The sequence below is a fragment of the Tympanuchus pallidicinctus genome, unplaced genomic scaffold (genome assembly GCF_026119805.1).
Source record: "Tympanuchus pallidicinctus isolate F22 unplaced genomic scaffold, pur_lepc_1.0 scaffold6, whole genome shotgun sequence".
NCBI classification, from domain to species: domain Eukaryota; kingdom Metazoa; phylum Chordata; class Aves; order Galliformes; family Phasianidae; genus Tympanuchus; species Tympanuchus pallidicinctus.
The window spans coordinates 17,241,031-17,313,119 of NW_026294780.1; positions in this window are offsets into that span (position 1 = coordinate 17,241,031).

A 72,089-nucleotide genomic window follows, 5' to 3' on the forward strand; every position below is an offset into this window, starting at 1 on the left:
CAGGAAATATTTTAATTGCAATTATAGAAAATTAACATCTTCCATTGACACAAAGTCTTTCTTAGGTCTCCTCCCTTATGACTTTAGATTTCTGGTACCTAAAAATGGATCCTTTTAATATACTGCATCAGTTAATCTGATACGCTATTCTTACGTATCTTAGAACATGCAATTTGGCAATATTATATGATTCTTCATTAAAAAGATCTTTTATGTCAATAAGAAATACAATTAAAATTATATTTATCTAAACCAGTAAAACCACAAACTTTACTTCAAATTTTCAAATTAATTATTTTTATTGACATATTTTCACAAAAATAAATGTCATTGAGTGGCAATACACATTATTAATAGTTTCTGCCTCTACGTGAGAATGCAGAAGTTCAACCCTAAACAGTAAAGAAATTAATATGATTAGTCAGATGAAAACATATATTTATATACATCACATAAAATTAATCACATCAGAACATAATTCCTGACAGTAATGACAAGATACATTTCAGAAGATCTTTCCAAAAGAAGTGGAATGGAGAAAAAAAAAGGAAATGAGAAAAAAAAAAATCTAGTTCTTATCAAATGAAATAGAATCACAGAGTCACCAAAGTTAGAAAAGACCTCCTAGATCATCCAGTCCAACCATCTACCGACCACCAACATTTCCCAACTAAACCATGTTATTCAGTGCAACACCTAGACCGTTCTTGAACACCACCAGGAACAGTGACTTCACCACCTCCCTAGGCAGATCATTCTAGCACCTGACCAATCTTTCAGAGAAGATTTTTAGTGTCCAACCTGAATCTCCTCTGGCACAACTTGAGGTCATTCCCTCTTAGTCCTAGTTACTTGGGAGAAGAAGTCAACCCCTACCTTGCAACAACCTCCCTTCAGGTGTTTGTACAGAGTGATAAGGTCATTCTTGAGCCTCCCCTTCTTGAAAAAAATCTCAGTTCCCTCAGCTGCTCTTCATAAGACTTGTGCTCCAGAACACTTGTTGCCTTTCTCTAGACATGTTCCAGAGCCTCAATGTCTTTCTTGTGGTGTGGGGCCCAAAACTGAACACAGCACTTGAGGTACGGCCCTAGCAGTGCCGAGATGAGCCTTTTAGTCTTTTTCTCTAGGTACAGTACATATCAAAACGGCTTGAACTCTGTAACTTTTCCTGCTGGGAATGCACTTTCTGTATCTCTTTAATTTCCTGACTTCTACAAACTGCATTTCGTGATGCTTAGTTGAAACAGTATACACCTCAGAAGAGACACACAACTCATATCATGAAAAGTTTTGTCTTAAATATATTAAATAGGTCACTATTATTAGATTTGTTACTTTTAAGTAACTTGTTTGTATCGCTGTGGGGTCCAAAGCTCATATCAAAGTCTTCTGTAAGTGAACTGAACAACAAAGGCTTCATGTAGTTCTTGTGCTACTGTTTTCCTACATGTGACCGAGCTGAATATTGACTCTGAGTTTCAGTCTTCGATATTTCTGGAATATAGACTTTTATTTCATGCTAAATACAAGAAATGTGTGTTAACTGAGTGAACTATTTATATAAATGTTCTTATGTGTTTTCCGTATATGTCTGTGCTTGGTCCACCAGACTGGATTTCTCAGGGAGAAGACACATCCTCCAATATCTTCATATGTAATAAACCACATTCCAGAGAAGCAATACGATTTTTCTGTTATTTTGGGTTTGTTCCTCCAGAGTAATTTGTACATATGTTTTGTAAAGTTGAGTACATCAAAAATGGAGATCATTTGATTTATGATAAATGATTGGATGAAGATGTATAATGAAAGATCACAGATTTCCCCTCCAGGATTAAACTGTAGTCTGACTTCAGAATAGAAAATAAATTCCATCAGTCATATGTCAAAAAATAATAATAATAAAAATTTAAGGCTTAGTTTTCTGTAAAGTGCTCATAAAATGAACAAACAGAAAACTTAATTCATGGAATTAACATACAAGGAAAAATATATCAATTTAAAATTTTCTCAATATAAAACACCGGAAAATTAGTGTTTGTGGATACTATTTTAAAGAAGAGATTAAAAGAGGGAAAGAGAGAGAATAAATTAAACCTGCACAGATTTCCTACAGATTAGAATTTCATATATCCTGCTTAAGTTGGTTCGAGGCTTTATTTTTCAGGTTTATTTCAGGCTAAAAATGCAAAATGAGAACCAATGATCCACAATACAATCACTAACCATGTATTTTTTCATTTGGATTTACACCACCAGGAATGATGTCTGATCCAGAATGAGGAAACCTAAGGGGGGAGAAAAAAAAAAAAAAAAAAAGAAGTGATGAGATTTGCATGAATTCCTTCACCCCCACCTTACCTCACTCCTTGAATGTAACATCAACAAGAAAGAAAAGGAGAGAAAAAAAAGAGGGAGTGGGAGGTGGAGAGGGAGAATCAGAGGCAGAGAGAGACAAAGGAGGAGGGGGAGGGAGAAATAAGAGTTTAAGGGGATGAAAATCTAAAAAGGAACTCACTAATGGAAAAGGGAAAGGGAAAAATGAAAGAGGAGGGAGACGTGGAAAGAAAGATATTAGGGGGAGGAGAAAGGGGAAAGAAAAAGTTAAGAGAAAGGGAAAGGGAAAGAGAAGAAGAAGCGGAATGAAAGAAGTTCCAAGCAAATCTCACACAGCTCTCCATATGCCAACCTAAGTACAGAGTAACGATGCTACATTTTTGAAATATAATTGGAATATTAAATCTCACTGGAGGTGATCATTCCAATGTTACCAGTGGGAATTTATACACGAAAGCCCAGACAAATGTTACCTAATCTCATTTTTAAGCAGTACTCTGTGTACGTGACAATTGTCACAGTATCCAATTTAAGGCTCACTTGAGGTCAATTTAAAATTCATTCTAAATATTTCACACAACTCATTCTTAAAATTGGCAGTTCCTAGTTGTGCTTCATAAGAAATGAGGTGGCACTAAATACTGGAAAATATGGATCTCTTTTAATGAAGAATTAATATTTATTGGATATTTGGTTCTAAATATGTCAGAAAATTGTAATGAATAAAGCCAAGTGATAGGAGGGAAAAAAAAAAAAAAAAAAGAAAGAAAACTGCACAGCAGCATTAACCTCCAAATAATCATGATCATTCATACTAGCTGCGACTGTGGCTTTGTAAATTGCCATAGGACAATCCTGAGCATACTCTGTGATGAATGTGATCTCCTCTCAGGTAGGAGGACGTGCTTGGCTTGCTGCACCTTCTGTCTGGAAACGTACTGGAGACCTGCTGAGCCTTCACTGTGCATAGTTTGTCACATCATCTGGCTTAAGCAAAGCTGTACTAAAATGTTGCAAGTACTCTATTTGTTGACAATCAGAGTTCAGTTAGAAGAGAATTTATCTTCCTTAAATACTTGCTATCTTTGTTAGATAACTCATTGTCATTCAGGCAGCTTAAGTTCGTACACATTAAGGACACAATAACTAATGCTGTCAAACAGACTTTGAAATGATCCATGAAGGAGAATATATTTCCACTGCTCCATAATCAGATACTGGAAGTGATTTGCCTTTCAACATAAAGCTTGAATGTTGCCAATTCAGAATATTGTATTTGTTTCTTCAGGGAGGGTCGATTAAAATACAGTATCTCCATTGCAGAGCAGGCCTCCTTTATCTGCTTTCATGGCAGTTTGATTGAGGTCAAGTGAGTTATCCAAGGTCACATGGTGAATGAATGACCAGAAACAAGCTGAAACTAGGCTGAGACCTTTTCGTGTTCCCTGCTGTAGCTATTGAAGCACCCTGTCTCCCTTGAATAATTTCAATCCCTGTTGATCCCCACTGAAAGTATATATTTCATGGTGCATAGGAAATGAAAGTTTACATTCAAGCTACTGTAACAGTTTGTGTACAGTGGGGAGAGGGGAAAAAAGGAAAAAAGGAAAATCCCAGCTTTTTTTTTTTACATTAGTAACGTTCCTTCCATTCTTATACTTCATAGTATCTTAAAGCCTTTTGAAAAAAAATGGCAAAGAACACAAGCCCATGCTCAAATACACACAGCTTCACACCAGAAGTCAAGATCCTAGCTTTGTGGTTTTCAGTTTTTGTCTTGTTGAATTTAACAGTTTTTTCAACCACCAGGACCACTTCAGACACTTTAAATTTCTCATTAAGAGAAGGCATTCCTGTGTTTGTAAGAAACAAGAGAGTTTTAGTGCACAACCCATTGCTAAACCTCTGGGCCAGAGACAACAAGCCCAATTTTGAACTCTATAAATTTCAGCAAAGATTTCACCAGTAAAAAACACTCTGGAGGGTGCTGCAATGACCATTTGCTGCACACCTTTCACATGGAGAGTTTGCGATGAATACCATGCAGTTATCTCCCAGCAGCTAGGCTCTGCATGGACTCTGAGAACTAAAGACAAAAAAAAAAAAAAAAAATAGAAGAAACTATTTTACTCAAACATTTCTGTATGAAATGTAAAATTGTACTTGAAATGAAACAATTTTATAAGCACAAAATAGAATAAAAATAACAATTATGTTAACAGCTGATTTCAAACATTTAGCCTTTCTTTAAAAAAAAAAAAAAAAAAAAAAAATTGCAGCTTCATGTCCTAATTTTCTTTGCCCTGTACTCAGTGATTTCAGATGTTAGCTGACCTATAAGAAGGACAAGAAATATTTTCCTTATACCTGTATGGAACCACTCACATTGCTCACATTTCATCATTTAAACACATAACAAATGTATTAGTTAAAATTATGGCACATAGAGGCCTGCCAAAACTTCTCATCTCCTGCATGCACTGCAAGGATGAGAGCTTAGAAAAGGCCTATGCACCATCCATGCCTTAGGACCCGTACTCAACTTGCAGCAGATTTTTTTCCACATCTTATCTTCATTTGTGCTTTTGTACTTCTTTTTCTTTGTCTATCATATCCTGCTTTAATCGATGTTCTATGAGTCTTGCTCACTAATAGCAAGTACTTCTGAACATCTGCTCTGAATATACTTTTCCTATAATGTCTGTATCTGTAGGTTTTTGTAACATTTGGGTTACGCTGAAAGTGGAAGCCTGCAAGAGGGAAGGAAAGATCTGTACGATTTTTAATAACAACAGCTATTTACAAGCCCAGGAACTTCAGTAGATATCACTTTCCCTCCCAGTGATATGCAGCTATCTCATCAGCTCAGATCAGAATTACGCAGCCATTTTGTACCACTAACATTTTAAACAAAGGAAATGAAACGTATATATTTATATATTTATATATATATATTATTATATATATATTTAATATATATTTATTTACATATATTTATGCATGGCTAAACTTACAGGGCAATTCCAAAGATGCAGGTTGGAATTTGACTGGAGCTGGCCCAGAATACGGAGGGTTGTTTCTCATGCTGGGGAAGGGGCAATGTGCAGATTGCTGTGATCACAGCTCATTGTACCTAGCTGAAGGAGCCTACTAATGTGTTGTAGTTCAGACTTTACATGAAGAAAGCATCAGGAAGAGTGATCAAGATCCCCTGAAATGAGTGGAAAAAATTCAGTAGAGTTAGAGAGCAGTGAATCACAAGGTGTTTCTCAAACAGTCTGCTTGTGGCCCATGTTATCTTATTAATTATAAGATCTAAGTGGGATTTTAGCTTAATCATTATGGCTATGATTTTTGGTCCTATAAATTAGAAGGCAGCAAATCTGCTCCAGAAATACTGTTTATTGAGTGATGAATAGTAGAATAATTTAGCAGCTTCTTCTAGGTTTCAGAAAAGAAAACACCATTTGGTATGCAGTTTTTCAAATGTTCTTTTTTTATTTTCCCATAGGGATTTATTAAAAAAATAAAAATAAATAATAACAATCAGACAGTTTCAATTTGCCTAGAGCTATTGACTGATATACGCAAAACCTTGCTGTTATGTTTTCAAAGCAGTGACAAATGGAATTAGGAATGCAATTCCTTTGATGATTCTTTGAATTTTTTTCAAATTACCTTCCATTATTGTTTGGGCTTGATCCTTTTACTTCAGAAACTAATGGGAGTTCAGCCATTGACTTTGGGGGAAGGAGGATTGGGTTGTTTTCAGTACAGATTTTAAAACCAAGGCTTGAAATTGGCAGGAACAAAACACTCTGCCATAAATTGAGACAGCACGTTGCCAGATGGCAGATTTTCAGAGTTATGCAAACAAATTTGGTTTACTCAATATAAATATTTGAAGGAAATGAAAAAGAAGGGGATAATTCTTACTTAGTGAAGGGTCAGATTTGAGTTCCTTAAATTTTAGCTTGAAGCCAAGAGAAAAAGAATCTCTACCAACATTTAAATTGTTGTTCTCTAAAGCATTTGAGCCTGCTTTACAGTGATATTTTGTAGTACTATACAGATACTTCTGGATGTGTGAAGAAAAAAAAAAAAAGAATATTGAGGCATGAAGGATTTGACTGTCTTACTTTGGAAAAAAAATTAGGAGCAATTCATGAACTTTCAGGAGCACATGTTTTCTATTCAACCCAAAGAGAGAAGGAGACACCTTAAAAGGGCATTGTAGAGTTTCAGGTTAGATACATAAAGTTAGGCACTATGAATAACTGGCTAACTCTAGATAATATAACATTGGAAAAATCATGGCAGTCAAGCCATGTCTCTGGTGACTAGAAGAAAGACAACATTGCACCCATTTTTGAGAAAGGTAGAAAGAATGACCCAGGAAACTACTGACCTGTTAGCCTCATCTCTGTGCTGGGGAAGGCCATGGAGCAGATCCCCCTAGAGGCTATGTTTAAGCACATAGAAGAAAGGGAGGTGATATGGGACACCATGGCTTTACCAAAAGCACGTCCTGCATGACAAACCTTGTGGCTTTTTATGATGGTATAATTGCTTCAGTAGACAGGAGAAGAGCCTCTGATGTTCTCTATCTGGACTTCAGTAAGGCTTTTGACACAGTCTCCCATAAGAGGTATCTCTCAGGGGTCAATACTGGGATTTACTGGTCAGTACAGTGCTATTTAACATCTTCATAAATTACATCAATGGTAGGATTGAGCATGCCCTCATCAAGTTTGTGGATGACAACAAGCTGTGTGTTGCAGTCAGCACACCTATGGGACAGGATGTTGTTCAGCAAGACCTGGACAGGCTCAAGTGGTGGATCCATGTGAACTTTATGAGGATCAATGAACAACCCAGCTGAAAATGTCAGTGCGTACCAGATAAAAGCAAGCTAGCCAGGAACCAGCCAATGTGTCCTTGTACCCCAGAAAGCCAAACATATCCTTGGCTGCATCAAAAGAAGTACAGTCAGCAGGTAGAGGGAGGTGACCCTTCTCCTCTACTCTGTGCTGGTAAGACTTCACTATGACTACTTTTCCCAGTCATGGAGTTCTAAGTACAGGAGGGATGTGGACTTGTTGGAGCACATCCAGAGAAGGGCCACAAAAGTGATCTCAGGCATGGAACATCTCCTTTATGAGGACAGGCTGAGAGAGCTGAGGCAGTTCAGCCTGGAGAAAAGGCATCTTTGGGATAGACCTGATAACAGCCATTCAGTATCTAAAGGGGGATTATAAGATGGAAGGAAGCAGACAGGATCTGTTGTGAAAAAACAATAGGAAATTGTTTCAGACTAGAAGAGGGGAAATTTAGATTGAATAAAGGGGAGACATTTTTTACAATAAGGGTGGTGAGGCACTAACACAGGTTACTGGGAGAGGTGATGGATGCTCTATTCCTGGATACATTTGAGGTCAGGATGAAAAGGACTCTGAGCAACTTAAGCAAGCTGAGGTGTTCCCCGTGTCCCTGTTCATTGTAGGAGAGTTGAACTAAATGACTAAGAAGCTCTTCCAACTCAAATGGTTCTATGATTCTATAAATACTCTCCTCTGTTAGAATCCTTTTCTCAACAACTAGTGTAACAAAAATGTAAAAGTACATCTGCCATGAATTCTCTCTGCATACAATTTCCTTCTGCCTGTGGTGAGAGGTGTGCTTTGGGCATGGCACAGGTTTCATCTTTTGACAGAAAATGAAATTCACATTCCAGTCAAATGTGATCAGTCCTACCAGTGCAAAAGGATATTTTTATTGTTCATGTTTGCCTTCAGAGTGGCACTGCACATTACTAAGCACATTGGCTTCTTGCCATCTCTATTTCAAGCCTTTCAAAAATCAGGGAAGTGGAGAAGTATCTGCCTTTGCTTTTTAAGCTGGAAAACATTATTTTACTAAGCAAACACTTTAAATAACTTAGGCTAGAAAATGAATGTGTTCATATATGTGCATGCTTATTTTAGTAAGAGAGAACTGACCGTATATTTGAATTAACCTCTCATCCCTTATATAGCATTTGTACGCACTGTATTGACCTCATGGGAAAGAAAATCGAATCAACTGTAAATTGCCTGAACAGATTTGTCTGAACTCACAGAGCAGTAAATTCTACATTTACATTATTTACTCAAGAGAAGTCAGACTCACTACACCTTCTGCTCACAAAGGTCACATCGAATTTTTGTACTCTCTAACAAAATATAGCAGTGAGTCATGAATTTGAATTAATTCCCTTCGTATGATCTCCAGAGCACTGAACAGGGGAGAAGAGAATGAACTACTAAAAAAAAGATCAGAGGAACAAGGCAAGAGAGTGGGGAGGAAAACTTTCATGTTTTAATGGAGTTTCATTTCAAATGAATCCTTCTTGCAGCTTACTTCAGGGCCTGGCATATGGCATATGCTACAGATGGATAGGCAGCAATATACATACAGCTGTAAGGTTCTGGCACTCCTGGTCCTGGCCCATGCTGCCAGCTGGCCAGCAGAAAGCAGGTTTGCAGGATGATTTGATTTTCCACAGCTGTCATACAAAGCAAGAGGTCAAGAGAGGTGAACAGAAGGAGATGTTAGAGAGAGGGTGGGTATGGCGTAGCTCACTGATCTTTGTTTACAGCACAGAGGCTGAATTCAACCTTGACCACTACAGCACCCCAGACTGCAAATTCCTCCTTGTGCGAGCCCTGCATGTAAATGGTGTGTTAACACATGTTATTGGTCTGGATAGGGCTATGCCTCTTTGTGGAATCCCACACTAAAACAAGCTACAAGTGCCAAACAAAATGAGTCAATACTGTACCAAATGAGTGATTCTTGTCTAGTGTCTGGGGAACATATAATGTACTTTCGAGTATCCTTCTGTGAAGCATGGACATCTCTAGTTGACATTTATATATCAAGGAAGGCTCACACTGACTAACACAAGTTTGTCAACTGACCTAAGAAAATCTGCCTCATTAGTGTTTTGAAGGAAAGATAAATAAAAATCTTTGGTTACTGGCACCAAGTCAAGTACAGGGTCTTGTGTACACTTTGCATTTTTGTTAGTCTGACTTAAATAAAAAATCACTTTTAATCTCCCAGAAACCTTTAGGTAAACTGGTAGGTGACTGGTAATATAGGCCATAAATCACTATCTTTTTTTTTTTTAAATAGAATGACTAACTAGAAATACATAATTTCATGGCTATCAGTTTTAATTAGATTTGGCTGTTTACAAGTTATTTGCAAATTTTTGAAACTAGAGATGTTTTCTTCGTATATTAATTACTTTAAGCCATTTGAACAAAAAGTTCCACGTGAAATAGACTGACAACACTACTTTACTCAATAGTGAGAGCAAGGATTGATTATAAGGAATTTCATATTAGTAGGCTTGAACAACCAGATAATAAAATATCAAAATATCAATATGAAAAAGTATGGAAGGAAGAACAGCCATTCCATCTAAGAAATACGTATGGGGAAGATTCAAAGACTTCTACAATGATCATATGGAAATGGTAGAAAGATATTTAAGGGACATATTGCCTACTATATTCAGAAGAAATATTAATAATATTGTTTGTATCTTACCAGATGTCTCGGTCCAATTATAGGAGGGAGAGGAAGTTCTTTTAATATCTGTATACCCAGCATGAGATTAAGAAATAACAGTTCAAATGTTGGTCCGACCAGTTTATTACAAATCTTAATTAGGGAGATGGGGAAGGGGAGGACGGACACTATTATGAATTAGGCTAATGGGGAAGGGAAGGAGGGTGATAGAAAAGATGAGAAAGAAGAAGCAAGGAGTCTTTATAGGAGGCAAGAGAGAGATAGTCACCACCACGTGGTTCCAGCGTGGTTCATAGTTCAGTTCTTGATCTTCAGTAGTGGTGGGTTGCTGGGCATTGCTGTTCTGTTGATAACAGTGATGGCAACGGTGACCTTGGCGATGATGGCCCCTATTCAATGCTTTCAAAGTGATCAAGTCAACTGTCTTAGGAGTGACATCTCAAATCCAAAGTGGTTGAGTCAGCTCTCTTTGAGTGACAGCTTCTGGCTCTGGGATCTCAGCAGAAACTCCTTTGTTCCCATCTTCTGGGCCTTGCCAGCAGATAACAGGGAGCAGAGATGCCCATCTGCATCCTGTTTTTCACAGGACATTATGGTTACATTCCCCAGTTTTCCCATACCAAGCTGAAGCTTCACAGGCCAGATCTTCTGCCAGTAAACACTCCTGAGCACTCTCTTCCGGAGGCAAGCATCTCTGGAGGAAGGGCTTTCAAATGTTCCCAAAGTGATGTTGATTGTCACATGGTAGCACCCATCACTTGCCTCCTCAACAAATCAATCAGAGTCTTATCACAAGAAATACTTCAGAAAGCAAGCTTTGAGCCAAAAAAACAAAGAAGGATTCTCACACCAGGTTATTCAATAATACATGAACTGGGGCTGTTTAGTCTGGGGAAGAGGACACCGACAGGAGACTTTTTTGCTCTCTTCAAATACCTGAAAAGTGATTGCAGTGAGAGTGTTTAAAACAAGAATCTTCTGCGAAGAAAGAAAAACAGTTTAGTAAAGTTACGGTTTTCTCAATGGGAAAAAAAAATAATAATAATAACAAAACAAAACACCTTAAAAACAGACTAGTGGTGGTTTGGTAACCAAAGAAAGAGAGAAAGCTACATACGGAAGGCCTGGAACCCAGCACCTCAATCCACAACAGCTGTACACGTTTGGGTCACGCCACCAGTGAGAATGCAGTGGTCTCTTCTCACTGGTGATAGGTGACAGGTGGCAGAAAAATGGCCTCAAGTTTGCACCAGGGGAGGTTTAGGTTGGCTATCAGGAAAAACTTTACAGAAAGGGTTGTTAAGCACTGGAATTGGCTCCCCAGGGAGAAGGTTGAGTCACCATCCCTGGATGCATTTAAAAATCATTTGGATGTGGTGCTCAAGGACATGATTTAACAGAAGGTTCTTAGAGTTAGAGTAGTATGGTTAGGTTGAGGTTGGATTTGATGATTTTTAAGGTCTTTTCCAACCTGAGGAGCTCTATGATTCTATGAAGGCTATTTATTGGAATGTACAACCTGATATTTACTCCCTTCTAATGCAAGATGGAAGCTGAGAAAAAGGATTCAGAAAGATGAACAAGCTAAGCAGGGAACAGACAATGTTAGTAGCAGTGTGCAGTGTGTCTGTCCAAGAAGACCCATTACAGTAGAAATTAAACTTCTCTAATACGGAGCTCATGGGCACAATTTTTATTATGGTGGTGGTAAAGACCAGGATGTTTATTTCTCTGGGAAAAAGAATATACATAAATATATATAAATAAATAATAAAATCCCATAATTAGTTACATACACACCCTCCCCTCTACGCAATTGACTTTTATTAAACACACAGTTGTACTCAGTTTGAAATATAGGCCTATAAGTTTTCAGTCAAATACTTCTTTCTCACCATATGTAAAAGGATTTTTTTCTGTTACCTGAAGTATTCAGAAGGCCACACAGTTGAAGAATAAGATGAACTCCCAAATCTGAAAGTTAGAGAATATCACTGTGGGAATACCTCCAGGTATTTATTTATTCATTCTGTGAATAAATGTGTAACTAGACTCACATGCCAAGGCTGAAAGTATTTCCTTTGAAACAGAAGGAATTATGAAGGAAGTGACCAGACTTAAAATGTTATTTTCCAAAGAACGTAAGGGATGATTTAGAAGCTGTTGTCCTTTATCCTTGGGATCCAGCTTTTTTTAAATTTCCTTAGTAAAATGGTATATCTTTGCATACAAGAAACTTCCTTTACTTCCTCTTGTTGTATTTTAAGCAAGCTTTGGTTTCTGAGCTTTCACTCTGATCTACAGTTCTTGTAGTACTGTGAAGTAGGCAATATGTCCCTTAAATCATTCTAACCCGTGATGTCTACAAGGATAGAAGAAGAGTTTATGCTTGATCTATGTTGATAGTGCTAAATAAAATGTGGGATCATGCTTGCCCATTGGTCAAGACTCTCTTGCAATATTTATATGTAAATACGTTTCCTGAGATAATTCTTACCCAGGTCAACTAACCCTCTCGAATAATATAGATGAAAGTTCAGAATACAGGACATCCCAGAGAGTTTCCTACAGTGTGGGCTTATAGCTGCTACAGTTTGAGGAAAGAAATAGCATGAGTATAATTGTACAAGTGCACACCAATTGGACTCTGGAAGACATAAGATTCATCAGGGTTTTTTTTGTTTTTGTTTTTGTTTTTTTTGGCTTGGTTTGGTTTCATTTGCTGATGTAGATGGATCCTAGGAAACTGGCCTGCACTGTTATTTGAGTACCTTGGGGAACTTTAGGAAATCTCACAAAAAAAGGTGAAGAGCAGACTGTAGCATACCTAGCCAATAGTGAGCACAAAAGATGTGCATAACTTGGAAAGCTTCATTACTCAACAATGCCAAGGAATTGGACAACCCTTAGCCTTTTTCATTTTATTTTTTTTAATTGGCATGCACATTGCTGATGGTGACTGTGCTTTGTATTTGCATAAGTATAACCCCTGGGGATCTGTAGCGATTCAGTTTTACTTGTCTATTTTTTTTTTAATTTCTTTTTATAAAGTAAGAAGATGCTTTGCTCCTCTGAAAATAACATCAGTGAATCATAGAATAGAACCATAGAATGTCCTGAGTTGGAAGGGACCCACAAGGAGTATTCTGGCTCCATACAGGTCCAGAAACTATTGCTCTGTGCATATAATGCACTTGCGCAAAATTCTTTCAGAGTAAAAGAACAATAAATGATTCCCCCATCCTCAGAAAGGAAGAAAAATCTTGATTAATATCTTTAACTGCTATCAGAATTTTTCTGGCTCCAAAATAAAAATTTTAAAAGGACTAATTTTGCTTAAAAAAAATTTTTAACTGCTTGTGGAATCTGTTAAGTCTTTAAGAGATGTTTTGTTTTTTTTTCTCCAAGAACTGTGAAGGGGTAGACTTTTCCCTTCTAGAATATATCCTCAATAGCTCGTGCCATCAGAGAAAAAACTTTGATGATGCATTAACATGGCCCTGACCCAGCTGGTTGGCATGCACTGTCACTCCAAAATTCCATTAATGGGGTGCCTGAGGACATGAACTCAGTTTGACTTTAAAGCTTCATGTGTTTCAATTAAAAATGCATTTATTTAATTAATGTAGACTTTAGAGAGAGCATAGACTTTTTCCCCTTTTTCTAAGACATTTGGGTTATGCTACTTTTTTACGTGTAATATAGAGAAAAGATATGAAATAAAATCTTACAAATGAATAAATAAGAGGCAATAAGGAAGCTGTCTGGTCTACTGTGCTCAAGTAGTTGGAAGTTAGTAACTCTTTTTCTGTCTTTTTTTTTTTACAGTATTACTTCATTTGAAGGTGCTAGAAGCAAGTGTTTTTGCTTTTTTTTTTTTTTTTTTTTTTTTCAACAGTGAACAAAATATATACTGGTATCACTTAAAGTGCAAAGTCAACATCTTCTGTAATACAATAAATGGGACAAATTCTGTTCTTGATTACACATGAGCAATTTCATTGAAAAAAAAGAATGTGAAGCAATAGGGGAAGAATATAGCAAAGGAAAATTTCATCAGGAATATTCCAATTGTACTTAGATATCATAGACCTGATTTTCAAGTTTAATGGCGTGCTCTGTTACCCTGATTAATTTAACTCACTTTTAAGACCATTTACACTGCACAGTTAAGAGTCTTAGTAAAATAAGATTCAGACTACAAGTGCAACTGATTGCTCATAACTTCCAGAAGTTCTCATGAAGTTCTCTCCTGCCTTTGTAGATCAACTTTTCTGATGCAGCAATAGTAGAGTTCATTTTAAATAATTAGCTGTCATGTGGATTGCAGGCACAAATGGATACATCTTTCCTAAGACACTCTGTATGGTATCCATTCTTATCAACCTAATGTAAACAGAGCTTGAATTACCCACAGACACACCGCATAGATCTTAGATAGGAATAGATAGATAGGAATACTAAATTAGCACTGACTGATTCTTAGGTAGCTATCAGCTAGCTGGCAGCTGTGATTTTTCATATCCAGTACATCTGTTCAATACCGTACGCCAAAGCTAGATCTAGGGATTTTGGCACCTTGCTCTGGTTGGACAAGTTCTTTGACATGTTTTCTCCTTGATGTGAGACCAAACAATGAATAGCTTCAACCATGTTATCACCTAGTATTGTCTGGATAATTTATTTACTTTGAGCTGTTATACAAATGGGACAATTCTGCGCTCTGATAAAAAGAGGAGAGCTTTGATACATATCACAGAATAATGATGTGTCAGAGAGTGGACACACAAGTATCTTTTTTTTGAGCTGCTGTCATGTATCTTAACCTCGTTTACTGCCACGGAAAGCTGGTAGTATATAAAGAAGGTTTTGTGGCCTGCTGAGAGAGATTCAAAATCCTAAGAATACAAATACAGAGAGTCTTTAAGATATCATGCTCTAGCAAATGGAATCATGATATCTCATGGTTGCAATGACTATGCAGTAAAGCAACAGATATGTCATTTAAATCTTCATATTTCTCTTCAGCTTCCATCTCCAGCGTTTGAGAGATGCACAGTGCTTCAGAGAAGGAATTCATCCAGCCAAACTATTATTAGGAATGTGGGGGGAAGCAAGATTGTTCTCAGAGAAAATGTTCCTCAACAAGGTAAATGCATGGAAGAGTAAAAGATAGATCTTCCATTAGAAAAAACATTTGATGACCAACCATTCATTGAACAATCTCTTTTGGCAGCAATCTGCTCTTTTCCCAATACAAAAGTACCAGGTAAACACAGTCAAAATAGTTTTAAGTTATAGACACCAGGATGTGTCTTTCTGCGAGACAGAATTTAAATGATTGTCAAACTTCAGTAAAACTGCAGTTCTATATTTTCTTATTCATATGTGAGCCTTCACCTTCACTGGAAAGGTCAAATGGAAATTCCAGTATTAACATGTTGAAAGCTACTGATTTCTGATGTATACCACTCCGTTTTGAATCTGAATGTATCTACAATGCAGCAGATTTTGTGCTTGTGAGATATTCAGCCTGACACAACCTATCCAGGAATAGGGAAAATTATAATACTTTCTCTGTGGGCTGAACCCCAAAATGTAACGATGCTAGAGAGACTGGCAACTCAATCAAGTATCCAGAAACACTACTCAACAATGACTTGATTACACGTAGTCAACAAACATGAGATAGTTCTCACACTTCAGGACTGACCCTGCAGTCTGGCCAGGAAATATCCATGAGCAACAAAACTAGGCAAAGCATTTGAAAATATCTTTTTAAAAAAATAGTCTTATCCAACTATGGAAGCACCTTCAAGAATCAGCAAACTCCAGACTGTTCACTCAGTTGTTTTGCGTAAGTCATTTCTGCAAAAACCTTAAAAAAATAAAGCATGCACAGAACCACTTGGACCTGGCAGCATCACATTTTCTTTCCCTCAAGAATGTGTATCCCAGGAAAGCTGCATGCTAAAGGTTATAGATATTACCACACATTTCTTTCTATTCCATGTTACGAGGGGATGAAATGGTACAGCTTTTATCTTTTTAAAATTATAGCTCTTTTTATTTATAAAGACTTCAGCTTGAAAAGCTGTTAAAAGTAATACACCACATCTTTCTGAGAATACAATTTCATTATTTAAACATGCCCAGAGGCAGCAGTGACACTGGGAAATAATTGTCTTTTCGTCATTCAAGCATGAAATGCCCAACATTGTTTGAAACCTAATTCTAACAAACCTTTAATATTCTACTTCAGAAATCCCTTGACCATGGGCAAGTACAATCTCATTTCTCATTTTAAAACAGTTTGATGAAGCATTTCAAAAGGCGTAAGTTGTGTTTTCTTCTTTACATACCTACATACTTTTTTTTGTACGTTTGTCTGCTAAATCACAATTCCATAAATATTCTAGCATCCTTGTAGGTATTCTAACATCCCTGTAAGATACTCATTCGTATGATTTTTTCCATCTGAAAATTTCTGTTTTAATTTTGGGCAAATAAAAAATGATGAAAAAATAACATGAGGAGGAGCGCATCCACAACTACTGTAGTTGAAACATGCACAGGAAGACCATGCTACAGCAAAGGCATTGTTTTGGCACAATTTGCCTTTCTCAGACTAGTGCCAGTTTTTCTACTGAACAGAAAGCATGTGTGGAAACTTTCAGTGTACTTTTTCACATAATGATCAAAAGATTTGTTATATATCACAAAATCACAAGATTCTGGTGAGTAGAAATGCATTAGCTGATTATTGTTCGCAATATATTTCATAATTAATAGGCCTAGTAAATGAAGACACACAGTTGATGCTGCTGCAGGACCAGATGTCTCATTCTGATTCCATAAACAGAGGAGAGAAATATCACAGAATCACAGAATCACAGAATTGTAGGGATTGGAAGAGACCTCCAGAGATCATCGAGTCCAACCCCCCTGCCAAAGCAGGTTCCCTACACCAGGTATATCAGCACATTATTTTTCATAGATACTGGGTATTGGTATTCAGAATAGGTGGTCCATAAATAGTAGACTTAGATTCAAATTAAAAGCTAAAGTGTAGTTTCACTCTTAGATGCATAAATAAATAAATATATTGGTTCCTTTTAAATGACAATCTGAGCACAACCATTTCGGGGTTTCAAAGTCATTGATTATGACCATAGTAAACAAGGAAGGGGAATGTGGTACTGGGTTCAGTTGAGGAAAGGAAAACAAACAATTCTTCAAAGTTTAAGTGGTAGCATATATATAGTGAATCTTCTAATTGTCATCTGCTATGAATCCAAAAATATCAATCTTTTCAGTCTATTTTGTAGATTTTGTAAAAAGAATACGCATGCACTACAAGATTACCTGTGTAAACTTGTAAGTCATGATTGCTTTGCTTCTTTTAGTGAAGTCTGCACATCCCTTGAAAAACAAATGGCAAATACGTAAATATTCTATTTGCAGTGGACTTTCTCCACAGGTGATAACAAACACAGTATATCAAGTGCTTCAGTAAAAATACTACTAAATAATACAGAGTTTAAGAAAAAACAGAACTTTGGAATATAGGCTACATCAACACTTTTTATATATTCTGTGATTCAGTCTAAGAAGATGAAAGCTATGAGCATGGACAGAAGCATGAAATAACTTTAAGTTACAACATGTGAGCTGCTCCTCTTTTGCAGAACTTCAGTGAAGTAACTGGGGCTTTTCATGCTTTATTTGAAAAAATTGGGGCCTAAAATAGTGCAAGTGTAGTTTGAAATCTACAGTGACTTCTAACCATTGTAAATGCATGTGTGGTAACTCAATCAAGGAAATAGGTTACTGAGTGCAGAAAAATGAAATGATATGAAATGCTAGGGAGCAGAGAATAAGCAGTTATTTCACTGGATAGACAAGGATAATGCAGTTAGACAAGGATAATGCAGAAAGAATCAGGAGAAAACAATTCATATCCAAGATTTTAAACGTGGGAGGCAGGGGGGAGGCTTGTTTCACTCAAGTGCCACCAAAAATGAATAGTTACTGAGCCTCAGTCCACAATGTGGTGCAATGCAGTATCAAATAGATAAAGGAACCAAACTTTTACCATTTTTGAAAGCAAATATAGATGAGAGAACAGACAGCTAGTCAAAAAATTTGCTGCACTTTCATTAACCAAAAAGAGAAATTGTATTTCAGACACCTCACATTTCTGTATGCTTGACTACATCACTTTTCATTATATTCATTAAAAAAAATCAACCTACTCCATTTTCCCAAAATATATTAATTGACCTAAATAATGCACATCTCTCTGTAAGCTAGATTCCAAGATTTTGGTTGAAATTATTTAAATATATATTTTGATTATTTCTTCATAGAACTTATTTGAATTTACTTTGATTACATGTATTTTTATAAATGGACATTTATACCTCTCAATAATGTTATCATTTTAGGATAAGTAAAAAATATTTTAAACATGCATTTCTCAAAAATATCATGCCAAATGGCATCAAAGACTACTGAGGTAAAAACAGCAAAGTAAACATAGTAAAAACAACAAAGACCTCTGTCCTCTTAGTATCCTACTTACTTTGCCAAATACACAGTGAAAATTTAATAAAGGTCTTCCGTGAGTGGATTTTAAATTAACTGACAATTCAAAATTTGAATGATCACTGTTTTGTGACATTTAGGGAACATAACTATTAGATTTAAAGATGGGTAAAGACAAAAACTATTCTCCTCAGACAAACCGCTCTTCTAAAGAAATTGAATTGTGTTTTGGTTTTGTTTTTTTTTCCTCAGCAGAGAAATGATACTTAATCCATCGAGATGTAAAAACTCTATAAAAGAGACTCTTTACAGGAGCACTTAGGTCATCAGGTTAAAGAAAGTGAATGGTATTCCTAATGGAAGATAAACGGTTTTGCCCTGTGGGGTTTTATCTGTCGTGCTAATCTCAAAAAGCATCTTGTATAAAAGTGAAGTTTAAAAGACTGTTAAAGCATGTTTTGCCACTGCAGTAAACTAATACCTGTGGCTTACCGCCTCTGCCCTACACATGTGAAATGTTTAAAATGTTTGGCAGGAAGCTTTTTCCCACATTTGGCTAGGCATACTCAGTGAACCCAATGTGAGATAATCCAAAACAATTCAGGTTCAACAAAGGTTGGGAAAATATTATAGTGGACACAAAGCTTTGATGGAAAGCTTCTTTGATCTTGAGATTATAAAATACACAATTTCTAATCTGACAAATTTTTAGCTGCAAAGCAGAATATCTAAACATTCCTCTTTTGTCATAACAGTTTAATCCCTTAAGAATGTGATTTAAGCCATCAGGGAGCAAAGGTTAGCACAAGATTTGTATGAAAGAGGAAACCTGCATCAGACACCTACATAGAAAAATGTGAAGGCCATTAAATTATATAACTAAACACCGTCTGCAGATTGGCACTGCCAGGTCACTCTCAGTTCAAGTTGTGTCAAATATCCATTGTTCCAAACACACTTATTCACTGACTGAATACTCAAGAGTAGTGATTTCTTTAAACTCTAGATTTGAGTTTAAAATTATCCACATTGTCATGCAGAAAAAATAGTATCAGTACTATAAAAGTCTAGATACTAAGAACTGGGAGTTGTGTCATTTTCATTTGTTTTGGATTATCTTTGTGTGGGGAGAGTGCTGCATTTTTAAGAAAACATCCATTATTCTAATAAAATACATTGCCTCTTCCCACTAATCTTACTTAAGCCCATAGGCCATGGTGACATTAGTTCTACTACTAATGTAAGAATTATGATTTTGAAACTTAAACTATCCTCAAAATGCATTAACTACCTGTTAGACATAATTCTTGTAATGAAACGTGATTGACAAAATAATGTTATTTTGTATATTAGTCACGCAGAGTGATTCAATACTACATGTCACCAGTGTACATGCGTGAGTCAGAGTTCATAAAATATTTTTTTTCTGTACCAATAAATTATGAATCACATTTTAACATTTATTTGGCTATCAAATCTGATAGAAAGCTAAGCAGCTTCTAATGGGTTTAAAAGTCAGCTGGATCAGATCTCAGATCTTCTATGAGTAAATAATCTTTCTCTTTTTTCCTCACTTACATTGAAAGCAAACTTCTTTCTGTTCACCTCAAAACCTGAAAGTAGATATTTAATTCCATGGTGACTTGATTTCCATGGATTCTGTGCACCAATGTTTGACACTAATGTTTGTAGTCAAAGATCTTTACTGAACTCTATTCCATTTTTAGCTTTCTAAACAGATTTTCCTCAACCCTATAATCTGACAGAGAAAAAATTTGGGTGCAGAAAGCAGTGTTTGGAATAATGACTAGAATAGGATTTTTACAGCCTATATGTAAATGAATATAAATATATATGATGAACACAAGGAATATGAAATTAGAAAGCATAGCCCAGTCATACTGGAGTAACAATGTCATATTTCAAAATGAAGATAACTGTGGTGGGATTTTTTAAAAACTGAAATTTGACTTATACTGTTTGAGAGAACAAAATGGCAACTGAAAAAAATGCATCTGTAAGCTTGAATCTCCAGCATATCAAATTTAGAAGGCATTGTATAACAGTGGAAATACCAGCTGCTGACACACTGTTACTTTTTATGTTTTTTGGTACTACATTTAAAATTTTTTACCTTGTGAAAATATATAACAATCTTTGTGAATCACTCCAATATTTTTACAAATTTTGGTCTGTCCATATATTAAATGCCGTGAAAATAGCCTAACACACTGAAGTTCCTAAGGACTGCATGTTGGAAAAAAAAACCCAGAAAACTTAATAGCACAAATCTTGCTTATTTTAGAGAAGAATTTCTTTGATTAAAAACAGCATTAAACAGAATAGGATGTAGATGATCATGCAGAATAAGAACTTACTTCACAGATTCCTGGTTGGCACACTTGCTAATCCTTCTGGAATCACAGCTATTCCTCTGCAACCGCTAAATGCTATCTCTGCCTCAGCACAGGAAGGCAAAACGATGGTTTCCAATCCCAAGGCATGGGCTAAGGACTGACTGTCCCTAAGGCTCCCTCTAATTTCCAGGATGCCACTTTGCATGTTTCTTACATACTTGGGCACAAATTAAATATAGGATTACTAATTATTTATCAAATGATTTCCACAGGGGGCTTTCTGCTTTCTGGCAGTGTAAGGTTTGGACAATTAAACTGCACTGACTTCCATATAAATCTAGGATAGTGTTATAACAGATGCAATTCATTTCAGAGGGCAGCACATTGACCATTAAATCCTCCTTTACTGTTGTCTATGTCTCTGAAATGGTATCCATATTTCAAGATTACAGAGTATTCTTGGGCAGAACAATATCAGAGAAGAACTTGTGTACTGATACAGCGCAGTAAAAAACACTACAATATTAAAAATAATTCCAGTGAATTTCATACACTACATCTTACATACAGCTGAAAGTAATTGACAGAATGCTGCTTTACTCTAAAAGTCAGAAGGCATTTTTACACATTATAAGCATAACATTTACAGCTGTAATCTTCATTTTAAGCAAGAAGAAATTCTTTGCAGAGCTTTCATTAAATATGTTATTATTCCTATTCATCAGAATAAAACCACAGACACTGAGAAAACCTGTGCAGGGAAAAAAACAGGGAACTGAGAGAACGCTCAAACTGAAACAAGCTCCTTACACCCATGTAAATGACCCAGAAACAATTCAGTTGTTGCCAGTACAGCTGTCTTTGAAGTCAGCCAAGCAACCACATTCTCTTGCCAAAAAAAAACTCCATATTTTGGCATTAGGGTATTGCAATTAGTTTGTCACAGTTTCAGAGCTGTTATTTTGATTTTTAAAGTAATTCTTCTCTATTTTATAGTACTTTATATTACCTATTCACAATACCTTGTGAACAGTCACTGCTTTCCCAACAGAAGCCTCTGTTCTCTGATTCCTCCTCAAAACTTGCCTTTGTCATCTGCAGTTTCTACTGTCCTTCCATTAATGTGGATGCATTATATTGTCCAACTTTTGTCTTTACTTTCAGGATGAAACAATTAAATTGTAAATTTTCTTATTTGTTAAATCCTGCCCTGTCAGCAACCTTGCCATCTTTTGAAACATCCCTTAAGGTCTCACTCTTCTGCTTATGCTTTGTTTATATCATCAGATCTATTCTGGCTGAATTTCTGATAAATACTTCCGTGCAAGTAGAAAGTCAGAAAATATTCCTTCTTGCAGAACATATCTTTTCATTCTCAAACTCTGATGATTGCTTCTCTCATTTTAGAAATTACGATAATCCAAAAATGCAGAATAGTCTTCAGTGATTACCCCTTCCTCCACCACAATTTATTTATTTCTGGTTTATATCTGCTCTGTAAATCATAAGTGAGATTTTGTTTTACTTTAACTTTGCTTCTCAAAAAAATTTTCTTTTTGTCTTAATTTCCTTCCAATTTTCCAGTTGCTTTTCTTCATAACTTTCCCAATTCACCTCACGTGAGTATTGAGTTTTTGAACGCAGGTAAGTTCATATCAACAAGTGAAAACAAACTTCCACATTCCCTTTCCTACCAGTATCTTTATAGTTATCCCTTCAAATCGTATTCGTAGATGTTAAGTTCTCCAGAAAGCTTCTCATTTTCTGCTTCATTGCATTTCACTTTGTTCATTCCTCTTATTCACTCCACTAGTTTTATATCTGCAGTAGGTCTAAACTCAAAAATTATAGACACTGATGTATCATTACACTGCAGCAGTTTAGCTACTTAGAAGGGTCCAAAACAACTTGCACAGGACTGACAGAAATGATACCACGTCTCTGAAATACCTCTACCTTGGAGTACAAAAATTGGCACCTCACACCTGTGTTTAGACACCACAATTGTTCCCTGGATGTTCAGGCTGTTTGTTGAATAAGTTCCTTCAGTAAGCCAAAATAAGTGTACAAAAGAAAAGTGGGGTGACTTGCTTCCCAGATATATGTATTTCTGTCAACTGACTCGAGAAAAACTATATACCTCACAGCCTGAAAAGCTAAGTTGGAGAGAAGTATCCTGTCCTTGGTGATGTATCTTCATGACCATAGGAACAGTGAGCATTACTTTCTTCTCTGTGTTTCCCATATGCCTGAGACAGATCAAAATTACTGATACTTTTCTTCCTTTTTATATTTAATATGAAAACTTCAGCATTCTATTTGAGGACTAGTTCTTATTAGTATGGAAAAAAAAAAATAAAAAAGAGATATGATTTCACTAGTGGATTTCCTTGCCTCAAGTCTGTGTCAGAATAAAGAATGAACTCTAATACCAGCAAAATAGTAGACTAGCAAAGATTATTCTAGAAAAAGATCACTATGTTCCCCTGTTCACTCTTCATAGGCTCAGAAGAAGCTGTAAGGAGACAGCATTGCATTATTTCTCCTTCCTTCCTTCCTTCCTTCCTTCCTTCCTTCCTTCCTTCCTTCCTTCCTTCCTTCCTTCCTTCCTTCCTTCCTTCCTTCCTTCCTTCCTTCCTTCCTTCCTTCCTTCCTTCCTTCCTTCCTTCCTTCCTTCCTCTCTCTCTTTCTCTCTCTCTCTCTCTCTCTCACACACACACACTCACACACACACAGAAAGAATCAGTAGTACAAAAGACTGAGCATCATCTTCTCCAGTTGACTTCAAATGGATATCAAGGTTACTGAACTTCAACTACTGAGCGCCTTTCATGACCAAGACTTCATTTAATGGAAGAGAAAATAAAATTAAAGCTAAAAGTGCAGAAGGCTGGAGAGACAGTTAGAAAAATGGCCCAAGTAATAGAATGTTTGCAATCATAGAATCATAGAATGTTTTGTGCTGGAAAGGACCTCATAGATCACTTATTTCCAATCCTGGTGCTGTGGGCAGGGTTCCCACGTGACGATCAGGCTGCCCAGGGCCCCATCTAACCTGGCCTTGAACACCCCCAGGGATGGGGCACCCACAAACTCTCTGGGCAGCCTGTGCCACTGCCTCATCACTCTCTCAGTGAAAAAATTTCCTCCTGACGTCTAAAATCAGATAATTTCCACCAGATAGTACTTCTGTGGAGATTAGGACTTCAAGGAATCTGAAATGTGGCTTTCTTTATGTATTAATTTTATGATTAAATTATATAACTAAATAAATTTACTGATGTAAGTATATAATAAAATTCCTGGAATATGTGAGCAGTGTTTTTACTTCATCTGCCCTGAGGGATTCTCACTCTCAAGATGATTAGAGCAGCATGTATACTCTAACAGAGCAAAGCTTCTTTTGGGGATGTCAGGAGGTGACTGGCTCTTTGTTGGGGCATTTAATAACTATAACAATGATTATTAGAGAGTAAGGGACAAGAGCAAAGAGAATTATACACTACTCAGCTGTGATGATATTCTCTACCAACCTTATTTTTAACATACAAATGCTGATTTGGCTGGAATGTGCATGCAGATTAGGCCCAGAGCAAAACCTTTTTTGGACATAACTGTCCTTCACACTTGTTTACCTTCTTCACAGATGATGGCATCAGTGACATTTGCCAGAGAAACTTGTAACAATAAAACTGACTGCAAATCTGAGACAAAGTATACTAATGGAGAGAAAAAAAATAAAATAAAATAGTCTGAGGCTAGAAGTAGTTGGTTGCAGAGTTAAACATTAAGAAAATGAACAGAAGAAAGCAGCTAAGAATGGAAACTTAGTCTGGAAGAGAAGAACAAAGGTATTATTTGGGAAGACTGCGAAGCAATAAGAATAAAACTAGCAGGAAACAGACTCCACAGAACCAAATAAAAGATTTAGTGTCAGAAAATAAAAAGACTTTGGAGAACTGCTAACATTAGCTTCAATGACATATAATCTGCATAATTAATCCACAAGTTTAAAAACAAAACAAAACTATGAAGGGCTATATACAAAGCCCTATCCCAAAAGTAAGAGAGGCTTAGTTAGATCAGAATCAAGTCCTTTCCTACACAAGAATGATGAGGGATGGAGGGACGGGGGCATGGAGGGATGGGAGAGGGGGGGTGGGGGGGAATAAATAAATAAATCACAACCTCTACTCAAACTGTCCACTCCAGGGCACCATAACATTTCATCTCAAAACACAAAATGTTGGAAATTTCTCTAGATCAGTGTGAAGTATGTGATATTTAGAGAAGTTTATGACTGCTGGTAGGATACAATTAACTTGTTTTTAAGCACTTTAATTAAAATAGTCAATCCCTCCTTCCACTAAATCCTAGAGTTCCAAATTTCCAGTCAGTTTACTTTCAACAACGTTGCTATTTTCAGATCAGCATTTTCTTCCTAATGTTTTCACGTTTGGTGTTTCTTGCTCAAACTGAGCTGCTTTTGTAGCTTCTCATGTAAGAGATTCTGTTAGTTGGCAAGGAACCTAAGACTTAATGTTGGAGTTCTGTATGCGAGTTCATTCCAGGAATCTTCTCTTTGGCTCTTTATCATCTTTTTCTGCTAGATCCAGAGATTCCAAATGGCTTTTTAAAGGTAATTTAATGAACCGATATTGTTTTAGTTCAGCTTGGTAGGTATTTGGTTGGTTTACTCTAGATACAGTTACCAAACATGACTCACCCCAGGATGATTATGTTTCAGTTTCAGCCAGGTGCAGCTAGGACTTGGCAACAGTCAGCATAAAGCTGGTGTCTGTGCTAATTCTGCACTTGGTGACCTTCACAATGTGGGTGTTTGGAATGACTCTGCTGGCACAAGTACAAATTCTCTCATACAACCATCTGTTCCTCGTGAAGAGGAGTTTTCAACAGGTATCTGGGATGTTTCATCTACAGCATTCAATTTTTAGCAAATATTCCATATTTATGGTAGAAAAATAATTTCCATGCTTCCTTGAGAAAAGCATTGACTAGAGCAATATTTGGAGATTAAATCTTCCACATTAAATGTAAGAACTGTTGAAGCACCTCCCAGGATACCCCAAACCAACCAAAACACTGAAGATCCAAAGGCAGGTCTTCAGTTCCAAGATCCTGAACTTTCCCATTCTCCTATCACATAACTCCTTTTACAAGACCTTTCTTCCTTCTGTATCTCATCGCTCTGCATATGACTGGAGAATGACTAAATGGATGATATGTTGATGGAGAAGCATGTCATCCAAAATAGGCATAACACAGTTGGCCTAATGATAATCCCAACAGAATATCTTTATTGTCCTGATTTAAGAAACTACATTGAAATATATATATGTATGTATGCATGTATATTTTTTCTCATTTTGACCTATAACACACAGTCAATGCTGGATGGAGATTTTCAGCTTTTCCATTTAACTATGAAACCTAGCAACTACTTCTTAACACCAGTCTTCGAGGACTCCTGTTCCACTGAACCAAATGCCAGCATCTGTGCAGCATCTGTTTTAAGACAGATATGTCAATTTAAGATGTTATTTTTGCTTGCTATATGAAAGAAAGCTTTCTTGAGGTGATTACTGATTTTATATACTCTTTGGAGACTTCCTACTCTTCAGAAATTCCAGCACAAAGTTTATCTACCACTTAACTGTACTAAAGGAAAAGAGCAATAATCTGTATATAGGACAAAGATTTTGCTATCATAGCTTAAAAGAAGGTGAACTAAAAATATAACTCTCATTAGAGTATTGAAAATAAAGAGTTCTGTCTGCAATAACAGACATACTAACTTCTCGTGAGAGATACATTTATATATAGAAAATAAACAGAAATTCTGTGTAGATGCTCAGGATTACAGGTTACATGACAATAATTCTGAAGCTGGTGTTGTCATTTATGTGGTGTACAGGATACTTTGCAATCAGATTTAGTGATTACAGACACTTCTCTTTCTGTGTTTCTGAGAGATTTTTTATTTTAGGAAGTTATCACTTAGACATAAATAGAACTTTCAATTTAATGCTTCTCAGGATTCCAAGGTTAAAACAGGCTTTATTGGCAAGAGAAGGGTAAGAACTGTTATCTTATAGACAGTATATTTTCCAAACAAATTCAGTGGTGCACATGGAAATATTTTAAACATTTAGTCTCAAGTACTTCATATCATTTTAATTTGTGTTTCAGAGTTTCCGTGCTCTCTAGTGTGATACACAGATACAGTGGCATATGATCTTAGTGTTCAATCCCAAGTGATGTGGGGTGTCCAGTGTCCCCTCCTGTTGTTGTTAAAACCTGCAGAGGCACAGTATCACAGTTGCTTGATGGATGGGATGGAATCTTCACATCCTTCTTCTTCTGCAGCATTCTTATTCATATCCTATTGAAAGCTGAAGCAGTCTCATATGTAGTTTTTCATGTATTTATTTCTCATCTAATCTTTGTAGTAGTATAAAAGCATGTAACATATTATTTTTGGAGACAATGGAAATATAGAATAATAAGCAAGTTTTTGTTTTCCTAACCAGCTGAATGCAGGCCAGTATCAAATCAAAAGCTATGCAACTTTGTGAGACATAGTATTATGGTCAAACTATCAAACTGTTTTGAATTCTGATAAGTATATATGGCCCACCCAGAGTTTCTCATTTTCATACAGTATTTATCTGGTTGGGAAAAATAAGAGTTTAAGAGTTAGGAAGGTGGAGAATTAAAATCATGGTGAGTTGCAGACCTGAATAACTGATGATGCATGCTCTTCTTATGTCCATAGCACTTCATTCTAAGCACAACAGTTGGGATAAAAATGTGTTAGCAATATCTTGTGCAGACTGGTGCTTCATCAGAATTCCACAAGGACTGGAACGTATTCTACAAGCCATACTCTACCAGTATAGAAAACTAGGAGGTCACTGATACACTCTTCTTGAAAGCTTTGGATTTTTGTAAGCATCACCTGTTCTTTTGCCAGACATTAGAAGAAATGTCAGATCTTGTTTGTTTACAGTGGAGTTTATTTCTTTTAGAGTTTGAAAGTGCTTTCTAATGGAATCAGGTTTGTTGCAGAGAGATACAGCAGGATTTTTTCTTCAATTATTTTTTGTCTGGGAGAAAAAAAAAAAAAAAAAGGATATTACAGAGCACAGACAACAGGAAGAGGATTATTACAGATTTTACCTGTCTGATCCATTATCATATGAAGGAAAAACTGCTCAGATAACTACTACTAAATATCCAGAAGAATCACAACTGCTCTACTATATTCCACAAACCTGCTCATCCTTTTGTTAAAGATTTTAAGGAAGAGGGAGAGAGGAGAGGAGAGGAGAGGAGAGGAGAGGAGAGGAGAGGAGAGGAGAGGAGAGGAGAGGAGAGGAGAGGAGAGGAGAGGAGAGGAGAGGAGAGGAGAGGAGAGGAGAGGAGAGGAGAGGAGAGGAGAGGAGAGGAGAGGAGAGGAGAGGAGAGGAGAGGAGAGGAGAGGAGAGGAGAGGAGAAATAATGGAATGAGTTTTCAGGTAAAACTAGGGAACAGTTCCAAAAAAAGCCTAAACATACTAAGATCTGGAAATATATATATGCCTTGGTCATTTCTTTTGGTATAGTCTACTATTTTGAGATCTAATCTGTTTAGGAGAAGTCACCATAGGACACATTACTCCAACCAAGATTAAAAGTTTCCCATAGTGTTACTGAGGAGATCATAGTCAGAGAGATGCTACTAGGGAAGTTGGTGCTATAAACTGTATTTTATCCCATCTAAGCAATAAGCCTGCAGCTATAAAGTCTGTAAGCTAAACAAACTATTACTGTGAGCTTAGTCTGTACACAGTTCAGGACAAACACTTCAACCAGATGAAGTTTAACAAAAGCAAGTGTAGAGTCTTGCATCTAGGGAGTCTTGCATGCACTGGTGCAGACTGGGGGATGACCTGCTGGAGAGGAGCTCTGCGGAGAGGGACCTGGGTGTCCTGGTGGACAGGTTGGCCATGAGCCAGCAGTGTGCCCTTGTGGCCAAAAAGGCCAATGGCATTCTGCAGTGCATTAAAAAGAGCGTAGCCAGCAGGTCGAGGGAGGTGATCCTCCCCCTCTACTCTGCCCTGGTGAGGCCTCATCTGGAGTACTGCGTCCAGTTCTGGGCTCCCCAGCACAAAAAAGACAGGGATCTCTTGGAAAGAGTCCAGCGGAGGGCCACAAAAATGGTGAAGGGCCTGGAGCATCTCTCCTATGAAGAAAGGCTGAGTGAACTGGGTCTGTTTAGCCTTGAGAAAAGAAGACTGAGAGGGGACCTGATCCAGGTCTATAAATATCTAAGGTGTGGGGGGCAGAGTGGCGAGGCCGGACTCTTTTCAGCAGTGTGTGGAGACAGGACAAGAGGGAAAAGGCCAGAAACTGGAGCATAGGAAGTTCTGCACAAATGTGAGCAAGAACTTCTTTACAGTGAGGTGACGGAGCACTGGAACAGACTGCCCAGGGAGGTGGTGGAGTCTCCTTCTCTGGAGATGTTCAAGACCTGCCTGGATGCCTACCTGTGCGACCTGCTGTAGGGAACCTGCTTTGGCAGGGGGGTTGGACTCGATGATCTCTGGAGGTCCCTTCCAACCTCTACAATTCTGTGATTCTGTGATTCAGAAAAGTAAAACTCAGGTAAGTCAACAACAGCTAACTGCAAAGAGATCTCTTATTCTGATATTGTTCATTATAAAGATGAATTTATAACGTAAAGACAATGAAGTACAAAAGAAAAAATTTACCAACACAGCTGCAGTAACTGATAATCCTGAAAATTAAACTAAAAGCACTGAAGTTTAAATACTTTAGTCTTGATATGTCTTACTGACTTATTTAATCTATATAGCTACCTGAATGAGTATCCAAATGTGTCTGCCCACAGAAATGCAGACAGCAGAGGTGTCATTGTCTAGCAATTTGTCATGATGCAGCAAGGAAGAAATCTGGGTCATTTGGATAATTCTCATTTGAATAATCATAATGATTCAAGTCAACTCAGTCTGTCGCCTCAGGCATCTGAGCAATTTCACCCCCTCAACTCAGCCTGTAAAGTACAAGAAAGCATTTCATGAACTTAATAGAACTCTTCGGAAAAAAAAAAACAAAAATGTGGGTATGAAGTATTCTAAATATTCTCTAATTTCTCAGGATTTACAGAAGTTTTACAGTAATCTTTCTCTAATCATTACCTTTTTGTTTACATTATTAATAGCTAATAAAGTCGTTTTATATTCCATAACATTAAACATAGCCAGGTAATTACAGAAGGTTCCTCCTAAAAAGCAGAATGATCCAAACACATGAATTTTGTACTAGATAATGGACAAAAGACAAGGAGTAAAGAAGCATCAGACAAAAAGATGCACTTGGCATTTTATCAAATAAGTCCGCTAAGATGAGAAATATTTTAATTTCTTATAAAATTCTTATGAAAGAAAGAGAACAGAGAAACAAAAATCAGCTGCAGAAGAAACAGTAAGTCAGGCAGAAAAAGAAGCAGATTCCTTAGAGATGCTTAGCTGCTCCTCTGAGCAGGCGGTAATTGCCAGGGATAAAAAGGGCAAACTGGATGCCAAGACAGAAAGCAATGATGGAGCACCAAGCATCCTTGTCAATATATTTGTAAATCTGCAGAAGGTCCCGGGAGCTAAGGAATTCATCTGGCTTTCTATTTCTTGAGATGGTAATCTTCCCATGATATAAATTTTCAGTACATTTCCTGACAGAAAAGAAATGCAACCACTCTTAAAAGTTGCTAGACAAATAATTAACTGCGTTTATTTTGTTTTAAAATACATACGCCATTGAATGAGCATATATATATATATATATACAACTATGTTGCTGTATAAATTGTCCAATTAGAATTATTTCTCTGATACGGTCAGTTAAAATTAATTCTGGCACATGAGGCAGCCTGAAGCCAGTACATCCTTGCTGTCTTTTGGTGTGAGAACTCAGAAAAAAAAAAAAAAAAATCTTTTGTCAGGCTTACCAGGAACTAACTAAACTGCTGCCTTTTTATTGAGGGAGATCTAGATGTTTTGTTGTTGTCATCATGGGAGTCATATATTAGACTAAATAATAGTCTAACAGTCTGTAGCAATAGTCTAAAGAAGAACAGGTAGGACAAAGAAAAGCTGTGTTCTGCTGGATTTTGGACATCAGGTAATAATTAGCAATTTAGTTAACTTTATTTTAGGAAGTATTTGTACTGAGCACTCAAGAGTCTCTCATGAACACAAGAATTTAGCCATTTGTTCAATAACATTTAATCACAACCTTTGCAAAAGTCTGCTACTCTCAAAAGTAAAGTCTCTAAGTATTTCCCTCTGAGGCAGTTAGTTTAGAAATAACTCTGCCACTGACTTTTTAGTATTTATTTGGTTTGTATAAAGTAGTATTTATGTCTCTGAAACTAATATTTCAGGTATCTTGGCTGAGAACTGAAAGCGTTATACTTTTCACAGAATCATACCATAGTTAGGAGGAAAGTCATCTCCAAAGATCGTATAGTCCAACCCACTTTCTCATAGTTGCTACGAGTCATGTCCAGACAGTTTCTGAGTATCTCCATGAATGGAGACTCCACAGTCTCTCTGGGCAATTTGTACCAGTGTGGTAAAAAAAAAAAAAAAAAAAAAAAAAAAAAAGCTTTCCTATTTTGAAATTGAGTTTATTGTAAGCTAGTATGAACTGTATGCTTACAGTACTCCTCCTCACCAAAACCTGAGAAACCTAACATGGCACAAGGACAACTGCAGCGTGTTTGGCTGAGCTGAAAGATGCCATCAATAGCTCAAGCAGGGCTATTGATGGTATCTTTCCCAGCATCTGAGCTGGAATCAGCGCACTAGGGAAAACTCAAAGCCTTCAGAGGCAGTATAACCTTTTAAGGTCAAGAACTGAAGCAAGCTAAAATCTGATCCAGTTAGCTTTGAATTAAAAAAAAAAAAAAAAAAAAAAAAAAAAAACCATGAACAATGTGCAATGTGTTATGAGGCAGAGTGGTGACTAAATACCTCATTATCTACCCAGAACCAAAGGAGGAGGGCAGGCTTGCAAATATTGTGCAGCGTATCCAGGAGGACAAGTAGGACAAGTAGGTGGAACATAAGGGGGAGGTGAGGGAGAGCTGTAGGAGAAAGGATTGAAAAGGGTAGGAAGCAGGAAAGGGTGATGACATAGTTTAATAGACTTGATTTATGAATCACTGACTTTGCAAAGTTAATTCCATACTCACCTTTCTCGTCACCACTTCCCCTCTCCCAATAAAGTTGTTTCTGTTCTAAACCCTTGAACTCATTGTTTGTTAGTAGGGAAGTATTGCTCATGAAGGAGACACAGACAGCATTCATTTGATTTCCCAGCTTTCCCAGGAGACACATGCAGGTATTATTTAAGTAGCTTTCCAAGGTGCACATGTAGCTTACTTTGTTACCCACGGCATCTCTATGTAGACAACTTAATACATTAGTCAACATTTGCAAGCCATCAGTTAATCAACAGCAAAGAAAGGTAACCTTAAATGAAACACCCTAACTAAATAATTTCATTAGCTTTCTTCTAATACAAATAGACGCCCTTGGAGACACATATTCTCACTGGATGCTGGTAATAAATGTGTTAAGTGCATGAAAAAAAAAAGGTGATACGATTGTGAAAGCACACACACCGATAAAAGTTTCCCAAAGGTTGTGTGGGAGAGTGTGTGGTGGGAGCAGACAAGATTTGGCTACTGCATGTGCGACTGAAGGTGTAAGGAAGGAAGTCTCCAAATGGTGGATTTAACATCACTCCCTGCAGCCACATCACAAAGCACACAGGATTGGCTTGTCCCTCCCAGACCCTGTGAGAATCAATCTGAGGAAACCTGATGCTATAGAGATGTTTCCTGTATATTGTGTGGGAAACTCAACTAAGTGCAAACTACCAGCAACAATGAGACAATATATTACAATAAACAGGAAAAATAGCATTTGCTCCTGCAATCAATGGCTGGAGAGCCTGAAACATTCACAGCATTGATAAATGAATAAATATAACAAAAAGCATTGGGTTTTGAAAGAATAGGCAGTTTTATCTGTACTGAAAGGTTCCCTTTCTGTTATATTTATTAACTAAATAAATATAAAATGTAAACATCGCTGAAGGATTTGGTCTGAGATTTTCAGTGCTGGAGAGGTGATTTAAAAAGCTCCACAATACTCCATAGTCTGATTCCTCGCTCAGCCTTGAAAGCTGCAACACAGTCTGAAAAAACATTCACCTTCTAGCAACACCACTGCATCATCTATCCACATCTGCTAGTCAGCTTGCATGAAGGGAACATAAGAAGACATTTCTGAAAATAAAATTTAAAATAACAAAGATGAAGGTGACATTTACTGGAAGCAACCTGTCATTCAGTGAAGAGGTTCTGGAGCACTCTGAGGATTAAAAGCTACTATTCCTCTTGTCCACAAATGCTTTCTTATTAAATTCAAAGAAGTGAGCAGTGATAGCCAAAATAAGTGGGAGTAAAAGGTTCATAGTACTTCAGAGGAGATACTATGAGATACCTTGCATGCTTAGGGAAACTCGAGTATTTAACGCTTTTTATTTATTACCCATTTTACAGGCAGGCTCTGAAAAGAGCTTATGAAAAATGAGCTCATCTTCAGCTGAGAAGAGCAATCTCACCTGAGGCAAAGTCCATTCCAGAGAGTCTCCAGGGAGATCAAGGTACAGGAAGGAATACCCAGTTGGGATAGAGCAGCAGGATTTAGGATGCATTAGAGATTTCTGCTCTTCAATGATAAAAGATCCAAAAGCATCCCAGCACGGATTTTTCAGGAAATACAAGCGAACTTCAGACTGAAAAAATATTTTTTTAATATAGCTTTAAAAAAATCAAAGAAGTACAGCTATAAGCCAATTGTTCTTGAGTCAGTCAGTTTCAACTAGTTTGGGCTGAATTACACAATTTATCCTAGATAGGAAAACTTTAATGTTTAATGGAAACAGGTTAATTAACACATAGGAAGTAATGCTGGATGGCAATGTTTGGTCTGCGGAATAGATTCTCGTGAGAATGCACTCTCAAGTTCAACATTATAGTCATTTAAATTACTGTCTGGAAAGGTGAATTATAATTATCGCAATGAAATTCAAAAATCATTTAAAAATGTGGGCAAGAAATAGTGCAAGAGGGTGGATTAAGTTTGGTTTTACAGAAAGGGGCAGCCTTCAATAGCAGGGGAAAGTAAATACATAGTTCTCGTCACTCCATAGGAACTCTTTTCTCCATAGAAATTTGTTTGAAATGCTGTGCCCAGATCTGGGTATCTCATCACTGACACACGCAGAGCATTCTAAAAGAAGCACTGAAAACGTTAAGAACATGCAAGGAATTATTTTTTTTTAAAATGACACATACTAAAGCATGTCTAAGCTTGGCTAAGACAACGGAACACAATAGTAACCTCTAAACATTTGAACAACAATGAGAAAACTTAGCAACAAGGGAAATAACCAGATTAACTACAAGAAACTAAAAAAAGTTCTTATATAAGATCTGTTAATGTTAGAACTATAAATGATAGAAATCTTCTTGGCAGGTGCATTCAATGTTTGTTTGGACAAAATGTTAGTAAATACATAGTTATAAGGGGTTGTTCTGTTCTTACAGCTTGACCAACTCAATGCATTAGTGTTTTCCACCTCCTTCAAGGCAGCTAAATATTAGAATACACAATACACATCACCAGTCTTTTAATTTATGAATAGCGTAATTATTAACATAACAAAATGTTTCTGAGGATTGGTTCTTCTAGCATAAGCAAACTCCGCTTCTTACTTTCTATAAGTAAACTGCTGTGATGGCATGTTAACAGTCTAACAACTGGCATGAAAAGATGCTGAGCTGCATATCGCCTTCATATTAACCATTATCCTAAATTGTTCATATATGCCTAAACACTTCCTATATTAACTTATACTAAGCTAATACAAGTATCCTTTCAGCGAGGTGCCGACTGCAAGTAACGACCGTTTACTGCTGTAGCTTTGAAACTTAGCAGTAGAGGGCAGCATAGACTAGGAGTAACCGCAGCACGACAGTCCAGAAAACAGCATGGTTTTGTAGGTGGTGGAGAGAGGAATATTTAAGCCTAAATGCTAGCTGATTACTCTCTTTTTTTCTTTTTTTCTTTTTTTTCTTTTTTTTTCTTTTTCTTTTTTGTGATGTCCAGTATATTGAAACCACAGGAAGTTGTTACCAGCCTTTCATCAAAGAGTCTCTCCAGCCTCTGTCATGGTGATCCTGCATTGTATTTTTTTTTTCCAAGGTGACCTCACCTGGTGTTGTAGCTTCTGTTCACACTGCAAAGATTGCAGTACACACCTTATAGCTTCTCAGGTCACCATCCTTTCCACCCGCAGCATTCCTCTTTACTCTCATCAAGATACTAAGCTTTAAGCAACTGTCTTAGGTAGGATTTGCTGGAGTAAAATCTGAAATTCGATTTGCTTGGGTAAAATATCAAGGAAAGAAATTTTAAAAAACTAGAAATGAATGAAAAGTATGTTAATTTGATGACAGTTTAGAGCATTTGGAATTATTTATGTGTTCCTTCTTTCTGTTCCTTCAACTCTTTTCTCAGACTGAAGAAAAAGAATTAAAAAACATTCCACTCTGGAACAGGATTAAAACCAGTGGCTGTATCCTCCTAACATCTCATCTCATACATATTTCCTTTGACTGTCTGGGCCTGATTTCTACCTACCTTTTGTTTTATTCTATGTAATAGTTTTGGCTCAGAAGACTGTCTTATGTCTTACGGCCCTCAACTTCTTTCTTCCCTCTCCATCTGGCTGGTTGTCAGTCATTTGCATCTCCATTTGTAATATTTTTCTTTGCCTTCTAAAATCTAACTGAAAACAGGATTTCAGACAGTATTATTTATAAAGAAAATTCTGCTGCCTTGTATCCTAAACATCATTTTTCTATAGTCACATTATGTTCTACACACATACATGCACAAGCATGCATGAAATGAAAGCTCTAACATAAACGTTTTCCAAGAATTACAGAATGAAAGTGATCTCAGGCTGACCACTTATTTTCATTGGATTTATTTATGCTCAGAAATCATAGAAACAGACAGAAAATATATATATATTATCATTATTTTCAGTAATTTCTCAATTAGATACAATTCTTATGAACCATAACCACATTGCGCTAAGGCCTTTAAGAACACAGTGCAAAGATTAACCATTTAAAAAAAAAAAAAAAAAGAAATGACAACGAAAAAAACCCACTTGATTATAGAAATCTGTTGATCCAAGTAATCTAGAATCAATAGATTTTAGAAGAAAAAGGCATTCTTAAGAAATACAGAGTGGTTGGAGAGATGTGACAGTGTCTCTAGTCACCAGAAGTATGAAGATGTTCCTCAAACAAGATGGTGAACCTGTCAGGTTACAATGGCTTAATCTCTCCTTTGAGTGAGCCAGCATCCCTGCACCCTTCATATCTCAAGCAACTGCCTCAAACACAAATCAGCAGGCCAATTCAGCCACTGTCTGTGAGTAAAATTAAATCAGAACTACCTACAAGTTGCCACTGGAAGAAAAGAGGAGTTGCATTATAGTAAGGATGTTTAAGCAAATGAAATAGAAGCCATTATAAATCTTCAAAGTTTCCTGTTTGAGTTAGCATTTAACTGAAGAAAAGTTTGAGAAAGCGTCATACACATACCCTTTCCTTTCTCCCCAGAAATGTGCCATACTCTTAGTTGCAGTGACTGTTAATGTTTCTGTGACAGTTGGTTACACTTAAGTATGAGTATCCTGTATTCTACCTAGGTGCGTCAGACCTTGAGATATACATTCTTTCACCAGGAAAAAAAAATCGGGAGGTTCAGAAGTGAGTGAACAAGAATAGGAAATATCCATTTTATACCTCTGCTTAAGAAGAATACCCAGCTGGAAATTTAAGCCAAGTGTTCCCTTTTCATCACACTGGCTGTTCAATCTGGCCTTGAATCTTAGCCGAAGTCGAGATGCTCTCATGAAGGTGAGATTGCAAAGCCAGGAAAGCAGAAAAGCTAAAATCCAAGAAACATAGAAGATCCTTAAGAGGTTCCACTTCTACTTACATGTCATCCTTTCAGCACTACACTTAAGAAAATTAGCACCATGTAATCTTTGATAATGGAAAGACAATCATATGGCACCCATAGATGCTATTACAAGATCTTCAAGGAGTGATAAATACAGACAAGAGCTATTTGCCTGACAGTTCGGACTACAAACACAATTCCAACAAAAATTTTTCATAAAAGAAAATAGTTTTATAGATCCCAAAATGAGTCCCTGAGGGATACCAGATGACACTGAAGACACAGGAGATCAGAGCAATAGATTTTACAAAATAAGAAAAAGAGTGCAGTTATAGCTGATGGTCAGAAGAATGAAATGCCACACAGAAGTTCAAAAGCAGCAGACAAATACAGTAATAAACCTGCTGTGAATAAGTCCACACACACATTATCTGGTGAGCCTTTAGAAAAGAGAAAAATAAAACTCCAAATGATATCTATATTTTATCTGCAGAGCTGTTTGTACAAATCTTTGTCTTAAATTACAGTGTAAAGGAGAAGTTCTTGTATTTTAATGGACATTACTTTTTCTGCCAGCATTCCCTCCTAGTGCAGCCACTTGTCTGTAAAGATAAAAGTAATTTCCCATATTTGAGTAGGAAAAAAACAGATGTGTTGATCAGATGGACAATTTGAGGTAAAAAATCTGCAAAAGAAACCATGGAACAGACAAAACAAGACAAGATGTTTGATTTAATCAAATCACCCTCTCATTTTGCTGGTTACTCCTCCACTTTTCCTATACTTAATCTGTGCAGTCTACTCTGTTCATAAAACAGATTTAAGAGAAAATTTAGTTTTATACTTGACAAAAATATCAGTATACATTCTGGACTAAGCATAGTAGACAAGCATTAATTTCATGAAGGTCTTCAGGTGCATCAAAATCTGAAATTTTCAAACAACTAGCTGACAAATACAAAGATTTTTCAGATAAATCAGAGTTTGTAACATTCAAATTTAAATATGTTGTAATAACAACACTTTACTAAGAGATCAGAATCATCCAAATATGTTGACCAGTGATGAAAGTTAGTTCTGATGCATATCTTCAAGATCATCTCTCACTTAACCCTTGCTTACAGTGGTTGGTTCCAATCAGAGGACAAAATGCATTAGAATTATAGAGACTGTTCTTATTACACTAAAATCTCTTGGGATATTGAATTTTGCCTAGCAGTGGGATGATATAAGACCTTTGCAAGCATTCTAGGCAACCACAAATCAGACAAACCTGCAAAAATATCTAACCACACAACAAATAGACTAATCACATGTTAGGCCGGAGAGAGCCTGAGTCTACAGCCCACCACTTAAAGATGCTATTTCTAGATGTGGGAAGCACAGATTTAAGTCTCTGTTTCAAATTGTACAGAACAGAGGGTTGACTCTGAATCTCTCACGTCTCAGCAGTGGCAATCTGCACGGAACATGAGAAATCCTTGTCATTGAAATTTTCAAGGAAAAAAAGAAGGTTTTACAGAAAAGTTTTGCTTTTGGCGATCTAGCATTTATAGATGAGAAAATGACCAGTTAAAAGTTAAACCCTAGAAGGCAGAATAAAATTAGTCCAAGAATACCATCTAATTATTATATGCCAAAAATTTGATTAAATGTTAATAACAATGCTAGCACTGAACACAGAGTATTTAGATTTAGGGCAAAAAGAAATAACAGATGGAGTAGATATATATGCAGAGCTCTTACATTCATATATTCATCTACTTATGAATATATTAGCATCTGACTCACAAATAAAACATATTGAAATAGTCACAGCAGCATTATATACCAAAAAAAAAGTCAATCACGAAATTTTTAACATGCTTCCATTTGTAAATGTAAACTTACTTTTTAAGAGCTGATTTTAAAAAATAAAATCATTTTTCATGTGCAACTAGGAAAAAGAAAATACTTTTCTGGTTAGCAAATTCAATTCTGCACTACTGCCATCAATAGAATTTTTGCCATCAAATTCAATGGGAAAAGAATTATACCCTATATTAGCTTTTGGCAATTACACTGACATTATCAGTGATTTACTGGGTGGTATTTCAAACATGATACCATATGTCAGCTGATACTAAGCAAGTTTGAGCAACATAGTTGTGATCATAACCCACTGGTTAATAAATATCATAGCTATTGAACCTCTAGAGCATTTGAACTCTGACAGTTATGGCATCATCATGAAAAAGCCTGGAGAAACCCTGGGAGACACAGCTCAGAGTTCAAATGACTTCCTCTTAAGTCTTCCACTTCTCAAGTTGATTAAGATTCAGTCCATAGCTCTGATTTGAAATTGAGCAGTTCAGCTCAGGGGGAGGTTAGAAATTTTCTGTTGTTGATAGGTAGAAGTGGGAAACAGCACTGCTAACACTTCGTGATGATTTTCAACCCTTTTAGATGTGCAAATCCCTATGTATTTAGGCAACTGAAATATGTTTACCTTTCTGAGTTTTTCACACAATTTGACATAATTTTTAGAACCACCTCACAGATCCTAAGGTAGGACACAGATCACAAATGCCTAATATCTAAAGACCATTTTTAAAAATAAATGGAAAGATTATCCTGTACCGGTTACTATGATGCTATCTGACCTTGATTCAAATCTTCAGAATCTCCTGAGAATTGTGTAGGTTGCTCCAAAAGCAATGTCATCTATTTGTTTCCATGGAAGCTACAGTAAGTACAAAGAGCACAATAACACTATTTGATAGAGCAAATTATCAGCTACAAAACACTATTTTTCAATATACTCACCACCACTGGCTATGCATTTCTGTCAGTAATGAACAGGAGCCTGCATGTTGTACTCATAAGAATCTATACCAGTGAAGGTGGCCCAGTGTCTCTGTCACCACTGCTGCAATGCACCACTCACTGCCTCACTGTGCTCACATCCACTGCTTGGTCTCCATAAACATTCAGTGAGTGTTGATGAGTATCAATGGGTACCATTTTTTCCTCATAGAGGAGTTTAGTTTCAGCTCATTGTTTCATATGCACTCCCATGTCAGATGATGTTTTGTCAGCGTTCCTCTTCTGCCATCTGTCACATAGCAACAAAATGTAGTGAAATATTGGTGCGGAGGTTCAACCTCACTGCCATACCACTGGCATGGTACGCTGTCTTGAGCCAAAGTGATGAAATAAGAGGCAGTACTTTTGGACAAGTCCTCGTAGTTTTTCACTTCTGTTTTCATACTGGTTAAATGGCTTTGATACCAGTTATGTTAGTTCTAATTTAAGAATAGAGTTGGACAATTTTTACTTTTAAGTACATACTGTTGCTTTTCTTCTCGTTTCCTTGTAATAGTAAAACATCTCACCTTATTCTTATGGACTGAACTTGCAGACAGGTTTCATACAAGTATTATAAGAGGTTCAACATTTTAAGAGGTCTGGAGACTTGGAGTTCTCTTCATTCATACCTTTATTTGCTATAGATTTCAAATCTATGTTAATTCATAAGAGTTCTCCTGCATTTAAACACTTTTTCCAGTACCAAGAGACATAATATCTCTTTATAATTATCAGAAAAGCAAGTCAAAGAAATCCAATATTCCTGCCACTTATTTCTTATCCAAATTCCCCAAATATCAGAGGCATGTTGAAAGAAAAAAAAAAACGTAAGTTGAAAACAATGCTGAGAGAAGATTTAACCAGTGTCAGATTACTGGTAGTACAAATAATACTAGCTATTAACTTTCATTTTTAAGCAGTTTTTCAGTGTTAAAGATCTTTCAAAAGATAGAATTTCAAATACATTTTGATCAAAAGGGCTATTTAGATAACAACAGGGAAAAAAAAACCTACTCTGTCTACAGAGTAGTTTAAATCATTATATTGTCTGTTTTGAATGATGTTCATGGAGAAGTATGTCATTAAGGAAAGGGCAAGGTAAATAATGAGTAGCTGACTATCATCTGCAGAGAAATAAAAAGGCTCAATCCTACAAGCCAGGGAGCCTGATACTGCATCATTCAGCTAATGGGTTGAGAGAGTCAAAACTAACATTAGAGCTCTCTACTGTGAGATCGGAAATGCAGGAAGAAGGGAAACTAGAACATTCAGGGTGAAATCAGCTGCTGTGTATACAGGCCAGAATATGCTATTTGGCTGCAGGGGAACGAGTGCGGCTCATCAGTTTGTACATCAGACCATTAGTCTCATGCTGGTTAACTGTATTTTTTCAGCTGGGAAGTATTTAAGACCACATGTTAAAGCTATTTTTTTCTCCTTCTTACTAGATTTACAAGGAGGAACAGGAAGAAATTCAAAGTAAATCAAGAGGAATGGCAAGGTATTGACTTGCTAAACAAACTTATTGAAGTCTTTCAGATCATATGAGGCTTGAAATCAGAGGGGCAGAATAGGGGAAATGACAGACAACATACTGAAAATGAAAGAGTAACTCAGAACATTAAAAGTTTGCATGGAGCTTAAAGCCAGTAGCAAAACCTGTTAAGAGGAACAGGTGCTGCTCTCTGATTTAGCCACGGGCAATACCTGTAGTAGAGTCTAAAGATGCACTGGTGTGATCAGAAGAGGGGTTTGGTGCCCAGTGGGGAATCTGAGGGTGAGGATGAGTAATACATCTGTGCTAGCCTCTGCCAGCTGCTGCTGAAGGAGGGAAGGCTCCCTCCCACGGTCCTCTTCTCACTCTTGCACAGGCTCTGGCATTCGTCTGCACTGGTGGTGAGCTGAATCAAAGAGCTAAACTGGCAGAATATCAACTCCCCCTTCCCCTGAAGTGTGGATTGTACAGAAGAACTGGAGCATCATACTGGAGGAATTTTGAAAGCTGCATGTGGGCAGTGAAGGCATTTTTAAAATATGTTTCCCCCTGCCACTCCAAGCATATAAATGCCTGAGCTTTCTGAGGAGACAGCTCACCTTCCCACATTCTCCCTTCCAGACCCATGAGTTGCTGTGCTGTGGCACTGGAATGCATGGAGGTTGTGCTGAGCAGTGCATGCAGACAACTTCATTGCTTAGTTCTGCATGCCCGCCTGCTGGCAAAGCCTCTACATTCAAGCTTCATCCCCAGACATTTAACCACACTATAATCTGGGCAGTGGCAATCAGAGTCCCTGCCTGGGAGTATACTTTCCTTTTTGCCCCCCTTTTCTTTACTCATTTATGACTGCTAGAAAACAAATCCCTTGTCTCTCAAAAACATAATGCTTAACTGGTATAGTCAGAGTCTGCTTGGACAGAATCCAGCATCTTCTGCAAACAGTTCATTTTCACCATATTTAATACAAGTAACTTTAAATAATAGTAATATTTAGCTTTCAAACCTTACTTTAGCCTTCTTTAGCCTTTGACCAATGTTCCGTTTTATGTCTAGCCTCTCTTAAATTCTTTTTGACCTATTATATACCAATCCTTCTTTCAGAAGAGATAAACTTCTAAAAATAACTCTTTACCTTCCTAGGACTCATTTATAATTTTAAAGCAGATTAAAATTCCAGTGATGAATGGGGAACTGCAGATGGGTCTAGGCCAATGCTGAAATACCAAGTATTTCCAAGTATTTTCTACTTCAGTTCAATGATCTGATGTTGTATCTGCTCAATGACCTCTGCAACGTGATTCTATAGATAAAGAATGAAATAACCAATAGTTTCATGTAATTGAGTTCAAAGAGAAGATATATATTTTTGGAACAGAAGGCTGAGCATGGTATGAAAAAAAATTTCCAAACAAACAAACTCAAAAATTCTACCTTGTGGGCAAATAGTCTGATAGGGAATATTTATAGAGGACGCTGATGATCTGTAGAAAGCATGTTAGAGATATGCTATTTTACTCCTAGTAATGTCATTGTCACTTTGTACTAATGAAATTTGCATTGCTGTTAATTTGGAACAAACACTATTGTTTAGGGTACAGAGACTTCATTACCCCACAGATGTCTTCAAAGGTTTCACATCTTCGTTATCTACTCACAGACTCTGTCTGCCACAATTAACGAAAAGTTACTTTGTATGTGTTTGATGAGTTTAATGACACTTGTCTACAAAATTATCATTAGCAAATGAACAAATTACTACAGGGTAAGTAAGAATGTGACTACACAATGTATTGGATACTTTGATTTTGTACATATCTTTCTGGCTGTTTTCTTAAACCTTTTCCCTCAGTGAAATTTTATGATAGAGAGAAAACTACACATGCAGTCACTGCAGAACAGATGATGCAGTGTAACTGCAATCCTAGCTCAGCCTCTGGCAACACATGTGTTCCACTATGTCCACTTGCATAATTACAGCCATATGCTCATTTCTCTTATTTGTTCTGCAAAAGAAAAATGGCATCTCATCTTCTAAAACACAGGATATTTTTTTCCTAGTTCAGGTCATCTTGACTGCACTACAATTATCTGAGCTGACTGGGCAGTGCATGAGATTAGGAAATGGCAAAAAGCAGTGGAGAAGAGCATAGTGTCTTCAAGACAGTCAGCTGCAGACAAAGAAGGATTGCGGATTGCAATCTTAAACTCATGTAAATGTTCCAGGAGATATTTAGATTAATCCAAGACAGAATTCACTTTATTAAAAAGGGTCTTTTTGGAGAGCTAATATACTACACTTAAAGCTCCTCCTATTTTCCCCATATGCTCATGCTCAGGCAGGCAAATCCTTGCCTGTAGCCTCACAACCATACTGTAGGTCACAATGCTGAAAGTACTTATTGATCTGCAGGACATCTTTGCTTGAATGCCTGAAATTTCTTTCCTAACCTTTTTCTATAGTCCCAGCCTGTGTTCCAAGATCCTATAAAACTCTTGCTTGAGACAGAAATCAGGAATGAAAGACTCTCCTGTAAAACAAAACCTTCCATTAGCAGGCCAGCACAGTCCACCAAAGTCCTGCTTCCTGTAACCTGGCCAATGCCAGCTAGGGTCAGGAGTCCAGGGATGGAATATTACCACATTTATCCTCTGAACTACCCAACTCCTAGCAACTGTATGTGTGTAAAACATCTGAGATTATCAGGTAGAGAGAGAATATTGTGAACCTTATTCTCATTTGACACATGCAGGCAAACATCTGTTGACAAGAGTATAACTGAATCAATTTACTTCATCATAGTTTTGCTCTGTTCTTTTATTTTATATGTTATGGCAGTTAAGGCCCTGGGTTCACTAGGATCATCACTGTGAAAAAATTGTTTCCTCACTACCCACTTAAATAACTTTGTAACATTTTTATTTCCCTATCCAGATATTTTTGCTCTGTTACTAATCAAAAAACTTAAAATGTCATCTAGCTCTTCAACTGGATTAGAACCTTTTGATTGAAATTTCTAGTTGCTGTTTTGTTGTTTTGCTTTTCCTTTTTCCAGGAAAGTATATACTCCTATCCTAACATAGTGAAAAGCATGCATGTTTTATGAGTACCTATTTAAAGAATAGGTATGTAGGAAATGTCAAAAAAGAGAAGTCATTCAAAGGCCTGTTTTGGAGAAAATCCTTTCATTAAATTACAAGATCTGTTGCCAAGAACACTGCAGTATTCCTTTTCCCCTTCTTTAACTGATAGAAATGTCTAAGGTTAATTGGTTTTTAAAAGGTAAGAAGGTACTTGAAACTAGATCTACTGCCAGCAGAGATAGGTCCTTCAGGTAGCTGGAGAGGTTTTGCTAATGAGATCCTAGTTCAATCATTTACATTTCTTTGGCGGTTATTTTCTTATGCAAACTGACAGACTTTTCACCACACAGAAACAGCCAACAACTGACTGTTAAATGAATTGCCTTTCTCTTAATGAAAACAACCAGCTTCTTCTTTCTTATGAGTTGACAGAAGATTTGGATTATTATAATCCACACTACTTTGATGTTCACACCACACTAGTTTAGAAAACTAGTTTCAGAGAATCACTGCAACCTTTTAATTAAAGAATGCAAAACTAGATACGTAATGTACAACACTGGGAAGAATTGTTAAGGGCATCCAATGGCTTTTTTTTTTTTTTTTTTTTTTTTTTTTAAACAACAAAATATGCCACCATGATTTTCTCTATAGATATTCAAAGGAAGAAAGTAGAAAGTGTTTAACAAAATTAACTTTTTGCACATTCTATCATTCAGTCAACATGTTAACAAGGTATAGCTCTCGCAGCAGTTAATTCAAAGGGAGAGGGTAATAGTATTTTAAGCTCTGTATTTCTTCTTTTAAGCAGGAAGTGAGCTTTCAACCTGGGGATGTGGTGATGGAAGGAATAAATCTAGGAAGTTAGATTGGTGGGAAGCTTTCATCGTCTCTCCTGAATTAAACACAGGAAAGAAAATAATATCCCCAGTTCTCTTCTACTTTTGAAAAGAATGACAAAGACAGTTAAGAACTATGAGGTAACTATGGTATGGTGAAAGCAAATGGTTAACTGCATGCAAATGTAGTGTTAAGTCTTAATTTGCTTCTTTATTTCTGTTCTAACGCTATCTGAAACCTTCTGTCCCATTAGGCACCAGGAATATGATCCTATATTGTTTGATGTTACAAATGATCAAGTTGAACTTTCCTTGGCCTCTAGCTATTTTAAATTCTGTAATGAAGAGTTAATCTCTACAATTCAAGGACTGAAATTATACTTTCCTCTCAGTAAAGGTGTAAATTCTTGCAGATATTCTGAAAACCCTGTGAGATCTTGCCTCATAACAAATCATGGTCAACTAGCTGCTGGGGATAATTTAAAGATTCTTTCTTTAAAGCAAAGGTCCTCAGAATTCTGAAGATATTTATGGGCTAAAGCTTGAACAGAGAAATTGATGCTTGAAGAGGGTAATTTCTTTCCCTCAGTCATAAGGCACTGAGACACCTATAAAAATAATTTGACATATTTGCTTTAATTATCATTTACCAATAGCAAGCCATTGCTTGTGGTAGTTGTAATGACATCAAGTGGGTCCAATTCCTGTTGTAATATGCACTGCATATTAAAAGTTAGCCTCCAGTCACAAAATTGTTTCCAACACACTATACTGTAAGATCTCATGCATTTTCATTGGACACTGTTTGTACTTTCACAGCTCAAACATGTTTTTTAAATGTCTCTTCCACTTTGTCATCTCTTAACTTTTATTACAAAGTGCTAAATATGCTTCTAACAGTGCTAAGCACACATTCCCATCAGCTGAAAAAACAAATGAGTAACTAGTCACAGTACTCTACTGACAGGATGGATATTGCACAATATGTCAAAATTGACTGCACTTTCAGCTATTTACATTATTCATAATTTACACACTTAATTGAGATAGAAAACTATATATTATAATCATTCTCTCCAAGAAAGAGTCATTCAATTATTTTTTTTTAACAATGAAAGAAAATGAAGGAAGACATCCAGAAGTAAAGCTCCACTTTGGATAATACTTAAAAATCTGAAAAGCAAAATCTAAAAAATATTCTTTAAGAATAATTATAGATTATTTACTTCCAACTCTAATTATTATCTTTCCATGAGAAGAACTACAAATATTTCATGAATATTTCAGTTCTAGTTTGTCTGTACTACTAAGCAGGTGCTTTTCCTTAGTTAGGAGGGAGTCATTTTTGGTTTTCTTTCTTGAGAGTGTAGCACAAATTTGGGGCAAACAGATCTTCTGCAACTATGTCTGTCCTGGGAAAAGCCATGGTTTGACATTCCAGACATGAGTGTGAACTAGCCTTGTAAAAGTTGTTATTAAGTCCCATCCCAGAAGCATAAAATTAACTTTAAATAACAATGAGCAAAACTCTTATTGTTACTGGGATTTTAAACAAAGAAACTGAAATTAGTTAGAATCATTTTAAAAGAGAAATGCAGTGAAATACTGTACTGCAAAAATGGATGAATATTGAAGAATTAATGGAGAAAGCCTGATCTCTACATTCATTAGCACAATGGAGTTCAAAGTCTCTGGATTCTGTCCAAAATACATGCATTAAATATGAATAATAATGAAAAGATTAATTCAGTGGGATACATATATGTCTTTATCTGAAACTCTTGAACTCACTAAACTCTAATCAAAATACCAGTAAGACTGAATTCATTTATTTACTACTCCTGGTTAAACCAAAACACTTACGGCAACTATATTTCTACAGGAATTTAGACATATCTTTGTTATAAGTACAACTCCTCACACAGTTATGAAAAAAAAAAAAAATCTGTCAGGTGTAAATCAGAAGTTTAAATCAAGATAAATTAAAAGATTAAATAGAGGTGCAGCTCAATTTTGGAACAAAATTTTGGATTAGCTTTTGTACATAATCAGAATTTCATCTGGGTATAGAAAAGTCTCACTCAGATCACAAAGATTGCTTCAAAAACTGCTTCAAAATGCAACTTCTCAGGTTGCTTCCACTCAATGCAGGTTTTTTTCAAAGTAATCCTTAGGATAAATTTCACACAAATCAAGTATGCTAACAGAAACTCATTACCCAGGAAGAATTTCAACTTTGGTTAATTTTCGGATTATACATTTGAAGTGCAATATTTCTCCACAGATGCACATTATAGATGTACTATATTCAAGAACTAGTATTTAGGAAACAGCTGCTAAAACGCATAAGGCAAATCAGAGTTTTTCTGCTCTGCCATCAGGGCTACTTAGATGACTATCTATAGCATGAGTATTACTGGTCTGCTGCACATGGATAACTGTGGGAGTAAATGGGACTATTTATCAAAGAACTGACTGAATTTATTCAGTCTGTAGGTATTATCTTGTTTAGAAAAATTACCAGAGTATCTGCCCTTTCTCTACTAGGGAGCTTGTTATGGTTTGATTCAGACCAGTATCTTCAGTTCTCTTTGCTTTCCGTAAGCCCTCAGCTGCTGCTGATGAAGTTCCTGGGTCCATCTTCCGGTTGAAGAAGGAAGAGGCAGATAAGTTCCTTGTAACTGGATACACGAATGCTCAGTGTGCTTTAAGTCTTCTGAAGATTATCTTTCCCAGTCTAGGTGCAGGTCATGGACGTCTAACCGTCAGGATTTGGCACAAGATTAAAACTTGGGAATTCAAACATGGCCAGAGAATGTGGGTTTCTGCATGTTGGTGCAAGGAATGTGAGTTTCCAAGAAATAATGTTGATGGGAGGAAAATACCAGGCATGTTGACTGCTGACAGAAGCCACATTTGTGCCAAAACTAAGAAAATATGTCAAGAGCAGGCAATCTTCTGAAGCTGTTACCCCTGCAAGACTGCCAGCTGAAAGGGAACGTGTGATATCTAGGACAGTGTAAAGCACAATGTCTTTACAGAACACAGCTTGTAGAAAATGAGGCATCTTCAGTTTAAGCTATCTTTATGCTGTACATCAATAATGCATGTTTTTTTTCATCAGTTCTGCACTCAGATTTGTATACTGCATCTTTCCTCCTCTCCACATTTTAATAGCTTCTTGCTGTATGTGTTGATACATGTGGCAGACAGTAACAAAGATAAACAAAAGAATGCTCTATTTTGTTCCACCAGGAAAAAAAACGAAAAACAAAAGACAAAAAACACACAATTAATTATTTTATAATAGTAGAACTTTCTCACATGATTCATCATGTTAACAAAATAATTAAGGCAGATTTTCAGATGTTGGCTATATCAAGCCATGGAAGAGTGTAATGTGTTGAAAACAAACAAACAAAACTGCATTACAAAATTTTGTCTCCATACATCCATTTTTTTTCCTTGCATCTTATCAGCTTTCCCATATCTTACTAAAATTTCAGTCTTTGAATCTGTTATTATTGCTAAATAATAAATAATACTCTCATGCATGAACCAACTTTGAGAAAAATCACAAGAATTCTGAAAAGATGAGTGTAAAAAAAAAAAAAAAGGAATGAGCAATTCTGCAGTTCTCCAGACTAGCATATGCAAACGAAGCATATGGTTGAGCCTGCTTATTCCATGAGCAACATACTCATTTAGGATGACTCATAAACATTCAGTACAATCTTAAAAAAAAAGAAGAAAGAAAGAAAGAAAAAAAGATCTTGTAAGACAAGTTCAAATGTAAATTGTCTACACTGAAAAAAAATCAGATTAAAAGCTCAAGGTTCTTTGTAGTTTGTTTTAAATATGTGCTATACACAAATATGTTAGCTTTTCTACCTACTTTTCCCCTTCTTTTGTAAGGAGAAGAAAGAATAACCACCCTGTGATACATGAGCTCATCTCTAGTCTGTAGAAACCAAATTACTTTTTTAGATAAATGCTAAATTTTAATATAAGCTGATGCATGAATTCCTACACAGGTTCACAAAGTGAAAAGAGTTTTGTGTTTGTAAAATCAGCATAGCTAAGTTTGAAAAAAAATTCAAAATTTTATGCAAAGATCTTTAATCCATCCAACAAATCAAAGCAATATGAAAGTCTTTGGTGGAGCAGGAGAGTTTCAAAATCTTTCCTCCTACACGAAAACTGAAGCTCTTAGCCAAGTCTGTAATTTCTGGACCATTTGTTCTCGTAGAGAATCAACAAGGTGTTGGATATTAACTCCTGGATATTAGCCAGTAAGTCAGGATATATACAGACATCATGTCAGGACGTGGACAGACTCTATACTTGAAACATGACATCAGGTTGTTTTCCCAGGCTTTACAGGATAGGCTTATGATTATGTTTAAATCATTAAAAAACTCCCCAAAACACAGAATAGAGAACAGTTCTTTCTCCATTATGACAGAAGGAACCAGTGGGGTACCCCCTCATGTCTGAGTGATATCTGGACTTTGGTCCAATCCATCAGATGGGCTCTTCCTGTAAATGGACAGACTCTGGGGAAAATCTCTCAGAAATCTCTCAATCTTAATCTGCTCATCTGTCTGGGATTAGGGTAAAATCTCCTCACAGCCTTTGGCCAGCACAGAGGCACTCAGCTGGTTAAATTTGTATTTGCTATTCAAGCTGTCATTCTCTGTTTCCTCCAAGAGGAAATGTCCCCTGGGTTACATCTGGCCTATCAACTGTAATTGGGCTATCTACTGGTTTGCATAATCTAATTAGCCACTCTTTTCACCTTTCCTGATAAGGAGAGCAAACACCTTTGCTTAACCTTTCACTTTCACAATTTAACCCATTATTAAAATACAACTATGCAGTGAGTCTTCTACCCTTCCCAGTCTTTTTCTCTCTCTTCAAATCTTAATTTTATTCCATAATTATTGTTGTCTATCCTTGTCCTGAAAGCTTAAAAGAATGCATTCAATCATTTGTCTTGCTACCAGCAACTGCCCAGAGATGAAGAAGGCAAATAAGTGCAGAATAAAATTGTAAGAGACAAACATGTACTACGTTGCCAGAGCTGAGGTTTGAAGCATCTCAGTGGGTGAAGGTCACCACACAGTATCTTTGAATTGAATATATTTGAACTGAATAGAATCGAACTGAGGTGAAATATAAGGAGTTCAAAATGTTTAGAGAAATATATTTGAGTATGACAGCACAAATTACAACATTCTCAAAACCACATACATTAGAAAACATTTCCAAGAGTGTAAAATGCTTATCACAAGACAGTGATGGTCCTTCTGATGCTACTTTAAAATGACAGAATTAGAGGTCTGAAGACAGAGAGTAAGTAGCCTTTCAAAGAACAAGATTCAAAACTGCTATTCTGTGCCAACTGCAAAGAAACTTTAGACCCTGTTTTCACCCAAAAGACTGTAATAAAAGGAATAGGAGTGCAACATAGGTGCACTGAAACTGTACTCTTGTGATAAAACTCTGCATTCTCATATCTGCAATGAATACAGAACATGTAAAGTTAGGGTACATTTGATAGGATGTGGCAAATCACCTTTTCATAAAGCAAAGCTGTAGTGCAGATCTCACAATAGAGTGACTTAAAAGAGACAAAACAATGTTACTCATTATGATGTGTCCTGAAAGAGGTTAATGTAAACAAGATGCTTTTTTTTATTATTATTTTATGCTTTATGAAATCAAAGAGATGGGGCAGTGTCAAGTATGAATATTATGGGTAATATTATATGTGACTCTGAAAGCTTCCAACAGTAGCAACAGTTCTTAAGATTAGAAATGGTTTTCGAAACAGAGAGGTCACTGAAATGTCTTAAGCTACTGTGAAAAAAAGAAAGGCTGTAAGGCTGAATTCTCCGTTTGTTTGCAGCAAATATACGTCAATATTCTCTGTGAAATTGGCCATCTGAGAATTGGCCATCTGAATGTGATGACTTTTTTCTTATTTCATGTTTGCCTGGCCCTTGGCATACAAGGAAAATGTAATTCATTTTTTTAATTCCAAGTTAGTTGGCTGGAAAAATAAGAAAGAAAAAAAAAAAGGGTCTTAAAAAGGTAGATTCTCTTAACTTGCTCTGGAGGTTGGAGAAAGGCATTTGAATAAGAGAAAAAAAGAATTATTCAGTTTCTCTTGAGGGTTATATACTTTTATTCTAATCTATTTGATCTTCCATAAGGTGATGAATGCTATCTTACTTTTTCAAATATATGGAAAGATTACTTTAAATATAGCTATATGCTTATGCCTTTGCATATCAGAAATTTCCCCTTTTTCTTTTTTTTTTTGTCTTTTTTTTTTCCTCTCTATGCCATTGCTTTTATCATTTACTTTACTATGATGAAATGAAAAAAAGAAAACACTCTATCTCTGCGTATCTCAGAGACAATGTTTCACTTTTGCACTCAGGACTAAATGAAACCTTTTAGTATTCTATAACAAAGGCATTGATATGTCTCCTACAATAATTTAAATTTGTGTGAATTAATTTCACTTCTGTAATGGTATTTAAAAATACATATGGAGGGTTGGCAGCTGGTCAAATTGCCAATAACCAAACTCCTGTAATTTGTAATAGCAGAATAAAGTGATGCTATTTGCAATACCCCTCAAGGTCAGTGAAGCTCTACAGGATTCACAGAAAGTATCCTCTATACATTACTCTTAACCCTTACCAAGCATAGGGTTGTTCCCTTGTTCCTATGTCATTCTAAGAAGAAAGGGCAGAAGAGAGTCCATAATAAAATTTACAGAAAAAGCCTCCTGCATTACACAAGTCGCTTGCAATTAATGGTCCTTAATTTCTTCAAAAACATCCCTGGTTCTTTCCTGGGTACGTGACCAAGACAGGAAAACAATTCTCCTGTGCATGTGTCTATGCATTGTTTTTTCTTCATCAGCTACACAAGCAAATGTCTCAAATTCATCGTGAGCTAGTCAAGGAGCAGTGAGAAGAATGGGCCATAGGATTATCCTCTCATCTGACCAGACACAAAGAGGAGAGCGGCATACATACTGCCCTGGACTCTGAAGAGTTCAAGATGGCTGATACACTGAGAAATACAACACTGATTCATCTACTTACAAAGTAAAGAGGCAGTATTGTGCGTCCTAAAGAGCTCTTTTTGAGTGGCACAATCTTCCATTTTGGATTCTTGATATTTTTGCGGGAAATACTGAAAAATAAACTCTATGAGTTACAGACATATCCTAAATCACACCTAAAGGTAAGAGAATCCCGTGTCTATATCCTCTGAGTCACAAGTCTACAACAAGTAATGAAAACCCCTGCTGCTGCAAAGCAATTGCCTATCTACTGTACCCTCTGATTATTTCCTAAATAATCTAAAATAAAAATAAAAGACATTCTACCACTCTCTTTTTCTTTTCTTTTCCTTACAGAGAATGATAAAAGAAATGGCTTCATTAGCAGAAATATTTCTTGCTGAATTTTTATATCTAAGTATTTATATATATGTATGTATATATTTATGTATCTATAAACATAGCCACATATGATATAACGATATATAACTATAGAGATGATATAGAGATGTAGCTAAAGATGTAGATGTAGCTGTATATAGGCATTTGTAGATACATGTGTGCATGTGTCTAGAAATAGTGAATTTAGAGAATAAAGAACACTATGAATGTACATGAATCAGTTACAGAAAATTGATCCAGTTCTAATTTTGGAGCAGGCATACATAGTACAAAGCAGTACTGTGTAAGTATACCTTAGCAAAACTAGTACCTTCTGCCAGCAGTAAAACTGTTCAGGTATGCTAGCCTGGGTTTGAGAAACAGGGCAGTGACTTTATTGTATGATTTTCCTAGGCTGATCTGACTGAGTCATAGGAACTTCTAACATAGTTTTAGTTCTCACAAGCCATCTGGAGTTTTCCAACACTGCTCCAATTGTACATGGCTACACATCATTTTCATGGAATTGGACTTTCCAGACATGTTTATACGAGTTAGAAGTTAGTTCAGTAGCCTAGATCTCATACAAGTTCTGGATTTTTAGTGGTTAAGTCAATACTGATGGTGCTGAAGCATCTCACTGATGATTCCAGTGCAGGGAAGATAGAGTGTTGCAAGAGTGTTTCTTGTGTGGAGCCAGTTTGAATGCTAAATAGGAACTTTGCCACATCTCTCTGGTTTAGTTAGTGCCTGATCTAAAATAGTTTGCAAAACTATTTTTTTCCCTCTCTTTTATCCTTATCTTAGAACAGGAATTTCGGTGTTGGCTGAACAGAGTCTTAGGCATAATTGGAAATTATAGGCATCACAGAAACACAAATAATTTAAAAAAAAAAAAAAAAAAAAAAAGATTTCAAATCAGAGCAAAAGAGTGTAAATCATAATGTCATAATGGAAAATTGTGGACAAAATACCTGAAAAACTTGGTACTTTTGAAGGGACAAATATATGACTATTTTAAAAAAATCTTCCTAACATAAAGGAAGAAAAAAAAAAAAATTCATTACAAATGGAGGAATAGCTGAGTTTGAGTTGTAGTTTCAGACTCTGAGAGGTTAGGTCTATACCACTTTTTCTATTTGCTGTATTAAATATAAATGTATGTTGTCTCATGTCTTACCTCTGATAACGTTACAGTCAACTTGTTTGCTCAGGCCAAACATGAATAGAATACTGGAGTTCCCATTACTGCCACTGATATCAATCTGAGGACTGCTTTTTTTTTTTAATACTTATATGAAAATTAATTAGCTACACTTATGTGAGCTAGGTCCTGCTTTCTTTACATTTTTGAGTGAATTTATGTAATTATAGCAGGGGCTAAAATGTCACCTTCCATCGTATTCGCTTAGTAAATCAGAGTTGTTTCTCACCCTGAAATATAGTTGCTTTGACTGCACTTGGTGTGCATTTTCTAATGCGTGACTGAATGCTTGCTTTGTTAATCTTTTCCCTGTTAGCAGCTTGTTTTCTTGTTTAACCCCCTCTCAATGAGACATGTGTCAAGTCCTATCCTGCAGGAAGGAATAAAGTCAACCAGATAGTTATTGCAGTTACAGTTAAGTCACATTTAGGCATTCGGCACCTTGTTGACTCAGTTGCAGTGGTATAGATTTTCCCACACTGTTTACTTGACACTTGTGAGTGCAGCCTGTACCAACTTCTATTGTATTAAGCAAACACTACTCCTGCTCTGAAATTCCACTCATTGTTAACACTAAAGCAACAGGATTTTCTCCAGTTCGCAGACAGCAGAACCTATTGTTATAAGAAAACTCTCTCAAGATGGAATCTGAAAAGAATCATATGACCCAGAAAAGGATTAGCCTTCAGGAAGTCTTTGGGCTTTACCATTTTGTGAAGGCATCCCCAGAGAGAAGAGAAAATAATAAAGTAAAACATATTTCTGGACTGAAGCCTATTCCAAAATAGATTATAGGCACTTTCAATTGTGTAAAAAAAGAACATGTAATGGTTACTAAATGAGACCATGACATAGGCTAGGGAGATCGTGGTGATTTAATACACGTGAGGTCAATAAACTTAATAAAAGAACATTTTTACTAAAGGGAGGAAACAAAATCATCTTTGTGAAAGTAGCAGTCTTTAAAATTCAAGGCAATTACATCACATACTGTTATACACGCAACCCCTACTGCTTGAATAGTTGTCAACGATTCCTTGTTAGAAGAGACTTCAGCTGTTTTAAGTTAATTTCCATTTTTCTTCAGCACATAAAATAGATGTGCTGTCATTCAATTTTTTGGAGTTATGATTTTCAATTTTAGAGTCTGCTCGAAGCATTTAGATATAGGCAGACAGTCTGCTAATAAGACAAAACTGAATTTTTCTCTTTTTACCATAAGGAGATATGACTGCTTGTTTGTCACAGATGGAAATCAATACTGTAGGCTAAACTGCTTTATTAACTGATTTATTTTAAATATAAATTATATATATATATAAATAAACAAAGCTTTATCAGCAATTGTGGAGAAATAAGGACATGGCTATGTTTATATACAAGAAAATACAAGCACCCCTTTCTTGGGCAGAGAGAAGAATTTGCATACATCTACAACACAGAGTATTTCCAGCATAATTAAGTTTCCATAAACACCAACAATTTTTGGAAACAGCTACTGGTACAAAAGTATGCTGTATGATGTTTGACAGTAGAAAGTGTGGCATATGCATTCATATGCTAGATTTACAGAATGGAACACACCACTCTAAGGTGAGGCCCAGAGGCCTCCCCCCAGCATCCCCAGTAACCCACTAGAGAGTGCAAATGTGCTTCCTCTTCCTGGGAAGAGGAAGCACCAAATGTGTATAGTAAAAATCTAATCTGGAGCTTCAGCATGGCTTGTCATTCTCCCTCAGCATTTGCAGCAAGTTCTTTGCCTGGCTTTGCTCCACCCTCCCATACCACATGGCCCACCCTGGGCAAGTGGCACAGTGGCTGGTTTTCAGCTGCTCTTCTCCTGAGCTCTGGAAGAAAGGACCACAGGGGACCCCTCAGCATCAGCAGATTGGATGTTATTGTTGCATGAAACTATCAAAAATATTCAAACAAATTAAGCCAAGCTAAATGGGAATTTGAGAGGCCAGGAGTGCAGCCCTCTCTCCATTGCTGGTGCAGACTACCATCTACATGGCATTTCCTAAGGAATTTTGTCATACCAAAAGCCATACAGTTTGGAGTTGCAAGCTAAGCAATAGGCAAACAACAAAGTCTTATTATGGCTCTCTTCACAGTTCTGCTAAGTTAACACAAAGATAAAATTAACTTCAGGGCAGAGACAAAGGTTAAATTTCACTCTCTTCCACTCAGACCCATTCCTAGTTTTCATGTCAAACTCCAATACTGTGCATAAGCAGTAAGATCCTACAGTGAGAAAAATGTTCTGATTTCCCCCTGTGAGAATCTATTAATACAAGGCCACATGTAAAGTTTCTGCATTTGTAAAAGTGCTTCCACTTGCCCCATGAGTGATCCCCTAGCATGCTTGCAGCTTCTGGCTATCCCTTCAGGTGTATCACATGGTAACTTCTAGCCTCATCTGGCCCAGATGTGCAGACTGCTTTTCTATTCCACCAGGTAAGAAAGAGGAGACAGGACAGCTGTGGTTAGCACTTCATCTTCTAGATATAATCTATTCTTCTGTTTTTATTCTATGAAAACTTATCTGAAGCCTAAAGCCTCTCTTAGAGCAACTGTGTTCATTTTTAACCCTATAAATAATTTTATATTGCTCACCAAAAGGTAGGAATCCAATTTTCTTATATCACTATTTTGAAGGTGCTAAAAATAGTTGACATTATAAATCTTCTTGAAATATACATGCCTGGGGTGTAGTGAGGATATACGGGAGCCAGCAGGGTGAAAGGAAATGTGGATAAAATAAGCACATGTGTGGACAGATGGGCATGAGAGGAAGAAATAGTATCAATCTGCAAGACAGTAATAAAAGTCCCAGGAAGAACAAAGTGAAAATAAAAAGCGATAGTCAAAATATAAATAAGATAATTTACTCAGTAAGCTAACAGGGATTGAAGGTTTCTGTTGCTTTCAGAAGGGATCTTGATCTTCGTTTCAACAGTATCTCAAGTTTCTTAATGTAAGAAAAAATATTTCCAGGCTACAGTGCTCAGTTGTGAATGGCTAGTTCTTCACCAACTAAGGATAAGCCAAATATTTCTGAAATTAGTGAGATGCTTTAACTTTTCCAGTCCTTAGTTTGGGATCCTGAAGTGGCTGATCCATTGAACTCAGTTGTAAAAGTTACTTGATTTATTTTAGTCTCCCAGTGTGAAACACAGGAATCCTGTCCGTATGGCAGAGGGTCTAGATTTAATCAAAATTTTGCTGCTCTCTGTAGAAGCAAACTTTCCTCAGTCTGTGGAAGGAAGCTTGCATGCCAAATTTGATGCCCCTAAAGGACTGGTCAAGTTTAGCCAAAGAATTTGAGAATATCTGTAATTCTTCAGTAAGAATACAGAACCTAAGTGTGTGTAATGAGAATAAATATTATGGACAAAGATTCTAATTTTTCACCCCTTTCAATATGCTGCCTAATAAAGAAAGAAACCTCCTCAAAAGCACTGGACATTATGAAAAAATTGTGAGTCTCTCAATTGCTACATGAAGGTATATTAAATGAAGGTTACATTTGTAACTATTCTTACTGTAATGTTTGATTCTGCTGGCTGAAGGAAATGAAGATCTTTTCAAAATCAGTGTTTCTAATATAGTTCAAAATAGAGTAGACTCATCTATGACAAATGGAAATAAATTTGGGAAACTCTTGGGATCAGCAAAAGAGCACAATGACTGCATCCATTTCTACCTGATCTTAATGTTCAGGCTTTATGGCATGGCTATGGAAAACAATAATCTGAAATTAACAGCCGAAGTGACTGGTATGATTCAATGAAGCCACAAATACCTTCGCCCCACCCAAATAGATTTAAGAAATCTGAACATTGCATTATATTGCTAGATTCATCCCTGCCCAACCTTCTGTTTAAATCACATAGGAAGTGGATCTTATTGCCGAGGTAGTATTTATCAAGCTCACATATGTTATTAGTGCCTTGCTCAGCCTCAGCCTAATAAGTACTCACCTTAGCATTGCTGGCATTTTACCCTCAAATTATCTCATCTAATAGCGGATACAAAGAGGGAACAGCTCTTTTGCATGACTCTACTAACCATGTTTCTACACTTCCTCTTGTTTAACTAATATTTCATTGAATAAAACTATAAAACTGAACTAAATTTGGCTGATTTTTCTCCTTTCAGGCAGGAAAAAGAATACATGAGTGGAGCTAAATAGAATTATTACAGATATAATCAATGCAATAACATACATGGGAAATATGGTGAATATACTCTCTACCTAGATCTGTAAATTTGTTTTTTGAACTTGAACAGACTGGAAGGAGGCTGGGAAGAGAGAGACTGGCTGTTTTTCCATTCTCACATTTTACTTTTCTCAATTTTTCTTATTTTACTTTTTCTGCATGGTTTCATTTCCCTTTCCATTCTTTCAGACTCTGCTTGTGAAACCTGAGTTCTTCACTTTCCCAGCTACCCCTGTCCTTCAGTGCAATCATCAACACTATACTATCTCTGTAGCATATGGTCAGAGACAGATACATATGGTGATAAGCATCGCTCCCAAGGAAACAGTGATGTATTAAAGGGAATAAAGAATAATTCATTGCTAAGCTTCCATCTAAGCCAAACTGCTTCAAAAGCCAGTAGAAAATGACATAATAATCTAATCTGTTGGGGTGTATTATGAAAATAAGGATGAATGAATTGCAGACAAGAAGTAGACTGCACCTAAGATATATAACATCAGTCCCTTTGAGCAGACAAGTGGATAGGTTTTGCCTCTTGGACAAAGAAAAAGAAAGAAAGTCAAAGTCACATGAGATAAATCCTAAACACAAAGGATTGTTACATCAGGTAAAAGAACAACAATCCTAAAAAATATTTCCCTTTACAAGTACAAACAACAGATTGAAATCTATAAATACATCACTTTACTTTAGGTTGTCCCCAAAACAGAATAAATATGCTTTAGGATTTTTTTTTTTTTTTTTTTTTTTTTTGGGGGGGGGGGGGGGGGAGGGGAGGGGAGGGGAAGGGTGAAGGAGCAGGGGGAGGGGAATAAGGAGGGGAAGAGGATGGGAGGAAAACATTTAATTTAGATTTAATTTCAAAATTAATTTAGATTTAATTTCAAAATCTATACCATTTTTAAAATGTTTTGTTTGATATCAACAGTATGTTATTGCTACATTGTCCAACATATTTGACACCCTCGTGACTGAACTCCTCTTCCATCTCAACTTAGCTCTGGATTATGCACAGGGAAATGTAAGAGCCAACAAGTGCACACACCAAAAAAATTTCTGCCTAGAATGGCCAAGGCACAGCATGTTAGATGAGTATGTAAATACACATTATAAAGATATTACGATCTATAAAAATTCAGCTGTAGCAACAAAAAGTCATAGCCACAGTAATGATGCTGATATAAAATTGATGCGCAACATCCTGCAATTGAAGCATTTCTTGTCTCAGGCTGAAAAATCAGCTCAGGATTTTGCTTATCAGACAACACTACTTCATAGTACTATTTATAACTGTACACTTTTTCTTATGCATAGAATATGTTAATGTATGATTTATACAAATATAGATATTTCCTAATTCTTTCCCTGGACCCATCCAATTACAGATGCCCAGACTGTATATCAGTGAATGCCTCTGAAAATCTCACACGTATGTGACTGATTTCACTGCAGTATGTGATAACAGTATGACACTCCAATGTGCATATGATTTTACACTTCTATACTGATTTACCGACAAGAAAAATGCCGCTGAATATTTTTCACAATCTAGAGTAATCCTCTCCATATGAGTAATCCCTACTATCCAAAATAGAGGGTATTTTTCTCATCTATTGTGAGCTATTTTTAAAATGTAGATGAGATTTAAGTGTCTCAAAATAACTGTTCTGAGATTGCCATAGACAGAAAGTCTTTCTGTAAAATTAAAATAATTCAAATTTGCTGTTCTCTCATTGACCACGGCGTTTCACTTCTGCTACCAGTTGGATGTCAGACATCAAAGTCTTGTGTCTTTAATGTCCATCACTAGATTGAAGAAGACAAACATAGTGGTTATTTATGTTCTGCTATTTATGTTTATCATAAAAATATGAAGCAAATGTAAAGATCAGAAGTGCATGTTACAGGCAAATGTCCTCTGTCATAATACAGTGCATCCAGCAGTACAACTCCTTAATAATGTCTATTAAAACACTAGATGAAAAGATCTAATAAAAGTATGCTCTTGAGTGTAAATATCTACGCTTCCTTCTGAAGTACATTATTTTTCATCTGATTATGAATAAAATTAATTACTACATATTATTATATATTATGTAGAGAATATATAATATATATTATATATCATAGAGGATATAAGAACATATTTTATATAGAGGAAGTGATGATATAAAGACAACAGTAGCTTCCTTTCTGAAGCCTCTTTTCTGAGGCTTCTGAGGGAAAGGGAAGGAGGAAGGTGGGAGACAGGATGAATGACAGATGTTTATGTTAGTTTTTCCACATGTAATTAATAAGAAAACGTTCAAAATGCTGAAGAAAACTGTACTGTGCTAGGAATACAAATGAGAAAAAAAAGCAAATAGACTGGGAGTGTATGACTCATTTATAGAAAAATTCTGGACTGCTTAGAGAAACATCAACTGGAAACTGTATTTTAAAATACCATTACAATAAATATCTTGTAGAAGGAGAATCTGACTGAGAAGTTACACTGATAAAAGCAATTTTTTCTGTATTTTGATAAGATTAACAAGAAAAGTGATTGGCACACCTATATGACTTTTTACTATGTAACTATGGTAGCTGTTTTTCACACTTTTTCAAAAAAACTTCAAAGGCCTCCACAAGGTATGCATTTAACATACAATTTCATTCAATATTTGTTAAAGCTGTTTCTCCTTTAACATGTAACTTCAGAGGGAATTGAGTACTGTCGGTGGCTTAGTGGAGATAGTAGCATTATCACAGAGCCATAGAATCTCCTGAGTTGGAAGGGACCATTAAAGGTCACTAGTCCAATTTCTCCGCAAGTAGCAGGAACACCTTCAGCTAGATCAGTTGCCCAGGGCCTGATCCAGCCTGGTCTTGAATGTCTCCAGGGATGGGACACCCACCACATCTCTGGGCAACCTGTTCCAGTGCTTCACCACGCTTACTGTGAAAAAACCTTTTGCCTTATGTCCAGTTGAAATCTCCTCTCTTTTACTTTGAAACCATTTCCCCCTGTTACAACAGATCGTGCTGAACAGTCTCTCATTCTTTCTTATAGCCCCCCTTTAGATATTGAAAGGCTGCCCTCGGATCATCTCAGAGCCTTCTCTTCTCCAGGCTGAACAGCCCCAGCTCTCTCAGCCTGTTCTCTTAGGGGAGGTACCATCCCATGGATAATTTTTGTGGCCCTCCTCTGCACACATTGCAACAAGTCTATGTCTCTCCTGTAATGAGGACTCCACATCCAGATGCAGTCTAGGTGAGACCTCACCAGCACACTGCAAAGAGGAAGGATCACCTCCCTCCACCCACTGGCCATGTTTCTTTTGATACAGCCCATGCATTATGTGCATCAGGTTCAGCACAAATCAACATTTATCTGATTGTGTGCTAGATGCATTGAAAAATCAATTAAATAACTGAGTAGTAAAATTATCATAGTTAATTTTACAGTAGTGCATAGTCATTTTACAAAGAGTGATCAATAACAGGAGCAAGGGAATGTAGAAAACAGTCCTATCACAAAGTAGCTTCAATCAGTACTTGTACTTCTTTAGGTAAGTAAACCAGTTTTGGTAGATTACAATATATGTTTAATGATGTGCTTTCTGAGTAAGAAAATAAGAGAAAACAGACTGGATCAAATACACGGCTTAATTTAACATAGGTACTCCACTAATGTCTACTAGTAGATAGTACTGTATTTAGAATACTTATCTTGATATTCCATCTCAATTTCTAGTTATCTTAGGGTTAGGAATTTCCAGAGGCAGATTTTCTGCATGTTTGGGCTTAATAGCATTTTTTTTTCAATTGTGTTATTTTTATGATTTTTTACATATTCTCTTTTGAAAGGTATACTGATATTGGCATCAGCACCATTCTGGAAAACCCTACTAACAGGATGAATATCATGACCCTTGAAGAAAAGTGAAGTCTGGTAGTACTGCCTCAGCATGGAGATCTAAACTGCATTGTAATGAAATTCATTTGAGGCATAAATTCATAAATTTGCATGGTTATTTAATTCCTTTGTAGATAACATGAAAGAGACAGAAGGGCTGGTTGCCAAACAAAAAAAAAATTCTTTCAGAGGGGAGAGGATTTTCACACATTTTGTTAGGAGAGCGTCACACCTGAAAGGATTACATGCGGCATCCAAATCCATTTACCCATCCATTCTCTCAGCATCCCTATAATGTTTTCTTTCACCTTGCCATTTGCAGTACAACCCATTATCATATCACACCTTGATGTCTACAGTACCATGACCTCCACAGGGTAGGCATTTCTGCACTCAGTCCAAGCAAACAGAGATCAGCTTCTCAGCTGGACAACACATCCACCACCCTGAACTGTTACATAGTTCTATCTTTTTCACTATGCCAGACTGACACTGTTTCAGTGCACTATCAAAAGCGCATCCAATTTTACCGCTCCATACTTATCTACTTTTGTCTTATTCTTCTCCATCACTCTGTCCGTGATAACAACTTCATCTCATCACTGTTTTCTGAATGTGACCAGTCTACCTTCATTGTTCTTTAGAAAAGTGGCCTCTCCAGAGCGCAGATAGAAATATCCTTCATGGCTAAACTTCCCCATATTTGAACTAATTGAAGGCCCAAAAGTCTTCTGAAGTCCTCGAACAGAATTAGCTGAGAGAGTGCACTAAGCTGGAGATTGAATTGAGACACTATTTCTGTTAGAAAATATGTATTTTATACCACTTTTAACCAATCTTTTGTGTCTGAATTTTCTTTTCAATTATGTACATCATCTACTTTCAGAATTTTTGTAAGCAATATGCATATAATAGGAATGAACATACAACATTATTTAGAACTTGAAATGATATGAACAAGGGTCATTGCAATCTTGTATTTTAAGCTTAGAAAGAATTTTCTTGGGATACACTTCTGAAGTCTATTAATATGCTCAAACTAAAAGCTATTGGTGGTTTAAGAAATAGACAAAATATTTTTAGCTGAAAATACAGTTTTGAAAAAAAAAAAAAGAATACAAAAAGAAAATTACAGTTCATCACACTCCCAGATACATTTTTCAGTTCTAAAAACTAAATTCTGAGAGGAACAATAAAATATTTTTTTTTAGATTTAGTTTTTTTTTTTTAAATAAAATATGAAGTTTTTTAACGAAAAAGAAGATTCTAATCAAAATTAATTTGTTCTGAAATTATCAAAAGAAATAAGTAACTATTAAATTTGTACGAGAAAGTCAGAAAGACTGTGGAAATGCAGTTTACCTGTGCCATGCATATAACACTGCCATCCAAAGGCTGCAGGAAACATTTACAGCAATAATTAATATGAGTCATTTTAGAAACTTCCAGTGTAGACGTTTTAAAAGCTATGTCTCATCTCTCAATACCATGTCTGCTTGCCTTGAAGGTGAAAGGCCAAGGGATAATCTGCTGTACTGTGCCCTGGATTGAGTTTCTGAAAACATCTTGAAGTCTTGACAGGATTATCTCTGTTTAGCCCTAACCCTACCCCGTGGAGAACACTGCTTTGTTGAGACCTTAGCAAAACTCATGTGATGAGGCCAGTGAAGCTTCCTTGGACCTTAGTTGTTTGCTGAAAATGTGCTGGTCTTGCTATTAAATCATAATGTTGTAACATACTAGTAGCAATATTGAAGCATGTTCTATATTATTTTCATACAAAAATGAACATTTTAAAAATGACTAAAAACCTTTAAAAACTGAATAAATTGAGCTGTATTATTCAAATCATAAATGCGCCCCATGTGATATAATGCTTAAGTCTGTGATTTCTAATAAGTAGGTAGTTAGGTAAGTACAGAAGTTATGTGATTCTCTTATTGCAGCATCCACTTCTACAGCTGCTTTCATTATAGCTCGTCTTGTTCCTCCTGTCACTTATATCAGAGATTATTGCTGACACAGCAATCTTTAAAAAGAGCTTTCAAAAAGCTTTCACAAAACTTTGCAGTAGAAATGATTTCACTGCAAAATACAATAAAGTAGCAGGTCTGACATAAGAAATACGCATCTTGTACGTACGTATTTTCAATTTGCTTACAGTACAACAGTACACAATAAGGGACAATGGATTTAGCACTGGCAACTTTGTCCTAGTAATACTGCTGGTATCTATCTTCTGTTTTAGTTTAGCAAAGTCTATTGACAAGTTTTCCTATTTGGATGAGCTGTTTGCATTAAAAGAGAAAAGAACTGCCAAAGAAGTCTTAACGCAAACCTCAAACTACAAAAAAAGCTTATCATGGATTAAACCTTGCATCACTTTGTCTGATGTAAAGAGGAGATAATAGGAGACATGGGGATATATGCAATGAAGAGAAACAAAACAGTGTTTTTTAGGGGTTAATCCAGGTCTGCAGATGAATACAACAGAGTTAATCTGACCAGAAGAGGCTTTAGGCTAAACTCTAGGGGAAAACTTGTCACTTTATGATCCAGTTGTACTAAATGAAAGTCTCTGTTTACAAAGATTTTAGATCTAGGATTCTTTGGGGCAGAAATTACCTCCACGATTTCTTCCTTGTTCAACACACCAGGGGTCTTTCAGCCTGATAAACGATTTTCCAAAGATCTTTATTGTTACTTTCTGTTTCTCTTTCTGTAAAAGTACAAGTGTTAAAAAAAAAAAAAAAAAAATACTTAAGAAAGCACACAACTTTGACCTAAGGGCAAGAAGTCTTTGATAGTAAGGACTCTGCAGTTTTCTTGTCATTTTTTCCAATAAACAGTAGTAATCATGTTTATTTCTGCAACTGAAGACAAAGTAAAATGATAAATTCTCATAATTTGAAAGGTTGGCTTTTAGAAGATTCAGATTTATTGACTGACCCAAATGAAAATGTAGTAAATAAATATGTTAAATTTCAGGATATATTAGCTACAGTGGAGAGGAATTCTAAAATTAAAAAGAGGCTTAGAAAATTCTAATTAAAATCTCTCTCCAGTCATGCAATTAGAGAGTTTTCTGTAGTACTTTTAACTCACTTGTCTATAGAGTATCATCAGAATGAACATGTAATCTCACTGATAAAGAATAAGAATAAATTAAGAAATAGGGTCACATTGTATTTTTATCACCATAAGAATTAAACTCTATTTTAATTTATAGCAACTTTTCAATACAATTTTACACAGACCAAAACACAGAACTATATTTGTGGCACTTTCATTAACAAAAATTTTAAAGAGATATTACTCTGAAAGTTAACATTTTTGCATGCAGCATATTCTTTCTCTTTTCTCATAAAACATTAGAGTATTGATTTTCAAATATACTTTTCATCCTGTACATAACTAATAAAATTAGAAGAGATTCACACAACATGAATTGTGGATACTAAAATATGATTTTATGAGACATCTTGAAAACATACAGCAATTCAAAGGAGTAAATAGCAGATTTATTATACTTGAGCTAAATATATATATTTAAGTCACACAATTTTTCCAACGTAGGCAGTAACTGTCATATTTATAAACAAGTATATTTTTTGGCATCTCTTGAATACACAAATGTTGAAGTAAATTTGGTAATTATAAGATATTGCTTTGTCTTCAGCAACAAAAAACAACTTTTTTGAGGAACTGGAATTCTGAAGAGAATGTTTTAAAATATTTAGGACAACGTCAGCATTCAAGTATGTGTTTAAATTTAAGGAAAGACACAACAATCTTGATCTCACTTCTCTGTCTGTGCTTGGGACATTTCCTCTTGTCAGAAACTGGAAACATTCTTTTCTTACCAAGAGAAGTAATTTGTATCACTCTACATGGAAAAAGACACTCACTAGTAGAAGTATTCTTAATAAAGCAAGAATGGGAAGAGTTCTTGTGACACTCCTATACCAATGCTATAGGCAATCTTCATCTCCTCAGCTCATAATTCTTCTCCTTCAAGATCAGGACAAATAAACACAGGTGTGGAGTATAGCTTGAGTATGGTGTTTCTCACAGTTCATAGAAAATCCTTTTTTAGAACAGATGAATATATTATCTGAATTGTGCTTTCAGCCCCTCACTAAATGAGGTACCAGGCATCAACATTAACACTGATACAATCTCTAAACACAAAGGTAGCTAACTGAAATATATCAAGCTCTTTAAATAACTCACTAGAGTAAAAAGATATGGTTTAAGGCAAATAAAGAAATGGCTGATATATCTTGGCTATCCAGTTGCAGTAGCAAGTTCATAATTCAAGAGCTCCATGGAATGAGAAGAGGGGAAGAAAGCCTATTACTAGACTGCTGAGGAGATCAATTGCAAAGTATGTATGCATATATGTGTACATCTCCGCTTTTTGACTGATTTACCTTTCCAAATTTTCACAAAAGGCAAGATGTCACTGTAACTGAAATTGTAGGAGATTTTGCATGTGACTGAAGAAAATATACATACAAAATTATCTGTGAATCAATAGGTGAACAATTGATTCAGAGTGCTGATGATATCCTCCATTTAGTTTTGTGCCCAGCTAGCTAATTCCAACCTTTTCATAGGTGGTTACTTATCCTCATTTACTTTATAGACACCCATGTAATCAACTCAACTAGATAAGTGAGGTCTGATAATTCCACTAGGCAGTTAAGGGAGGTTAAAGTTGGTTCTGTCATTAGACCAACATCTAAATTATTTTTGAAATCCTTAGCAGTTCCCCAACTGTAAGGCAAAGAAAACATTAAGAAAAATCTCCGTAACTAAGGATATAAAAAACATTGGTATGTTCAGTGCACAGTATTGAAGGCTGCTGCACTATCAAAGACTTCTGCTATTATATGACCTTAATACTTCAGCATGTCTGTTTACTTACAGCTCCAGTGTTCATATAGTAGTGAAAGTAACTGAAAGACAAATGCATGAAAAAAAAAGGAGGTCATAGAAGCATAGATCTGTTGGAGCACATCCAGAGAAGGTCCACAAAAATGATCCAAGGGATGAAACATCTCTCTTACAAGGACAGACTGAGAGAGCTGGGACTGGAGAAGAGAAGGATCCAAGACAACCTGACAGTGGCCTTTCAATATCTAAAGGAGATATACAAGAAGGAAGAGGACAGAGACTTTAGCAGGGTAGTAGGACATGGTTTCGTAGAAAATGGTTTTGAGCTTAAAGAGGGTAGTCTTAGGCCGTATAGAAGGAAAAAGTCTTATGCAGTGAGGGTGATGATGCACTGGAACTGGTGGCCCAGAGATGCAGTGGATGCCCTGTCCCTGGAGCCTCTCAAGGCCAGGTAGGATCAGGCCCTGAGCACCCTTATCTAACTGTGGGTGTCCCTGTTCACTGAAGGGGATTTGGACTAGATGACCTTTAAAGGTCCCTTTCAACTCTAAAAATGCGATGATTCTGTGATTCTATAAAAAAAAGAAAGTAAACAAACAAAACTACAGAGATGAAGTGCTGCCATTTGTTCATGTGCCAGATCCATGGAATGTTTTTTCTATAACAACCATAGGTAAAGTGCAGTTTGTTGTAAAGTCAGTTTTCTCATTTTATCTCTTGTTTCAATACATTCCTCTCCAAACGTTCTTCATGGCTTTGCCATCTAAACAGTAACTATTATAGCTGCTATTTCTGGACTCTGACTATGGGATGGTATGGCCAGAGGTGTGATGGACTGTATGCCAGGATAGAATCAGTAATTTATGCTGAAAAGGATTTGGATAATTAAGTGAAAGAGGATGAGGTGGCAGAAGGCACAGAAGAGATGCATGTGAAAGCATCAGGTCTATGGTACATGCTAACAGTGCTGTTAAGGAGCTTAAGAACCTGCAGCAAGATGAAGAGAGGGAACACACAGTGCCATTTTCAGGTAACTAACACAATGGGTCACTAGCTCAGACAAAGAAAAGGAAGACTGCATGTCAGCTGCATGTGCAGCAACAGAAAACATTCAAAATCTCCAGAATGTGTACTTATATTGAGTATGTTCCTATTTGTCAGTAAAAGACATATTTTGTGGCTCTGGAGAATCTGAAGAAGAAGATTATCTATCTTGTCTCATACAGATACCATCACTAAGACTGCTCCTAGAATATTCTTGCTGGTGCCCGAGGAGTACACTATGCCGGGACAATGCACAGTAAGTCTAGATGACAATGGAGGCCATTGAGGGCCTGATAGCCATCTGGGGACAGAAAAGCATCTAGGACTGAGAACACACGTGCTGATCAGAAGAAACACCACTTGCAAGAGCCTTTGATCCCAGCAGACAGATGATATATAGAAATGCCATTCACTTACTTGATGTCTCAAGCAGTTTTGCTCCAGATGTTTGAAAAAATAACCAGAGAAATCATCAAAAAAATGAAAGAGAAGGTTTCTAAAGTGAAGGCAAGTTTTTGTGGTGAGACAGCCAATGACAGATGTAAACCTGTAAACTGACAGATGTAAAGTTATAATTTCATAGAAGAATTCACAAAGATTAATAGAATTATTTAGAGGCCTGAGACCATTTCACCTGAATACAGTGTTGTCCTGTCATGTCCACACAAGCCAGAGGCAGAACTTGAACATCAGCTCTCTTTATGTTCCCTCCCAAAATGAGTTTCTCCTAAAAAGGAGTTATAGTGTCAAAATGCTTGTATCAAAATTCTTATAACAAAATGCCAGCACAGAGGCAGCGTGGACAGTCTAAGGATCTGAGTGTGAATTTGAGTACGAGTTAACATAAACTCATGTCTCAAAGAATACTAATTGTTTACAGCATCAGTAGTGGACTAAACACTTTCCACCAAATTTTAACTGCTAAAACCCTTCATCACCAAATTACATCTCCTCTATGAAGGTCAGTAACGTATGACCCCTCAGAAAGGAAGCTGACCAAGTATATGATGATATTCAAAGGGAAAATAGCACCTTTAAATACATGCCTCAGTATTTCATGTACAGCCTTTGCCTTAACTTCTTTGTTCTTTACATTTTGGTAAAGGTATTTATAGATGTGAATAAAAACGTAGGTGGATAGCAAACTGAGTTAAAGTAAAGATTTCTGTTCGCTTCACTGACATGTAAACAATATTGTGTAATTTCAAGCAGAGCAGAATCATGTCCCTAGAGGTGTGAAAGATCCCAAAGATGGTTCTGAACATATTAGCAATAAGAAATGTATTTTGTTTATGGCTCTTGGGATGTCATTGATACAAACTGAAAGGAAAAAAAAAATTAAAAAATGCTTTTCTACCTTCTGGCATATAGAGAGCTGTTTATCTGTCACATTCTAACAGCCTCCACTGTCTGAAAAGACCTCGTCATAAAGGGTTGCTCTGGCTGAGATGTAAGACCATTACACAAAAGATACAAAAGGCTTGATTCTCTTTTCCCTGCTAACTCCAGTGAATAGCAGAGAAATTGCCCGCAATTTGCATCAGCATCAGCATACACTAAAGTAGAATCTGCCTAGCTGAATCCAACTAGGATTCAATCAGCAGGAAAAAATAATAATAAAAAAAATACAACCCACGTACAGAGAGAAAACACAAATGTGCAGGTATCCAAAGTGCTGGATTCTCAAAAAACATAAAATTTCCATTTACAAGTTTTTTGTGTTTTTGTTTCTTTTTTTGTTTGTTTGTTTGTTTCTTTTTTTTTTCTTTTTGTTTTTCTTTTTTTTTTTTTTTTTTTTTTTTTTTTTTTTAGCAATGGATGACTGAGTAAACCAAAAGCCCTGATGGGCAGATAGAAGCCGAAATGGAAAAGGACAGTAATGTTAAGATGAGTTAAAAGCTCTTCTTGACCCTATCCTTAACACCATCTCCCCAAATGCTTCCCCTGTGAACTTTTTGTGTTGCATTCAGTTTACTGAAATAGGGGATAGAGAGGCCAAGCCAAGGATCTATCCCGCTTCACTGAGTAAAGCTAGCCTACCAGGGAAGGTGATGGGTTAGAAGTTAATACAAATGACAGTTCTAAGACAAAGTTAGACAGCACTTTCCTGTAGAGCCCAGTGCCAAGAGGGGGACCCCCTGCTGATCCCACTTCTTTACATTTCCTTTTGCTCTCCTTCCCCTTATCTGTGGGCCCTACTATGCCAGGCAGGGGGAACCTTATTAAAATACAATGCGCTGTCACTAATAGAAGTGAGCAAAAGCCTCATTAGCACAAGGGTTAGAAGAGGACTAGCTCTAATTACAGCTCACTTAGAAGAGACAATCAAATGAATAGATAAACCCTTCAAGAGAGAAGTCAATTTTTTCTTTTTTTTTTTTTTTTCATTTTGCCAAGAGTGGTTTTCTTTTATATACCCGTTCTAAAGGAATCAAATTCATCTCGGTTCTATTGACAGTATTTTTTTTTTTTCCAACAAAAATTCTTTCATCAGGTAGTTTCTGCCAGAGAACACTTAGGTTGGCTGGGTGGGTGGCTAAGGGGTTGCTTGTGTGGTTTGTGCCTGTATTGGACAGCAAAAGAACACTCTACAACACTTACTGCCTATCTCCCTTCAAAGATTCAGCTGGGAAGAGACAGGCTGTTCATTCAGATCCATCACACAAGAGCTCTTCCTTCCATGTGCACACAATTGGGAATGAAATGGTCCATTTCAATGTTTAGAGTGCAGTTGTCAAAAAGTAGGCAGACTACTGCTTTGTGACATCCAGCATATCAGAGAAAAATGTAGAAATGTAATGAGCATTGAGAGCCAAAAAAATAAGAACTGTAACTTTTTTATGCTTAGTTTCACCTTCAGCCTGCTCTACCTTTTCCCCTACGTGTTTTGAGGTAAGAATACAGACATAAAATAGTTAGGGAAAAAAAAAAAAACAAACCCAAAAAGCTATTAGTTCAGGTAAGCTGTTTTTTTCTTAATTTCCGGGGAAATTATTCAGATTTTGTACACCACTACACTATAGAACTTTCCTATTTTGTCGCCATATAAAACATTGTTTTAGACCAATTCTTCTGATCTAGTCCAGAAAAATATTCCCAGCTGTATGTCTCAAGTGACCTGGTCCTGTCCAAGTTCCTGACTGAAGTAATCCAAATTCTCTCAACACCTTCCTTCCAGGCTTTTTCCTGCCTGCAGGTTCTCCGAATCCTACAGAAACACTGATCAGAAATCTGTACAATAGTTGCCATAGGATATGTATTTGGAAAATATTTTCTAGACTCAGAGTTTATTCCTTTGTTATGACTCATGTTGTCTATCTATCTTAATTAAAGTCAAAATAACTGAAGAAATTTGGAAGGACAAGCAAGTCTTACACCATGCCATAAAAGATGAATTCAATCTGGCTAGATGTTACAAAGTTACTGTTTTAGAGTCTGATTGCACATTATTGGGAGCAATCTGGATCAAATCAGTGGTCTGTCTAACACGGCTCTTTGTTTTTCTGAGAGTACATTTTACTGGTGATAAGTGCAAAATGCAAGGGGATTTTGTCAGAGCTCTATCATTACTTTGCTTTTGGTTTACGTTGTGCTATTATCTCTTTTGTGGATTAGACTATTTTCTATCTAATTTAGGAAGACTACAGAATGGCTTTCCTATGTGCACCTAAGGAAGAGCATTGCAGCAAAGAAGGTGCTTAGGCAGATAAAAGAAGGAATCTCCTCTGACATTGTTCCTTCCTTTCTGTTCCACCACTGCACCCATAATGGCCACACACTAGTTAAGACACATTCAGTCCTTAACAAAAACTGTGAGAGGTATTCTTATGCTTTATGTTCTGTTCTTTCTGATGTGAAATGCTATCAGACCTTCTTCCAAAGAGGACTAACCTTCTGCAGGAGACAAATATTCTGAGTACTCATTACGACAGAAATCTATGCTATCTCATTATAACACATTAAAAGAACATCTGCATTTTTAAAAAAATACTATAGATAATAACTGCTGATAGAGGTTTTGTTAATCACAACAGTTTTCATTACAGAAGTTGTCCTTAGAACGATTAAGTGGCTCTTCAAGGTATTCAGTGACTTTCAAAGTTAGTGGGCACATCATATGAGTAAGGCTT